General features: G+C 35.4%; 7 protein-coding genes across 10 annotated transcripts; 3 read left to right on the top strand and 4 right to left on the bottom strand.

The window, feature by feature from the left end:
- Nucleotides 1-20,793: 20,793 nt before the first annotated feature.
- Nucleotides 20,794-22,543, top strand: LOC126687782 (uncharacterized). Its single transcript, XM_050382338.1, has 5 exons — nucleotides 20,794-21,035; nucleotides 21,113-21,257; nucleotides 21,340-21,633; nucleotides 21,709-21,816; nucleotides 22,076-22,543. The coding sequence occupies exons 1-5, from the start codon at nucleotides 20,794-20,796 to the stop codon at nucleotides 22,541-22,543; spliced, it is 1,257 nt and encodes a 418-aa protein (XP_050238295.1).
- A 1,594-nt stretch (nucleotides 22,544-24,137) lies between these two features.
- LOC126686307 (non-functional NADPH-dependent codeinone reductase 2-like) lies at nucleotides 24,138-26,613 on the top strand. Its single transcript, XM_050380347.2, has 4 exons — nucleotides 24,138-24,562; nucleotides 24,931-25,174; nucleotides 25,709-25,873; nucleotides 26,125-26,613. Exons 1-4 carry the CDS (start codon nucleotides 24,225-24,227, stop codon nucleotides 26,347-26,349), a joined length of 972 nt encoding a protein of 323 aa, XP_050236304.1. The 5' UTR covers nucleotides 24,138-24,224; the 3' UTR covers nucleotides 26,350-26,613.
- Nucleotides 26,614-28,006: 1,393 nt separating this feature from the next.
- On the top strand, nucleotides 28,007-29,691 carry LOC126686252 (non-functional NADPH-dependent codeinone reductase 2-like). Its single transcript, XM_050380297.2, has 4 exons — nucleotides 28,007-28,485; nucleotides 28,563-28,806; nucleotides 29,056-29,235; nucleotides 29,318-29,691. Exons 1-4 carry the CDS (start codon nucleotides 28,169-28,171, stop codon nucleotides 29,540-29,542), a joined length of 966 nt encoding a protein of 321 aa, XP_050236254.1. The 5' UTR covers nucleotides 28,007-28,168; the 3' UTR covers nucleotides 29,543-29,691.
- Nucleotides 29,661-33,397, bottom strand: LOC126686250 (uncharacterized). Its single transcript, XM_050380293.2, has 7 exons — nucleotides 32,874-33,397; nucleotides 32,253-32,393; nucleotides 31,793-32,158; nucleotides 30,927-31,169; nucleotides 30,588-30,680; nucleotides 30,128-30,328; nucleotides 29,661-30,044 (listed from the first exon to the last, which is right to left on the bottom strand). Exons 1-7 carry the CDS (start codon nucleotides 33,192-33,194, stop codon nucleotides 29,832-29,834), a joined length of 1,578 nt encoding a protein of 525 aa, XP_050236250.1. The 5' UTR covers nucleotides 33,195-33,397; the 3' UTR covers nucleotides 29,661-29,831.
- Nucleotides 33,398-34,524: 1,127 nt separating this feature from the next.
- Nucleotides 34,525-38,094, bottom strand: LOC126686251 (uncharacterized). 3 transcript variants are annotated; one of them, XM_050380295.2, is made up of 11 exons: nucleotides 37,891-38,094; nucleotides 37,716-37,823; nucleotides 37,400-37,506; nucleotides 37,238-37,287; nucleotides 37,037-37,137; nucleotides 36,564-36,651; nucleotides 35,899-36,007; nucleotides 35,649-35,769; nucleotides 35,431-35,502; nucleotides 35,184-35,297; nucleotides 34,525-35,069 (listed from the first exon to the last, which is right to left on the bottom strand). In XM_050380295.2, exons 1-11 carry the CDS (start codon nucleotides 37,990-37,992, stop codon nucleotides 34,977-34,979), a joined length of 1,065 nt encoding a protein of 354 aa, XP_050236252.1. In that variant the 5' UTR covers nucleotides 37,993-38,094; the 3' UTR covers nucleotides 34,525-34,976. The 3 variants fall into 3 exon arrangements, with proteins under 3 accessions (XP_050236252.1, XP_050236251.1, XP_050236253.1); XM_050380294.2 differs by having other exon boundaries at nucleotides 35,592-35,769; nucleotides 37,891-38,093; XM_050380296.2 differs by lacking the exon at nucleotides 34,525-35,069 and having other exon boundaries at nucleotides 35,408-35,502; nucleotides 35,592-35,769.
- A 6,858-nt stretch (nucleotides 38,095-44,952) lies between these two features.
- LOC130015695 (serine/threonine-protein phosphatase 7 long form homolog) lies at nucleotides 44,953-46,255 on the bottom strand. Its single transcript, XM_056106351.1, has 2 exons — nucleotides 45,941-46,255; nucleotides 44,953-45,845 (listed from the first exon to the last, which is right to left on the bottom strand). The coding sequence occupies exons 1-2, from the start codon at nucleotides 46,253-46,255 to the stop codon at nucleotides 44,985-44,987; spliced, it is 1,176 nt and encodes a 391-aa protein (XP_055962326.1). The 3' UTR covers nucleotides 44,953-44,984.
- A 581-nt stretch (nucleotides 46,256-46,836) lies between these two features.
- Nucleotides 46,837-49,371, bottom strand: LOC126686137 (uncharacterized). Of its 2 annotated transcripts, XM_050380169.2 has the most exons (4): nucleotides 49,239-49,371; nucleotides 48,732-49,166; nucleotides 48,075-48,654; nucleotides 46,837-47,374 (listed from the first exon to the last, which is right to left on the bottom strand). In XM_050380169.2, exons 2-4 carry the CDS (start codon nucleotides 49,120-49,122, stop codon nucleotides 47,278-47,280), a joined length of 1,068 nt encoding a protein of 355 aa, XP_050236126.1. In that variant the 5' UTR covers nucleotides 49,123-49,166; nucleotides 49,239-49,371; the 3' UTR covers nucleotides 46,837-47,277. The 2 variants fall into 2 exon arrangements, 1 of the variants encoding a protein (XP_050236126.1); XR_008790910.1 differs by lacking the exons at nucleotides 48,075-48,654; nucleotides 48,732-49,166; nucleotides 49,239-49,371 and adding an exon at nucleotides 47,465-47,596 and having other exon boundaries at nucleotides 47,283-47,374.
- Nucleotides 49,372-71,324: the final 21,953 nt, after the last annotated feature.

Raw genomic sequence — 71,324 nt, 5'->3', positions numbered from 1 at the left:
CTTTAAATAACGAAGGGAAGTGAGCCGTAAATGAGATCAAAAACGGCTGGGCGAAGGGGCCAAGAACTGATGGGTTCACGAACGGGAAAGGCCATATTTTGGCCTGCTTCCGTTCGGGAAAGGGCCTGGTCCCGAACGGGACCAGGCCTGAAAAAGGATTCTCGTTCGAGAATCCTTGGATTCTCGAACGGAAGCCTTCGTTTTTCTCAGGTCTCAAATGAGACCTGAGTCAAACGAAAGTGGTTCAACCATTTCGGTTGAACCACGACCCAAGGAAGAAGTTTTTTTTTTTTTTTAAACCGAACAAAAAATGAATCGAACCACAAAAATTTACGAAACTTCAAATACCCCTCAAAATACATCCGGAACCACGTCGGAAATTACAAAAATAAATTTAAAATTTTACGGGATATTACATTCTCCCCAACTAATTAAAAATTCGTCCTCGAATTTAACACGATAAGCAATTACCAACAGAACAACACGTAACACAAGTAAAAATCATAAAAGTCACAGAAATCAAGATATTGTACCTCACGGAAATAGAAAAGGATAGCGATTCCGCATATCCAACTCGGTCTCCCAAGTACACTCCTCTACAGAGTGATTGCGCCAGAGAACTTTGACCATCGGAATCTCCTTGTTCCGCAATTTACGCACCTGCGTATCAACAATCTCAACTGGTTGTTCCTCATAGGACAGCTCCTGGTCAATCTCAACACTCTGAGGCACAATCACGTGCGAAGGATCAGAAATGCACTTTCTCAACATAGAAACGTGAAACACCGGATGTACTAACGACATGTCTGGCGGTAGAACCAGACGATAAGCCACAGCTCCAATCCTCTCCGAAATCTCATAGGGACCAATATACCTCGGTGCCAACTTTCCCTTGACACCAAAACGAACCACGCCTTTCATAGGCGAAACCCGAAGAAATACGAAATCACCAACCTGGAACTCAATGTCTTTCCTCTTCGGATCAGCATAACTCTTATGCCGACTAAAAGCAGTCTCTAACCTCCGCTTAATCAACGGTACCTTCTCAGAGGTAATCTGAATAATCTCCGCTCCCGAGAGTTTACGCTCTCCGACCTCCTCCCAACAGATAGGAGATCTACACTTGCGCCCGTACAAAGCCTCATACGGCGCCATCTCGATACTCGCATGATAACTGTTGTTATAGGAAAACTCAATCAACGGCAAATGAGTATCCCAGCTACCCTGAAAATCGAGAACACACATCCTTAGCATATCCTCCAACGTCTGAATAGTCCTCTCAGACTGACCGTCAGTCTGAGGATGAAAAGCTGTACTGAAATCTAATCGAGAACCCAAGGATTCCTGTAACGCTTTCCAAAACCTCGAAGTAAACACAGAACCTCTGTCTGAAACAATCGAAACCGGTACACCATGCAAACTGACAATCCTGTCGATGTACAACTGAGCCAACCTCGAAGAAGTATACGAAACCTTTATCGGAAGGAAATGAGCTGACTTGGTCATACGGTCAACTATTACCCAGATGGAATCGTATCCCTGTCGAGTACGTGGTAAGCCAACCACAAAATCCATAGCAATTCGCTCCCACTTCCACTCTGGAATAGGTAGTGGCTGCAGATAGCCAAAAGGTCTCTGATGCTCCAGCTTCACCTGCTGGCACGTCAGACACTTAGAAACATACTCAGCGACATCCTTCTTCATCCCGCTCCACCAGTAGGTACCCTTAAGATCATGGTACATCTTAGTAGAACCCGGATGAACACTATAAGCAGACTTGTGCGCTTCTTCCAGAATCTGGTCCCTCAAACCCTCTGAATCCGGAACACACAATCTCGAACCAAGTCTCAGAACACCATCCACAAATGTAAATTCAGAATTTCCATCCTGCTGAACTTCCTCAATAATCCGTTTCAACTGTGGATCCTCAGCTTGTAAAGCTTTGATCCGATCAATCAAAACGGGTTGCACTTGCAACTGTGCTAACAAACAACCAGTCTGAGAAATCTGAAATCCATAGCCTGAAGCTATCAAACTGTGCCACTCTCTAACCATGGGTCTACGCCCAATCTCAGAAATATGAGCCAAACTGCCTGAAGACTTGCGACTCAACGCATCGGCTACCACATTAGCCTTACCAGGATGGTACTGAATAGTACAGTCGTAGTCTTTCAGCAACTCTAACCACCTCCTCTGTCTCAAGTTCAATTCTCTCTGATCAAAGATATACTTCAAACTCTTATGATCAGTGAAAATCTCACAAGTAGCACCATACAAATAATGTCTCCAGATTTTCAGCGCAAAAACCACAGCTGCCAACTCTAAATCATGAGTAGGGTAATTCACCTCATGCTTCTTCAACTGTCTGGAAGCATAGGCAATCACCTGTCCATGTTGCATCAGAACACAACCCAAACCAATCCGTGACGCATCACAATACACTGTGAAACCATCAATACCAGAAGGCAATGCCAAAACCGGAGCTGTAGTCAAAATCTCCTTGAGCTTCTCAAAGCTCGCCTCGCACTTGTCAGTCCACTCAAACTTGACACCCTTCTGTGTCAGTTTCGTCAAAGGTGCAGATATTCTGGAGAAATCTTGCACGAACCGACGATAGTAACCAGCTAAACCCAGAAAACTTCTGATCTCGGTAACTGACCTTGGCCTTTGCCAATCCATGACCGCCTCAATCTTCTTCGGATCAACCTTGATCCCATCTTTCGACACCACGTGTCCTAGAAAGGTAACCTGATCCAACCAGAACTCACATTTTGAGAACTTAGCGTACAACTGATGCTCACGCAACGTCTGTAGTATAGTCCTCAAATGGTAAGCATGCTCCTCCTCACTCCGAGAATAGATCAAAATGTCATCAATGAAGACGATAACAAATTGATCCAAAAACGGCTTGAACACTCTGTTCATCATATCCATAAACGCTGCTGGTGCGTTCGTCAGACCAAAGGACATAACCAGAAACTCAAAATGTCCATAACGAGTCCGAAAAGCAGTCTTAGGCACATCTGCATCACGGATCCGTAGCTGATGATACCCAGACCTCAAATCAATCTTGGAAAAACACTTCGCACCCTGCAACTGGTCAAACAGATCATCGATGTGAGGAAGAGGATATCTGTTCTTGAAAGTAGCCTTATTCAACTGTCTGTAGTCGATACAGAGCCGAAAGGAACCGTCTTTCTTCTTTACAAACAGAACTGGAGCACCCCACGGAGAAGTACTCGGTCTGATGAACCCGCTATCCAACAACTCTTGTAACTGGTCCTTCAACTCCTTCAGCTCTGCAGGAGCCATCCGATACGGCGGTATCGAAATCGGAGCTGTACCAGAAACCACATCAATGCAAAACTCAATATCACGATCAGGTGGTAATCCAGGCAATTCCTCTGGAAACACATCAGTGAACTCATTCACTATCGGCACACTATGCATATCACTACCACCAGCCTCCAAATCACGAACCACGGCAATAAAACCCTGGCAACCCTTGCCTAACATCCGCTTCGCCTTGATGGCGGAAATCAGATTCTTAGGTGTCTCTGCCTTTTCTCCCTGAAAGGAAAAAGATAGACCACCTGGAATCCTGAACTCGACTGACTTCTCTCGACAGTCAATAGAAGCATAATGGCGTGACAACCAGTCCATCCCCAAGATAACATCAAAAGAAAGAACGTCAAGTACAATCAAATCAGCACATAATTCTCTACCCTGAATAACCACAGGACAAGAAGGATAGACGACGTCCACTACTACACCTTCAGACATAGGTGTAGACACAGCTAGAGGTTCACTCAAAACAGATGGTGCTCTACCCAATTTCCCAGCAAAACAAGTAGAAACAAACGAATGGGTCGCACCCGCATCAAATAATACCAAAGCATCAGTAAAAGAAATCGGGATGGTACCTTGCACCACAGCGTTTGACGCACGCGCATCCTGAGGAGTAAGTGCGAATACTCTGGCCTGACCCTGCGGCTGTTGCTGCGAACTCTGTCCGGTACCATAACCGTTGGAACCTCTACCACCGTTACCACGGCCACCAAAACCTCTGCCACCAGAACCATGGCCCCGCTGGCCACCAAAAGATGCTGCAGGTTGAGAGTACCCTACAGACTGTGTAAACGCAGGTCTCTGCTGCTGATAAGATGACTGCGCCACACTGGAGTTAGACATCTGCTGCCCAGATGTCGGACACTCCCTAGAAAAATGACCCGGCTGACCACAAGTGAAACAACCTCCAGGAGCTAACTGGAACTGACCATAATGCCTACGTCTGCAATTCTGGCAGAACGGAATGTTCGATCCACCACTGTACCCGCGTCCTGAACCACGGTTGCTCCCACTGCTACTAGAACTGTACGGAGCACTCCTGGCACTATGCCTCCCTTGGTTGTGAGTCCGTCGACTCCCCCTGTTGGCCTGAGAAGAGCCACTGTAGTAGTTCCCACTACCATGCTGCACTGGGGCCTGCTGCCCCCCACTAGGAACGTCACTCTTTCCCTTTTGATTCTGGAAAGGGTCAGAGATCGTTCCAAACTGAACCATCGAATTCTCCATCCGCCGCGCACTATCCACTAACCGGGCAAACTCCATGTTTGTCCCTATCAGCAAAGGGAGAAACTCCGAGCCTAAACCCCTAATATAACGGTCGTTCACTCGCTCTTGATCACCCTGTAGATCTGTAGCAAACCGCCCCAAACGTACGAACTCAGTAGTGTAGTCTGTCACTGATCTATCCCCTTTCTTCAAAGTGAGCAGCTTTTCTCTGAAACTCTCAGTAACAGAGAAGGGTAGATAGTAACCTCTGAACCTGACCACAAAATCAGCCCAAGGCAAAGTATCCATAACTGGCCTGATGCTATCGCGATACCAATCCTTAGCTGGACCCTTCAGCGACATTTCCACAAGCATCACTGATTGACGATCAGACGCTTGAATCCTCTGTCTGTTGTATTCAAATTCCTCCAAAAAGTCAAGAGCATCCCCAGTACCATCAAAAGAAGTCGGATTCAACTTCAAGTAGATCATCACCAACTCTCTGTCAGTCGGAATGTGACCGACACCAGCAAGTCCACCAATACCAGCTACAGCACCAACCTGAGGTTGCTGTTGCTGCGCTAACTGACCCAGTATATTACACTGATTCTGCAGTAGTGCCTGATTGTTCTGCATCTCGACAACGCCAGCCAAGAAAGTAGCGAAGTCGAACGCTCGCCTATTTGGTGCTTGCTGCACCCCTGGTGCTTGCTGCACGTTCGGTGCCTGCTGCACATCCGGTGCCTGAACGCCTGCCGCACCACGTCCTCCAGCTCCACCTCTACCAGCACCAGCTCCTCTGCCTCTACCTCTACCTCTGCCAGCACCTCTACCTCTACCACGTCCAGCATTAGCCTGAACTGGTGGTACGTTCTGATCGACTTCCATGGAAATCGCATCATCAGCCACAGCTTCTTGCTCTGCCGCAGCACGAGCACGAGTACGAACAACATTGTCCATATCCTAAGGATTGAACAAAAACAATTTAAATAACACGTAATTCATACCCAAGTATGAAACAAAACAAGTAAAGTTAGGATTTCCCGAGAAATCAACAGCAAATAAAACATTCACCCAAGTGAAATAAAATTAACATTTAACAGCATCAAATCAACAATAATGACTGACTCGACGCAATCCTATTGGTGTAGGCAGAATATTTTAAAATCAAAAGATGACGGTTTTAAAGACATGACAGAATCCTCTATCCGCAGTAGTTCCTAAGACACAACCATACTTAACAGAGTAAACACATAGCAAGCAATGGCCTTGGTTTGAAACCAAAGCTCTGATACCAAGTTTGTCACGACCCATTTTCATGAATCGCGACCGGCGCTAGGGTATGGGTAATGTAGTACCGAAACCCGTAGCTAGCCTTTCAATAAATTCATAAACTCATAAACCTGTAGAAAACCAATGCTCGGGGGCAACCGAGACTTCAACCTAAACTAACAGTTATAATAATCAACAGTTGATAACATGCTTATTCAATTCTGAGTCTAAAATAGATTTATCATAAACCAATATAAATAATATAACATGCCAAAGCAATATAATCAGTCGAACCAATCCGACAAAATATATAATAATAACAAAGACGTCTAGTTACTACTGCGGTCTAAGAATAAAATAGTTTCACTGTTTTACTAAAATAAAAGGGAACCTCCGAGGAAAAATAAATGCGGAGATCACCAGACTCTCTCAGATCATAACCCTGGGGAAAATTGGGAAAACAACGGGGTCAGATATACTGAGATGAGTTCATACCACTATTTACATTTATTAAGTGGAAAACCTTTAAAACGTTTAAAACATTTAATAACGATATTACAGATAATAGTTGGAACCCTAATCCACAATTCTAAATAATAATCATAATCCAATAGGTCTGGTCCCGAGAGCTGAGCTACACCGAGTTACCACTGACCACACTTATACCAGAGTCCCGAGAGCTGAGCTACACCGAGTTACTCTACCTGGTCCCGAGAGCTATGCTCACACCGAGTTACCACATTTCCATATATACCTTACCCAGATCAATACCGGTGCGCACGCAGTCCTAATGATGCCCATTAGGTAGCACGTTCCAACTAAGAGCCATAATATAAAAATAGTTCGAAATATACGTACAGTATATATATTTAATATTAAAATAACAATTTACTTAATAAAGCGGTAAATAGTAAATATAAACTCACTGCTTGCTAATCCGCGTGAAATACCGGCAAGCAACTAACTCTGGTTCGCCTCTGAAGCACGAACAGTAGACGAGTCTAGACAAATAAAATATTTATTAAAATCAGACCCTAACTCTAAAGAGTACTAGACACCACATAAGACTAGCACAATTAACATGTAGTAAATAACAATCCAAAGTAACACAAATATATTCAAAAGGTAATAAAGCCCAATTAATATAAGTCTATTGAGTTCCCGCTTAAATCCAATTTATAAATATTATTTAATAACTTTAAATAACAAATAATTTCCAAATAGTGGGTTAGCCGAGTTACCAATAACTACCAAGCTAACCTCACTTGTCGGATGACCCAAGTCTAATCCGACTCAAAACGTTTATCAAATATATACCCGAGTTTATCTTTATAAAACAATTTAACAAAATAATAATCCATTTTAAAAGCGGAACTCAATAACTTCAATTTCAAGTAACCCAAGTTACAACCCCAAAAACTTAATCATATAAGTCAAATAAAAGTTTAGGGACTAAATTGCACTTTAGCCAATAAGGGACTAAACTGTACTTTTGCCAATTAGGGACTAATTTGTAATTTAGCCAATTTGATATTCAAACTCGATTATTAGCTCTTGTTTTATAATTAAGATAAAATATGAAGTAACCAACCAAGAATCCATTTAATTAAATTATAAAATAAGTTTAGGGGCTAAATTGTAATTTAGCCAACTTTTGACAAAACGACATTTGAAAACAAATATAATTACCCGAGTAATTATATTAACTTAATTTATGATTATCTATCATTTCCACTATTTAGTTTATATTCAAAATAAAACCCAAGTTATTAGTTAAAGTTAAACTTAAAGGATTGATTTTATTTAAGCAAAATAACTTGGTGGCTAAAGTGGCTATTAAGCCATCATCTTCCTTGTTCAAATCCACAGCAGCCCGCCTAACACCCCATTCATGCCCCTAACTCAAGTTTCTGAACTTGAAACCCCAAACCAAAATGTCTTGACCTCAAGAACTAATTACATCACAAATCTATGGCATGAAATCAAACCAAAAACTCAACTTAAGCACTCCCCAAAACTAAAAAAACGTTAACAGTAAACAATTACATAATCGGCCAAATTCAATCAAACAAGACGATGGTGTAACTCGTTCCAAAGGCTTAAACTACTAACCCCTAATCATACCCAATGGATTTGTGATCATAAACTTAGCAAAAACAAATCCAAAACTCACATAAGGAATCGGCAGCAACATACAAAGCATGAACAGAAAATAGGCAAAACAGAAAACGGAAACCGTACGGCGATTGAAACGAGATCGACGGCGTACCGTTCAGCGAAATTGAGGTAGGGAAACGTAGATACGTGAGTCTAGATCGTCTGGAATCAAACGGTTCTGATTTCGATTAAGAAACGAGCAAGAACGAATCAGAAAACCGAAGGACGTTACAAGAGCAAACTGAAATCAAATGAATCAAGGGTACTTACTGAACAGTGATCTTTGGTGGATGATTACGGCTTCGTTTCTCAGCGAAAGAACAAACGAAAAACGTCTAGGGCTACCTTGCAGCGTGATCTAGGGTTTTTGTGAAGAAATCGACTTTAAATAACGAAGGGAAGTGAGCCGTAAATGAGATCGAAAACGGCTGGGCGAAGGGGCCAAGAACTGATGGGTTCACGAACGGGAAAGGCCATATTTTGGCCTGCTTCCGTTCAGGAAAGGGCCTGGTCCCGAACGGGACCAGGCCTGAAAAAGGATTCTCGTTCGAGAATCCTTGGATTCTCGAACGGAAGCCTTCGTTTTTCTCAGGTCTCAAATGAGACCTGAGTCAAACGAAAGTGGTTCAACCATTTCGGTTGAACCACGACCCAAGGAAGAAGTTTATTTTTTTTTTTTTAAACCGAACCAAAAATGAATCGAACCACAAAAATTTACGAAACTTCAAATACCCCTCAAAATACATCCGGAACCACGTCGGAAATTACAAAAATAAATTTAAAATTTTACGGGATATTACACTAAGTTGTTCCAAGTCAAAAGGAAGGAAGAGAATCGTATCATTCGCAAATTGAAAAATGAAGACGGAATCAAACTTCACGTCGTATCAATACAATAATTTAAAATGGGAAAAGGGTCATTCATACCCCTAAGGTTTAGGGTCTGGATCAAGTAATCCCTCAACGTCCGGAAAGGTTCACCCATGCCCCCAAAGTTTGTAAAAATGGACAATCAGACCCCTCGGTTTAACGCCGTTTCATTTCTCCTAAACTTCGTTAGTGTGATCCTACGTGGCAGAGATAAGAGGATCATTTGTGCCCCTAAGGTTTGGATCCGAGATTAAATAAGCTCTCAATGTTTGAAAAAAGTTCACTTATGCCCCTAACGTTTGAAAAGGTTCACTTATGTCCTCAACATTTGAAAAAATGAATAGTTAGGGCCCAGTTTAACACTCTATCATTGGTTCCCAAACTCTAGTAGTGTGATCCTACGTGGCTAATTTTTAGTGTTTTCCATTAATCGAACTATAGGCAACATACGTCGAACATTTATTCGGTAAAAAATCTCCGTTGTCATTGAAGACGATTAAACGTAATTAATAATGAAACGTAAGCTACAAAAAATCAGTTTATTTATCTACTTCATTTGTTTCGATTCGACAATTACACTTCTCCAAAAATTAAAAACCCAACAATTATATAAAAAATTAATTAAAAGGATAATAATTGTATTCCTTTTCATTTGGCGTTCCATCTCGTGCACTGCCTCCTTCTACCTCAGCAAACACTTTTTTTTCCGTCTCTAGCATTGTAAGTTTCCTTAAACAAGATAATGTTTTATAAATAGAATTCCTTATTCAATTGTTAGAGAAGGATAGCCTATCGGTTTAACTCAGTCTTGTAGTAAAATTACTTTGCAACGACAGACTATTGTTGCTGAGGCAAAGACCGTCACCGTAGAGAAAAATTTGACGCAAAAAATTAGCCACGTCAGATCATATCAACGGAGTTTGGGAAGCAATGAGACGGTGTTAAACTGGGGCCTAACTTTTTATTTTTCAAACGTCGGGGCATAAGTGAACCTTTTCAAATGTCGGGGACATAAGTGAACCTTTTTCAAACGTTGAGGGCTCATTTGATCCCGGATCCAAACCTTAGGAGCATAAATGATCCTTTTAGCTCTGCCACGTAGAATCACACTAACGAAGTTTTAGGAGAAATGAAACGGAGTTAAACCGAGGGGCCTGATTGTCTAGTTTTTACAAACGTTGGGGGCATGGGTGGACCTTTCCGAATGTTGAGGGCTTACTTGATCCAGATCCCAAACCTTAGGGGCAAAAGATCAATTTTATGCTTTAGCGTACAATTGAAATGAAAAAAATACAAAATAGGATAAAATTAACAGATTTGCAACGTCAGAGTAAGATTGAAAAGGGGATGAAAGGTCAGGGTTTTTTAAGACATAAAGTCTAATAATTTTTATTTTGTTCAAACTTAAAACCTTGAATATGTGTTGGCTGAATTAACCAGTTATGCAGCTAATACTGTTATAATTTTGCATTGAATTTTAGTTTAAATGCACCAAAAATCAATAACTTTTGCGTGTTTTTAGTATTTAATACAAATTTTTACTTTTGGTATAAAAATACATGAAGTATCTAATTTTTACATATAAAACCACCTTTACATTTTTTTTAAAAATGGTGCCGTGTTAGGTAAAAAACGGTGCCGTGTTTGGTCAAAAACGGTGCCGTGTTAGGTTCAAAGCGGTGCCATGTTAGATCCAATAATGGTGCCGTGTTAATTAGGTCCAAAACGGTGTCCGTGTTATTATTAGAAAAATTACATAGTTCATGTATTTTTATACCAAGACTAAAAATTCATGTGAAATACCAAAACATGTAATAGTTCGTGATTTTTGAAATATTTAAGCATTGAATTTTCACTTCTGGGGTTGGTCAACCGAAGGCTCATAGCTGAAGAAAAATTCTTTGTTTACCAAACAACTGAAGAATATTAGCAAGTTAATTATAGTTCCCTCTCTAGTCTTCAGGAATTTATATTATTCAAACAATTGTTCTTTTCTCGCATCAAAGAAAACTAAAAATAGTTCATATTCGTTAGTAAACAACATCACATGATATAAATATAACATCGTCAATAACTCCTCTAATTGTCCTAAAAAAATTAATTAAAGTCCTAAAGAGAGTCAAATAATCAATTAAAGCTCTGAAAAATGGGATTAGATTATGATATAATTATGGGTGATTGGTGTGATGAACATTTAGATAGAGATGAAGAGATGATAATAATTAGAAAAAGCATGAGTAGTAATTGTAGTGAGGAAAAGGTTAAATATTTCAAGAAATTTGAAAAAGGATTTACGAAAACAAAGGCAGCAGCTTGTAATAGAATCAAGAAAGTGAAGGGAGCAGCTTATGCAAGTGTTCATAGGCTCAAATATTTGCAGTATCTCAAATTTAAATGTCCCAACTCTATACATCATGGTGATGCATTGAGTTGCAGCTTTCATTATTAATCAACTTTATTTGAGGGTATTTTGGGTTTAATATATTGGTACAACAATAATATTCTCCCATAATAGGTAGATAGGTTATTGTTTTAATTATTGTTTTATTAATTTGGTATAGTTTGATATTGTAATTTTAAGTTGGCCATTTGATATGAAATATATATCAAACTGTGCCGGTAAAGCCTAAGCTAGGCTGGTTTATTATCCAAGTTGTATAAGAGTATCATTTTCATAATAGTGGAAATTATTTGATTTTTCATAGCATTTACTTAAATTCTAATTTCGTTTTCTTTTATAATAATAAATATTCTTTAATAGATAAATAGAAGTATAATTTGATCAATGATTATAAGGGAAAAAAACATATTCAAAGAGTACAAAAAGAAAATTTTAATTCAATCGCGATGACAGAAAATGTGCGACTTGAATATCCGTCCACTCCATTCAATAATTATTTCTATTCATCAAAAAAAAAAATATTTCTAAATATAATTGAACATTTGGCATTTAAATAAATCATATTGAAAAAGAAAAAATGGAAATAGTATCACCCATCCAGAATAATATGCAACAATTTCATAAAAAAAAACATCTATAAAGGAAAAATTGCAAAATGCAAAAAAAAAGAAAATAACAAATTCGAATTTTATATTTATTAAAAAAATAAATTAAGTACTATTAGTGAACTATAATTTAAATGGCATTAGCGCTAGAGAGCAATTCTGTTAGATTATGTATTCTACTAGTCGAAAGTCCCGCGTATCTACGCGGAATCAAATTAATACTTATTTAAATAATAAATTTATGAAAAAATAATATATAAAAATTGTGAAAAATATCATATGCCAACTAATAAAATAAAAATATACTTTAATTTTAGTAATAAATTATTGACTATATCAATTTTTTTAATAATAATTTTTATATTAGTGAAACTTAAATAAATTATAATGTTAAAATAATAAATAATAGATAAATATTTAATATAAAATGTGTGTTTGTTAAAATGCTAGATTAAGTTTTTATTTTTTAAAAGATTAATATTCAATAAAATAAATAATTTGTAGAAATTAGAAGTTAATATATATTAAAGGGTTAATGTCAAAAAAAAATCACGAACTTTACACGTTTTCTCATTTTAATTATGAAGTTTAAATTTTCTCATTTTCATACACGAACTACCATTTTTTTCCAAATTCATACACGGTGCTGAGGTGGCACTCATTCATTGATGTAAAATGACCTCCACCTCAGCAAATTACACCAATGGAGCTGTGACACCTCAGGACCGTGTATGAATTTGAGAAAAAGTAGTTCGTGCATGAAAATGAGAAAATTTAAAATGCATGATTAAAATGAGAAAACATGTAAAGTTCGTGAATTTTTATGACATTACCCCTATATTAAAACACTGATGTTTAGAGATTAGAAGTTAATATAAATTATTAAATTAAGAGTTAATGTTAAAAAAAAATCACGAACTTTACACGTTTTCTCATTTTAATCACGCAGTTTAAATTTTTTTATTTTTATGCACGAACTAACACTTCTTCTCAAATTCATGCATGGTTCTGAGGTGACACTCATTCATTGGTGTAAAAAAACCTCCACTTCAGCAAATTACACGAATGAAGTCGTGCAACTCAGCACTATGCATGAATTGAAAAAAAATTGTAGATCGTGCATGAAAATGAGAAAATTTAAATTGTTTGATTAAAATGAGAAAACGTGTAAAATTGGTGAATTTTTACGACATTACCCTTAAATTAAATATGATTTAAAAAGTAATTTAAAAAAGTTAATAAAATAATACTAATATTAAAATAAATAGTTTAAAAAAAGTGAGAATTATATTTGCAAAAATAAATAAATTAATGGATATGTAGTAGAAAATTAGCCTGTGTGATTTGCTATCAATTAATAAGTATATTATCTTACCTAAAATGTTATTTACTTTTACCAACATAAATATCAAAGTATTTTATAGAAATTAAAACATTATTTAAATTATATTTATTGATACTAAACAAATTTAAAATCATCCTAAAATGAAGCTGGTTGATTATTATTTAAAAATTAATAAGACTTATGTCATAATTTAGTCCATTTAGGATTTGGTAACTAACACACATTTAAAATTTGACAGACATTTCTATTAAAAAAAATAAAATTGACAGACATAATAGTAATCAACATATTGTCTCTAACTCTTTTTTATCTGAAGCCTTTGATAAAAATAACACAATTCACATGTGTATTTGTTGTTTATATTAAATCGTCTCATCCTAATTATAAGGGCAAAGATAGAAGTATTGTTGTTCTGAATTATTTTTTGATCAATAACACAATTCACATGTGTATTTGTTGTTTATATTAAATCGTCTCATCCTAATTATAAGGGCAAAGATAGAAGTATTGTTGTTCTGAATTATTTTTTGATCAATTACTACAGTAATTAAAACGTAATTTTAATTGTTAGGAAGTTTATTTTGATTAAAACTACTTAAATCAATTAAAGTAAAATAAGTAGTTGAAAAAAGTTGGAGACTACCAGAATGCTCTATTTGGCGAGAATGAATGAGAGGGCTCCGTTGGTCCTCTCAATTATATAATATATAGATTCTTGCCGCAAGTCTTTCTCTCCTTCGATTATAGAAAACGAATAAAAAACAACGGCAGATAAAAAATTGATTTGTGGGGTGGCTGACTAAATTTTTTGAAAACAAAAAAAAAGTGAGGAAGAAGCTAGAGTTTTCATGTAGTGGAAGTGGTGGAAACTCGTTATTCCACATACAATAAACGATGATCTGAGTCCTAAGATATTCGCCCATAGAAGCTAAATTAGGATTCATCACAGGACAATGAAGCTAAAGAGAATCTCAAACACCAAAGCTAGATCTTGCAGTATTCGCAGGTCAAAAAATGAAGTCAAGATAGGATCACCCAAAGAGACGACAACCGAATCCTCTAAGATTCGACCATTAAAGAAGATCGAAGTCTGGATACGAATCCCATTAAGAGATTAAATTTGTGGTCAACTATAATGCAGAAGGGTCTGCTTGGCAGCATAGGCCTGTTTTGGAAGGGCGTTCTTCGGAAGTCGCTGCTCAGGTTGACGATGTACGTTCAGCTGCTAATTGCACGATTAGAGTAAGGAACATGTCTTCTTTTGCTCAGATTTGGAATTATCAGGCACCTTCTCGTGTTAAATTTTTCATTTTTGTGGTTTTGCATAGTCGAGTGCCCACTTTAGATTTTTTGGCACGACGTTTTATAGTTTCTTTTGATAATTTGATGGGCACTCTTTGTAATGTGTTGGATTCAAGAACATTTGTTCATTCATTATGTTTTTGCGAGAAATATTTGGTGTGATGTGATTCATATATTGGATATAACTTGGGTTTTTCCGAATGGTTTTGAAGATTTCATGTTATAGTGGCTGAGCGTAGTTCCCAAGGGACCTTATTGGAAACTTTTGGAGATTTTATGGTGTTTAGTGGTATGAGAAGTTTGAAAAAGAAAACATAGAAGAGTCTTTCAGAATAAAGCTTCAGTTGCAAATAGGGTGATTTTCAGCTACTTTACTAATGCTGCTTTTCTATTTAAGTGTTGTAATAGGAGTTTTTGCTATTCGGTCTGGTCGGAAACGGCTTTCGGTCAGATCACGAGAGTGGTTCGTCTCGTCGATCTAGTTCTACTGATTTGAACCGCGATTGATTTCGAGTTCTAGTGAACCCGAAATCTTCTCTGGAAGTTGCTAGTTTGCCGGGCTCGGGCTCGTGGGCCCGGTTTATACTTTATGTTACATAGATAGACTTCTGGGTCCGTTTTACATCGGGCTTGGCCCGTTACAAAGAAGAAAAGTAAAGTACATAAATAGTAAATCTGGGTTCGAACAGGGTCTAATTTCGAGCTCAAACAAGCCTAGTAACCTAAGTTGAAGATCTAGGTTGAAGAAGTGTTAAGTAATATGCTTTTAGGATTAGGATTAGAATTTTAACTATTTACCTTAGGATTTTAACTTTAATTTTCGGATTTTGACTTGATAGCTAATTAAAAAAGGTGCTAAAAGTCTGTTTCGGTGTCTAAAAGTGTCAAAAATGCTAGTAAGACCCTATAGGCTTGGTTATGGTCAATTTTAGTTCGTAAAAACTTGCAAATTGGCCCATAAACTTTTAAGATATTGCAATTACTCCAATTTTCAGACTTAGACTACAATCTTTTTGGATTTTTATAGGCTATTTAAGGCTACGACTAATTGCATTTTAATCCTTCAAGTTTGCAGATGTACACTGATTACGTCTGCTTAGATTCTAGCAAGCAAATATGTAGCTCGTCACCCGGACATATTTCTTTAAAAATCATCATTGGACGCTTCATTCCCTTATCACTTTTTATATGTCCGCAAAATAGGTGTCTACAATACTTAATATGACGACTTTGCTTTGACAAACAAAATTTGGCACAATAATGTTTTTGTGACAAATTTTGGGCATAACGTGATAAAATTTGTTCATCACAACAATTTCAATATATGTATAAATCAAGAATCAAAGATAGATTAAGATCTTTAAAAACTGAAGATAAAATTGTTTATAAGTTATATTAACTTTTTTTGGTACATGTATTACGACGATCGTCTTTTTTTATGAAAGTTTTATTGTCCTTTCAATATGAAAAGTTTGCTTGTTTTTTATGAAAAGTTGGTGAGTTTTTTATTAGACAAAGAAATTTTTGGATTTTATTGTGATAGAGTAGTTATGTAATTTTTATTTTTATTTTTTAAGGCGATCTTAAGGCTTTTGTGTTTTGTTCCATACCAGATCATTAGAAATTGTTATAACCCTTTTTAACTTTTACACATATAATTGCTTGATATTAATTGAAATTTATTTAATTGTCAAAAAAATTTCATTGGTTTTTCAAATTGCCTTCTTTATTGATACTAATGGAATATATTTTATGTGTTCGGCACAACTCAACGGTATTTCATTAGGCATTGTTCACATCAAACCCTCGAGGCCTACTCGGATCTTTAGCCAATGAAAAGAGACATCTATAAAATTACCTATTTTCAATTGAGATAATAACAAGAAAACAAGAAAAAAGGCTCAACTTTTCACACAATACAATATTATTAAATTTGTTTACTTTATTATTAAATATGAATGTTTTATTTCATCCAATGCCACTTTTTCTTATAAACCTACATGTGTCATATTAAACCTCTGATTTATTTTTATTTTTTTAAAGGTCTCCCTTCCTGCTGACGCGAGAAACAGGTGCACCATACATCTGTTATCATGATTATTTGGGAAACAGGTGCATGGTGCAGCTGTTCTCTATATAACAAATAAAATGTTTCAAAGGCCCCATACTTTTTTAAATTATATATATATATATATATATATATATATATATATATATATATATATATATATTTAAACGTTAAATATTTATATTAAATATTTTAGAAAAATTCAAATCATTAATTTATTTATATATTTTATGAATATAACGTATCAAAAATATCTTATTTTATATAAAATTTTAAATTATGTTAAAAATTAAAAAATAATCAAACATATAATTTGATACATCTCGATATATATTTAATATATATTCGATCGTTCGAAACCGTTTTCTTGTTTTTATTTTTTTTTTCATCGATTTAATTAAATCAACCGACTAATTTGATCAGTTTGTTATTATATTTTAAAAAATAGATACATCTCCGATACATATATAATACATCTCGTAATTATACATATAAAAAATGGATATCTTTTATTTTTATCGATTTAATTGAATCAACCAACAAATTTGATCTATTCATTTTTATATTTATACAACTCTTATACATAATTTATACATAATAGATATTTTTTAAATGAACTTTATAAATACATCGTTGATATATGATTTATACATGACAGATACATTTTTACTACATAATATAGATACATTTTTGTTAAATTTATCGTCAAACTGTTTATAAAAAATATATTTTTGATACTATACGATACATATATGATACATCTCTGATACATATCAAAAATTGATCCATCTACAAATATTTGAAATTAAAAATAAAAACACCCATGATACCAAAATTTAAACTTTTCTTCCGTATTTCCATAATTATCTCACCAACCAAGCAACACCCATGTTTTTTATTTTTGGACTTTAATTGTAATTAATTGTTTTTTATTTATATAATGGATACATCTCCGATACATATTTGATATATCTTAAATTCATATTTTCGATACATATCTGATGCATCTTTGATTCATTTTCGACACATATTTTATTCATCTATGACACATGTTTGATATATATTCGATTGTTCAAACACTTTTTCTTTTGTTTTTATACATATTTGATACATTTTAAATATATTAGATAATATTGATTTATAATTTTTAAAGAAAATAGTTAAACGACGTGTAGATAAGTTAATTTCTCTTTTTGAAAGTCTTTAATTGAGAAAGTGAATGAGATATAGTAAAATTAAAGTTTAATTAACTGAATAAATTAATATTTTTAATTATTATCTTTTATTTATCAATTTAATTAAATCAATCGACTAATTTGATCGGTTTGATACATAATTTATACATGATATATACATTTATTAGTCACGCAGTTACATCGAGTTATCAAACAAGAATTTAAATGTATTTTATAGATACATGATATATACATAATTTATATATGATAAATAAATTTTTACTACATAATTTATACATGATAAATACATTTTTACTACATAATTTAAACATGATATTTTTTTTCTTGCGTTGTATATAATGTGTATCAAAGATGAATATTTTTTATTTTAAAAATATAAATTTTTATCATATATATTATTAATGTACTTATGATGGAAAGTTTTGCTATTTTTTAATATATTATTAATATATCAGATGCGTATAAAAAATAACGAAGCATTTCGACAAAATAATCAATGCATTAGAGATATATTCTAGATATATATTAGAATCAACGTTTATAAATTATCTATAAAATACATTTTACTTTTACGATATGTGTTTGGAATATTCTACATATATTTTTTTGATACATCGTTGATATACACAATTATTTATTATAGTTAATTAAACTACCTTTTTTATTTTTGTAAATATTTCTTTGAATAATTTTGTGGATCTTTTTATATTTGTAAATATACATAAATAATAAAATACTATAAATAATTTTTAATAAATAAATAAATTACTATCAATTTTATTTTTTTGGAAATATATCAATGATGTATCGAAGATGTATCATATGATATTACAAAACTGTGTCTATAATTTGTTGAGGCTTGCTTGCTATGACGCGCTCTGATGTGCTGACGCGTTATGACGCGCGCTGACTCGCTCTGACATGGAAATCACATGTGCCAGCTAATATTATTCCTTTTTATTAAAATGGTGTTATGCTTGCCATGTGTCACCAATTTAATGGAATGATGTTTGTTATATATTTTTTTATTTTTGTGGTAGGAATGACAAATAAGGGAGTTAGGTGACAATGTGTAAAATGTTGAGCTATTTTTGTAGTATTTTTATGATTTTCTCTTTTTAGTTATATGTTTGTAAAAATATGTTTTAATATTATTATTATTATTTTTGCAAAAATACATTCTCTTAATAGATTATTGGTAGATTGCGCACTTTTGCAAAAAAAAAAGTTGAAGAAAAGTATATTTGCACAATAAAAAAATTAGAGCATATTGTTGTAAAAATTTCAAAATAAGGTTACAGAGCGTAATTTCTTCAATAAAAACTAAATATCGAATTAAACAATTAATTAAATTTGATTAGATTATTATTGTCGTTTGAGCTGAGTTAAGATTGCATATAATGTTCAATAAACAAAGACTCAAGACTGAAATGGAATTCAATAAACAAGAAAACAATAAAACACTACTAGAAATCAGGGAATTCGCGACCGTAATTAGCGACGGAACACACTTCCGTCGCTAATTTAGGTAAATAACGACGGATATTGCGACGGACAAGGAGTCCGTCGCAATATCGGCTAAAAACGTTGGCGGGAGCCTTCCCGCCAGGTTTTTCCCTCCGATTTAGCGACGGATTTTGCAATCCGTCGCTAAACTGGGCTAAAACTTTGGCGGGAACCTTCCCGCCAGGTTTTTCCCTTATAATTAGCGACGGATATTTAAATCCGTCGCTAATCATGAGGGAAAAAATGAAACTCAGCGTTTCGTTAAGTGTTTAGCGACGGAAGTTACAATCCGTCGCTAAACACTTAAAGCGAAACGCTGAGTTTCATTTAAGTGTTTGATTTAGCGACGGAATTAGAAATCCGTCGCTAAATTTAAGGGTTTGTATCGAAGCAGTTTCCCTTCTCCCTTCATTTTCTTTTCTTCCTTCATTTCACGCCGCCGGAGACATTCTCTTCTCCTTTCACCGTTTCGTCCTCTCACGCCGCCGCCGCCGGAAAGTTTCCTACTCTCCCTTTCACCTTCCTCCTCCTCCTCTTTCCTTCCTTTTTCTGCCTTCACCTGGCATCCACCACCTCGATCTGCCGTCAACCGCTGCCGCCGCCGCAGGTAAGTCAAGTGATGTCAGTTATTTCTTTTATTATTAAATACAAAACACTTTAAATTATAGTTTTTTTTTGTTTTTTTTCCTTGGCAGCCACTGCTTGATAGCCACTGCCCCCTCCGCCATCCTTCGGCTCCGTCCACCGCCGCCGTTCCCTGCTGCCAGTTCGCCGGGTAAGTTAGTTATTTTTTTTAAATTTAATTAGATTAGGTTTAGGTATAAATTGATTAGATTTTAATTGAATTAGATTTTAATTAAATTAGATTTTAATTAAATTAGATTTAAATGTTATTAGGTATAAATTTAATTAATTTAGTATTATTATCATTAAATTATGAAATTAATTTAGTTGATAGTATTAGATTAGATTATTGTTTAGTTGATATTAATTAAATTAGTTTTAAATGTAATTAGGTTTGAATTTAATTTAATTTAGTTGATAGTGCAGATCATCTGCTCGATGTCATAACAAATGAAGAACCGATAAATTTAGTTGATCCGAATGGCGAGGCGGACGAGGCTGCATTACACAACCCTCCATTAGTAGAGACGGAAGATGATTATCCACCATCTTCATCAGACGATGAAGACATTGGAGCGGCAGATAATATAGAAATTGCATGATTCGTTTAAGTGTCATTTCTGTAGAATTTTGACTTTTATTTACGTTTGTTGATGTGGTAACTATATTTTGTTAATAAAATATGTGTTATGTTTTTTTTTTTTGATCTGATCATGAGGTGTCCTGAACGGGTTCCAACTATGAAACGGCACCTTTAAGCCTTCCACATTCAGACTAATCCCCACTCGAGCCGGGTAGGTCCCTTTCGGGAGGCAAAGCTCTGGTCCAAGTTTTATAATAGCTGTGTTTATTTTTTTCTTGTCGAATATTTTTTTGTAATCTTTTTTGCAGATATGAGAGGTTCAGGTGGTTCTTCTGCCGGCCGAGGCCGCGGTAGGGATACAGTTCAGGGACGCGGACGTGGACGCGGCGCCCCAGAGCAGGATGCCCCTGAGGACTCGGATCCCGGGGCTGAGCAGCAGGTGCTAGCTGCTAGACCTGCGCCGCGGAGAGCGGCGAGACAGCCGCAACCACAGGGCCAGCCACCAGCGACGGATGAGACTGGGAGGGTTAGAGTTACACCAGATGCTGCAAGGTATGATTGACAACTTTTTTTTTTTAAAATAATTTTATTTAAAAAATGTGAAAACTAAGTGTTTATGTAATGTGCAGAGAAAGATTACTGGATAGCAGGAACGACAGCGGGACAGCATCTAGGGCGATCTTGCCCATTTTTCGATCTAGATGGTTTGCTGAGGGTTCCTCGTGGAAGAAGATTACAGCAGAGCATAAGGGCTTCTACTTCGAGGAGTTCAAGGTTGTTAAATATTTAAAATTTTAAATTTATGTTTAACTTTCTTTTTGATTTCTAATTATATTTACTTTTTAATGGTTTGCAGAAGGGTTTTTGCTGGGACCCGACCTACCCTGAAGATCTGATTAGAGGGGTCTTCTACCGACATGCGGGCAATCGGTATAAAGATACTCTCCACAACATGAAGCCGGATAAAAAAGAGGGCAGTGTTAGTGCTGATACTTGGGCGTCATGGAAGCGAGATTGGGATACTGCTGAGGCTAAGAAAAAGTCCGATATAGCACGAGCTAATCGGATGAGTGAGCCGTCCGGAGCTGGCACCGGACCTGTTCGACATACCGCAGGATCGCGATCGGCTACGAGGCATAAGACAGTTATGGTATGTTTTTAATATTAATAATCGTGTTAAATATTTTGTTTATCTATTAATTAATTTTTTCATTTCATATGATAGACTGAGGAGCTTGGTCGAGAGCCCACTTTGGCTGAGTTGCATGTACGGTTGCACCTGACCAAAGCTGATCGGACTGTCTTTGTTGACAAGAGATCAAAGGATAAAAATGTAAGTTTATTTTAACCTTAAGTGACTGTTTAATATGACATATATATAACTTTAATTATATAGACTTTGTTTATAGGATGTTTACGTGTTTGTTGTGGGTGTTGTGATTCCTGTTACTTATAGTTGAACAGAGTGTCTGTAGTTTTTGCAGGATGTCCCTGAAAAATGGGTGATGATCAAATTATAGACAAAATGCTGACAATTTTAGTTAGAAATGTAGGTTTAACTAATCTATAAATTTGTATTTTTTAAATCTCAGGACCGTTTTCAGGCAGAGCTTGCTGCAGCAACACAGTCTCAGGCAGCTGGAGAAGGGAGTTCGTCGACTCCAGAGCCGATCGACGAGAACGAGATGTTTTTGTCTCTCAAGGCAATCAAGAAGCAGCGAGTCTACGGTATTGGATCGACTTCAGCATCCTACGTCGGCCAGAGCAGCGCTAGTCGATTGCGCCGCGGCGGATCATCCCAGCAGGGGAACGTTAGTACTGAGGACATAGAGCAGCGTATTGCTAGGGAGGTTGAGGAGCGGCTCGAGCAGCGGATTCGTACTGTGGAGGCGGGTTTTGAAGAGCGGGTCGAGCAGCGAATCCGTACTGTGGAGGCGGGTTTCGACGAGCGGATCCGTACTGAGCTTGCGCGGCTGATGACTACACTCCCACCCGAGTTACGCCCGCAGTTCCCACCACCCCCACGCCCTCCTGCTGATGACACCACTAGTTTAGAGTAGGCTTGTGATACACTTGGACATATTTATGCTTTTTGTTCGTATACTTTAACATATATATTTATGTTTTTTGTATACTTTTTGACGTTTATATATATATATATATATATATATATATATATATATATATATTACGGATTTGGTTATATATATTTATTGTTTCTTATGTATGTGAATGGTATATTTAACAGGTCTAACGAATAACAGAAAAAATATGAAAATACGCTGTAAAAAATAGGTAATTTAGCGACTAATTTTTTTAACTTTAGCGACGGATGGGTCCGTCGCTAAGTTAACATGACACGACTGTTTCTTGCAATTGGCCACGGACAATTCCGTCGCCAATTGCAAGATACAGCGACGGTTCCGTCGCTAAATTGGCGACAGAAACTTCTGTCGCTACGTCGTCGGAAATTGGTCGGCTGGCCGACCAATTTACCGACCGTTTGTCTCCAACTTACCGACGGAATATTCGGTCGGTAAGTTGGCGACAGAGGGTGTCTTGGGTCGCTATTACAATTAGCGACCCAAAATCTACTGACGGACGCCGTCCGTCGGTAATCCGTCGCTAATTGTAATTAGCGACGGATCTCAGGTGTTTAGCGACGGAAATATCCGTCGCCAAACACCTGTTTTCTAGTAGTGAAAGTATTTGTTAAAAATAATCAATTATTTTAAAATATTTGCAAAAAATATTCCGAATTTGAAAATTTATTTTTTCACTCTTTTTTAAAAAAATTATTTTTTTACTCTGAAAATTTATAAAAATACTCTATTTTTTTAAAAATTATTTGAAATTATTTTTGAGACGATATCTGCATTTAGATACTGTTTCAAACCTTTTAATACTGTTTTAGAAACGGTTTCAAATTATTTTAAAAAAAAAACCGTCTGAAACCTCTTTAGAAGCTATTTACAGTTTCAAATTGTATTTTTTAAAAACTATTTGAACTGTTTCAAACTAAAACAATTTGAGGTAAGACTAAAAATACTCAGTTTAGGGGTTAAATTTTGCAAATAGTATTTTTGGTATTTTTGTAATTGTCCTAAAGAATAAAGTCCTCTTGCGCCTTGAATTTATGAACCGAATTCATGTGAATCAAACTTAGTCTATTTTGATATTTTAATTCAGAATTTCTAAAATAAAATTCAAATGCATATCCACTGATGTGTTTTTCTTTTTGATGATTCTTAGAAATGTATTTATTTTGTATTTTATGATAATTTTAATATATTTCTATTTTAATTCATTATCTTATGTCAGTTTTAACATATTTATATTTAATATCTTCACGACGCTTTTTTCACGCTCTAAAAAACATTAAAAATGGATGTAATTCACCTTATTTTAAAGAGGAAAGGACTAGATAATCATAATAGGATAAGTGTGACTTATATGAACCCGACTCGCAAGTTCAAGGGCCGGAATGATATTTTGATCAACAAGAAAATAATGAAAGGCATAACTATGATTTCGGAAAAAGAAAAACATTATGCACCAGTCAATGAAATTACCTACATTTCATCTTAACCACATTGAACAAGAAGAAGATGCTCACCACTTATATTAATTCAAATTGCCGCAAAAAGTTCCAACATTATCTCCTATAATCGACCAAAAAGAATAATCAAACACCATTGTTTCAAAAAAAATTAGAACATAATTTCTAAGCAAAAGATCAAAATGGAAGGCAGCAGCGAGAATACATTGATTAATATTCCAGAGGTGCTTCTTAGCTGCAGTGGCAGGAGGATGCCATTACTCGGTATGGGAACTTCGACGTCTCCATTGGTAGGATCGGATGAGATTAAATCCGCGATTCTACAAGCGATTGAACTCGGTTATAGACATTTTGACACAGCTACGCTATACCTGACCGAGGAGCCACTCGGTGAAGCCATTGCCGAAGCTATTTCTCGTGGACTGATTAGTTCCAGAGACGACCTCTTTATCACATCTAAGCTCTGGTGCAGTGATGCTCATAGCGATCTTGTTCTTCCTGCACTTCAAAAAACACTCAAGTAAGTAATAACCGGTTAAAAAATTTACATGTTTAACAAAATGGTTACCGAACGTTTAATATTTTAATTACAAATCCAGATTAAAACGGTAAACACTTAATAACCAAACGGCAAGTTATATGTACAGGTAATAATAATAATTAAAAAAAGTTATATGTACGGACTTTGATCTGAAATTAGCGGATAGCCTCTTGTTTTACAAAAAATATTAGTTGGATTACTAAAATGTTAGAAATACAACGTCGATAGCCGTTCTTTTTTCTTTCTTTTTTGGATAAATGTCGGTAACGTTTTTAAAAGTGTATAGTTCGGTAACCATTTAAATATTGTTTTTGGATGATATAATGTAAGACTGTGCATGCATGCAGTGCTCTTCAGCTGGAGTATCTTGATCTTTATCTGGTACATTGGCCTGTGAGTTCAAGACCAGGAATTTATGAGTTTCCGATCAAGAAAGGAGATCTTATGCCGATGGATTTTAAAGGTGTATGGGAAGCTATGGAAGAGTGCAAGAAAAATGGACTAACTAAATCCATTGGTGTATGCAATTTCTCCTGTAAAAAGCTTTCTGATATTCTTGCCATTGCACAAATCCCTCCTGCAATTAATCAGGTAAGTTTCTCTACAACTTGACTATCCATTTTGAGGGGTAATTGATCCTAAGGAAATCTAAATTATCGCTTTATTTTATTTTGATGATCGAACTTTGATTTTCAATTTGATTATTAATTTCATTCAAACAGAGGTTTTTCGGCCAAAATGCTGACGTGGCAGCCGGATTTTATAACGTGGTCATCTTTCTGAAAACTTGTCAATTATGCATAATATCAATTCACCGGAGAGTTTTTTTGCCAAATTATGCATAAATTCCAGTTTTTTAGCAAAATAAAAAATAAAATCCGGTTGTCATATGTGATTTGTTTTTTAAAAAAACCTACTGTTAAAACAAAATTAAAATCTAATAACCAAATTGAAAAAGAAATTAAAAGTTGATAATCAAATTGAAACGAATCAAAATTTGGTCACAAAAATAAAAAATAATATGATAATTTGAATATCCCCGGAATCGATTACTCGAATTTTGAGCATGTTTGTTGGTTATTATGGATGGTAAAAGTGAATGATGTTAATTTGGGATGTTGAAAGGTAGAGATAAACCCAGTTTGGCAACAAAAGAAGCAAATGGAGTTCTGCAAAGCCAATGGAATTGTGTTGACAGCTTATGCTCCTTTAGGAGGAACTTTCAACAGAGTTATGGAAAATGAAGTGCTCAAAGAGATTGCAAATGCCAAAGGAAAAAGTGTTGCTCAGGTAATTAGAAACACATTTAATTTCTTAGCTAGGTAGCACGGAAACTTTACTCAATCAACGTTTCCCGTTTCGGACACTTAGTTTTTCGGACAGGAAACTCAATTCCAACATAGAAAACCTTCAAATAAGGCCGTCTCACCGTGTCTGTGTCCAAGTGTTCCGTTTTCCTGTGTCTGTATCCGTGTTACCTAGTTTCTTCGTAATCACATACCATAAATTAAAATAATAACTTGTATAACATAATGAAACAGATTTGTCTGAGGTGGGCATATGAGCAAGGAGTTTGTGTGTTGGTGAAGAGTTTCAACAGGGAGAGAATGAAAGAAAATCTTGACATATTCAACTGGACTTTGACAGAGGAAGAAACCAAGATGATTTCTGAGATTCCGCAGCATAGAGGATCGAGCGGTGTCGATTACATCTCTGATAAAGGCCCTTTCAGCACCCTTGATGAGCTTTGGGATGGAGAAATTTAATACTTTGTTTTTATCACATCATAAAAACAGAAAAGAAAAATTCTTAAGAGATGTGACTTTTGTTTTTGCATGTATAATTTAGTTAGATTCAAGGCTTCCTCTAACAAGTTTTTAATGAAGGTTTATCTACCAAATTCCTATATGTATGAGAATTGTTGCACAAGTGTTGCTTAGGGGGAATTCTTGTTGGAAAATATTAAAATGGGTGTAACAATGACATGATTATTTGTCGTTTTGACGTTTAATTTTGATTCGGACTCACTATCCAATGTGTCAGATCTTGATGGTTTTGTGGTTTCTACCGTGAATGGACCAAAATTATATATATTTATATGCTCAATATAGTTAAAAAAAGTGAATGAAAATTAATGAACAAAGTGTCAACGCACCCCCTGAACTTGTGACACAGGGTCATCTAATCCAGTTTATAATTTTTTGAACTAACCCCAAAATTCTTTATTTTTGGGTCAACTAACCCCATGATTTATATTTTTATTTCAAAAAATAGAATTAGGATAATAATATCGCAACAATTAAAAAAGTATTTTAATTACTTTTTTACATCTCTCACCTCCAATTTGTATTTTACGCGTTTTAAACATACAATTATGGGGTTATTTGATTAAAAAAATGAAGAGTTTTGGGTTAATTGCTTAACAAAGTATAAATTGGGTTCGATAACCCCGTATCACAAATTTAGGGGGCGCGTTGATCCTTTGTTCGAAAATTAATATTCAAACGCTCAAGATTGAAGATGAAATTAAAAAAAAATGTTTATCCTCATATTGGATGGAAAATTAATTTGAAATGGGTTTTATTGAATTGCCTCATTATTTAGTTTTAGGTTAGTAACCCTAAATTGTTTTCATGGTAGACGATAATTTTAGTTTGTTGTGACTCGTTTTATCCTAATAGACGGTTGCATTTTATATATGGTGAAGGCAAATCTATTTTTAGAGAAGTGTGTGACACAGGAATCAATCCTATTTATTTTGTATTTTCAATTTCTGTGATTATAGATTTTTGAGCAAATTATCCTAAGACCCCTCATGTTTGTCGTAATTCACAGTTTGATGTCCTTTGTTTGAAAATCAAACGATTTAGTACCTCAATTTTGATTTTTTAAACTATAAAGTCCTTCTGTTAGTTCCGTTAATAATTTAATATTCATTTTCAAAGATTTGGTACCTCATTTTCAATTATGTAAATAATTTGATACCGCACTTCTAATTATTTTAACGATTTGGTACCTCGTTTGCACATGATTTGCAAACGATTTGGTAACTCACGTTTCATTACCTTAACAATTCGGTACCTCGTTTGCAAATGATTTGCAAACGATTTGGTACCTCACGTTTCATTACCTTAACGATTCGGTACCTATATTTAATAGAAGAGCTTTATAGTTTAAAAAATCGAAACTGAGATACCAGATCGTTTGATTTTCAAACAAGATGTATCAAACTGTGAATTATAATAAACGTGAGGGGCCTTAGAGTAATTTTATCTAAATTCTTTTTGTTTATCAATATACTATATTTGTCTGCAAAATTGCCTAAAAATTTACAACCCTCAACCTACTTTGAAGACCATTTTTACAAACTCTTGTTTTTATTCAAAGAAGAACACTATTCTGTTAGAAAATTAGGCAAATGCTGACTCATTTATGGACAAAAACTAAAGAGAAATATCATCTATATTTTGCAAACTGCAACAACTCTGCAAATAAACAGAAACAAAAAATCATCCAATTCAAGATTTATCATATAAACTTCTCACCAAAACATAAACAGAAATCAAGAAACTCGCATAAAATAATATGCCCATCACCATTCCAGAAAGTGTTCTCAGCTCCAGCAGGCAGAAAATGCCTCTGTTAGGCATGGGAACAGCAGCTTCCCCTCCCCTGCCACCACATCAAACTCAAGCAGCCCTCGTCGAAGCGATCAAAATCGGCTACAGACACTTCGACACAGCATCACTCTACCGCACAGAGCACCCGCTCGGCCAAGCCGTAGCTGAAGCACTCTCTCTTGGTCTGATCAAATCAAGAGATGAGCTTTTCATCACCTCAAAGCTTTGGTGCAGTGATGCTCATGCCAACCTTGTTCTCCCTGCCCTTAAAAAGAGTCTCCAGTAATTGAAAAGATTGCTTATTTTTTCTATGTTTTGTTGAATGGTTTTATTAATGTGGTTGTTTATGAAATTTGCAGGAATCTTGAGCTGGATTACATTGATCTTTATCTGATTCATTGGCCTGTTAGTTCAAGACCAGGGGTTTATGAGTTCCCTATAAAAGAGGATGATTTTTTAGCAATGGATTTTAAAGGTGTATGGTCAGCTATGGAAGAATGTCAGAGACTGGGGCTGACTAAATCCATTGGTGTCAGTAATTTCTCATGTAAAAAGTTATCAGATATTCTTGCATTTGCTGAGATACCTCCTGCTGTTAATCAAGTAAGTTTTTTCCTAGTAAATTGTTTCTTGCAGATAGTTTGATTCACCTTTAATTTTTCGACAGTTCGGATTTAATCTCTCTCTAGCCCTAAATTCACTATAATCTACCTCGAATATTAGAATAACTTGCCTTAATTTTTTAAAGAATTCGATCCCAGCCTGAGCTGGAGCCTACCGTAGCGCAAGGGTAGTTCCGCCCCTGCTTGCAGACCCATATTGATGCTTTGTAGTTTGGTTTGTTGTTGAAAGGTAGAGATAAACCCAGTCTGGAGACAAAACAAGCTAATGGAGTTTTGTAAGGACAAAGGAATCATCTTGGAAGCTTATGCACCTTTAGGAGCTAAAGGGACAATTTGGGGTAGCAATCGGGTTCTAGAAAATGATGTGCTTAATGAGATCGCAATGGCGAAAGGAAAAACTGTTGCTCAGGTACGAGAAATCATCATTTTTACGAACGAGAAATCTTGAATTTGATTTGATTATTCAATTTTGGTGCATTAAAATTTGGCAGATCTGCCTAAGGTGGGCACATGAGCAGGGGGTGTGCGTATTAGTGAAGAGTTTCAGCAAGGAAAGGATGAAACAGAACCTTGACATATTCGACTGGGAATTGAGTGAAGAAGAATCCAGGAAGATCAGTGAGATTCCACAGATCAGAATATGCCGCGGAGAAAATTTTATATCAAACAAGGGACCTTTCACAACTGCGGAAGAGCTTTGGGATGGTGAAATTTGATTTCGTGATACATTTTCAATGTTGTTCTCTTGTCATTCTTATTTTCATGTTCAAAAACGAATGATTTTGAATCTTCAGGAGTTTAAAACTCGACACAAAACTATGAACAAGCCAGATATATGAGTTCCCCTTACAGGGTTCTGTGAAAAGCTTAAATGTTACTAGAGTAATATTTATATACAGCCTTGCGTCTATGGAGTGGAAAGCGGAAACGAAATAAGTGTTGTATTTACAAACTAAAAGATATCAACTTGAAGTACAATAGAATTTTACACAGCTTGGATTCATATCAGCATCGATTAGGCCTCTCATATGTGGGAGCCAAAGAGGGGCAGTTTTCATTCATGTTGGCATACGGCTCTAAACTGTTGTATTCAGGCAATTCCATCCAATACTCGCCGAGAATCTGGCAAAATGGGAGTCGCCCGTTATCATTACTGCACCAGATTGGTAGTCTTGTCTGATTATCCTCGAATATTTTAAGCATGTATGCATCACGAATCTGCCAGCAGTTACAAGACATGTCACACAACAAAACAATCCAAGTTTCAACAGAGATGAGAAATTCAAGCATATATGACTTACAGTAAATTCAGTAACTTGAATAGAGCTGGAAATGGGATTAAAAACTCCAGCTGCCTTGTACATTGCAAGGATAAAAGCAACACATGTTGTTGATTTTCCATCACTATATATCCAATCATCTTGTTCCGGTGCTGTAAGCAGCTCATCGAAGGTTTTGCCGCGTTTTCCTACCTCGGCTAAAATTTCATACAAGTCCAGACCCTGAAGAAACAACACATGCAATTATGGGCTAAATTAAACTGCTTTCTACTTTAAACAACATCTGCGACCTAAAGCTGCTTCCACAAATTCATATAGTAAAAAGAATTGACTATCCTCTACTTCAAAATCAATGTCATATTTGTAAATTGAAGAATTTTTGGGGGGGATGAAGATGCTTCTTGGAATATAACATTTTGATGCAGCTGTGGCAAGTGACAACTACTTCTTTAGCACAGCTGAAAGAAAAGTGTAAACATACCTCGGTCCCCAGCCGTTTATTTAGAGCCTCATTCCACATATTTGCGGCATAAGCTGGCTGAACCCTAGTCCACATGGACATGGCAGAAATGATCTGCAAGCAAAAAAAGTACAGAAAAAGCAAAGATTCATTTCATTAGCTTTTAGATATGAAACATTAGAAATGAAGGTCGGATAATAATGCTTGTGCGCTCCAATGACAAACCATACATATGATCACAAACAACCATTTTATACCTCAAGTCAACTGTTAATAGTGTGGCAGATTTGTCATGCAGAACAAAACACATCTTAAATAAAATTCATACTATTTTTTAAAAAGTCTTAAAAAGAAATTTACCAAGTGAGTGTCGAGAGGTGGTGGGTAGTTGTCAGCTATTGTGTCTATCCAACTAAATATCATGTTGTGATAGCCATATGGCTTGCCTGACATGCTCCGAGCATACTCCCAAGCTGCAGTTGAGTTGAACCTAGCACGCACATCTGGATGTAAAGGAAGCAAAGCTATTTGTGGATTAGAACTATCTTTTAGAGACAATTCCCACCACTCATCCCATGGGATTACTGCTATAATTTCTTCACCCTGAAAATATGCATGAGAAGATAGTGTAAACAAAACTCACAATGAGAATCAATGTCGAAAAGGAATATGTTCCCTCATTGTTACGTTCAGGTGGACAGGGAGAACCAAATTCCTCTATGTATAAATAACTCCTCAATCAAATTTTAACAAAGAAAAATAAGTCAATTTGACACGTGCCTAAAATCTGTCACATTTGGCACAGCATATGGTGCATGGAGATAGAAAGGCTGAGGGAGGGCATTGAAGTTTTGACAATGAATTAAAAAGCCATTCAAGGAGAGCATGTGAAGAAAAACTAGAGCATTTTAACTAATATCGTTTCTGTAACAATCAAAACTTGGATTGATTTGAAGAGGCTAAAGAAGTGATATAACAGTGATAGCTTAAAGATGTCTCTAAAACCAGACTCTCCCTTTCCACAGTAGCAAAACAGAAATTATTCTGCTAGTCATGCAACAAAGTTTGCAATGAAAAGAAAAATGAAAAATCAGATGTCAAGCCAAGAACTATTGCAGGACATATCGTGTACAATAGATCATTGCTCAATGGCTGTAAAGGCATAGTTTTAAAACGACATGATGTATATAACTTCTTTCAGCAATTTGACACTGTTAAATATATACCTTTTCATTCTCATGTCCTGATTCAGCAACCCAAAGATTCCCCATTTCATCTTTCAAGCAAACTGCTGTATGACCAGCAAATGCACCAGTTACCCACTTCTCCAATGTCTCAAATCCACCCCAGCGACCGCGGATCTTTGACATAGCCAGAAAATCACCTGACTGAACGTCATCAGGATTAATGATAGCCTGCCAGGGCTGAGGACGGCTCTCAAAGTTAGCACCCATGTGCTTCCTTAGAAAAGCTAAGTTAGCATTCTGACCCCAACCAGTATTAGAAAACAAAGGCAAGACATCTACTAAAGAAAGCAAAGTCCCCATCATTCCCGACGGCATAAGAAATACAGAAACTCCGTGTTGCTTCACCTGCTCAATTTTCAATATAAAATGTCAGGCCTCATCCACCGAAGTTACACAAAATTCGGACCAAAAAAAAAGACAGAACAAAAACAATACATACATAGTCCCTCTCAGCATTTTCTTCCCATGAACTAAGCTCTAAAGTATGTTCTCGTGCAGAGAAGTAGTAATTCCATGTAACTCTATAAGGAGTCGCGAAAACATACAAATCCATACACGTCCAGCTGTGTGCCGCGGATGTCTATAAATAAAATTTCAAAAAAACATCAATAGTTATTCAATTGTTCGCGCAGTGAACCGACCAGCCACATATTTGAAACATTAATACACATAAAATCAGCTAAAATAATCTAGAAGCTAATTCCACAACTTACTGTAGCACTTATTTTGATAAAATAAACAAAATAATAACACAACATTATATAATTACATAAAACAAAACTTCAGCATTAAGCTTAATTACTTTCACACATCCAAAAATAGTCAAAAATAGCAATTAATTAACTGTACTCACTATGCTAAATAAACCTATCAATCATTAAACTAATTACAAAGTCCATAAACTCAATCCCTCTAACTTTAACTCATGAATTACAAAAATAATCAATATTACTAATCTAATCAATCATTAAACTAATTACAAAGTCCTTAAACTCAATCCCCCTAACTTTAGATCATAAACAACTAAAACAATCAATGATTACTAATTTAAGAATTAAACCTTAAGATAAATAACGCCGCCTCCTAAATCGGACGGCTCTCGATCACTCTCAGTGAAGTCAATACGAGCCTCGTTTTCATAAAAGCAAGCGCCTTTCCACTGAACAGAGCCATTATTAGGGGCTAAAGAGCCAACATAATACGGCAATAAATCAAGTGCACTGTGAATATTATTGAGCAGAGGCCAAGATATCTGACGAGGCAAAATCGGAAGCACGTCGTTAGCACGAAACGGTACGGATAAAGCTTCCACGTGAATTGAATCAAACCCTAACCCTAACCAGACTAATAAGAACACTGAGATCACGAATTTCAATCGCATGATTGGATTGGATTGGATTGTTCGATTTTTTCAGGTGTGGAAGAAGATGAAGAGAAGGGGAAAAAATGGGGGGTTGTTAGTTATTTAAGTTGACAGTTCTGATGAGTTGGGATGAGGTGGCGAATTTAAGTAAGGACACGTATGTAGTAAAAAGTTGCCTGGGTTGTTTTTGGATTTGTGTTTGGATTTGGGTTTTGGGTTCTAGCTACGGTTTATGCTGTTTTGAGGGAAGTACTTATGATTTGTAATGAGCAACTTATGTGATGTACTTAATTGAAACAAATACTCATTTCTAATTTTAACAATGCTGTTTATTTTTTATTAGGAAAAAGAATTAAATAAGCCGCTAATGTTTGGCCTATAGGTCAAATAGGCTCTCAACATTCAGATAGGTCAACGAGAACTCTAACGTTTTTAAATTGTATCATTTAAGCGCTACTTAAGGATTCTCGTTGATACGATTTAACAAACGTTAGAGTTCTCGGTGACTCCTAAGAAAGGTTTAGATTATACAATTTAAAAATGTTAGGTGCTTCCATTTCTAAACGTTGAGAGTCTACTTGATCCATCGGCTAAACGTTGAGAGTTTATTTGACTCTTTTTTCTAATATAAATGAAATTTAGTTATTGGATTATCCAAAATAAGCTACCAAACCGAAATCATTTTGATTCGGTTACAGTTTAATTATATACATTTTGATTACTATAACAGCTATAAATAAATAAATAAAATTCAATTATAGATAATTAGATTCAGTTCATCGACCTATGCATATCTCTATTTCCACTTACAATTCACTTAATATTTCCTTGATTATTCAATATGGAATTTTCCGACAATTTTATGATTGAAAATAAATAAAAATTTATGTACATCTGTGCAAATGTAAAGTTGGTGTCGTAGTTAATCCATGTTAAAAATGATAAGAATACAAACTATTAACCCGTGTTAAAAATAATAATAACAACTAATATCAAATTGATGTCTTGATATAAAAAAAAAAACAACAATTTCTTAAAACAAAAAAAAGTTTATATGATCAACAAAACCTTTAATGAAAATCTCAAATCTATAGCTGTAAAATTAGTTCTCAGTTCTCACATAGCTTTTATTAAGGCTAAACCCATGTAGAGGCCCTTGTACTATATCATTTTTATTTAAAAAGCCCTTTTACTATTTTTTTGTTCTTCAGGTCCCTGTACTTGACAAAATTCCGATTTTCAGGTCCTTTTGAGGGACTGGAGGAACAAAAAAATTGTAAGTAGAGGGACTGGAAAAAACTAAAAAAGGACCTGAAAATCAAAAATTATGTAAGTAGAGGGACTTGAAGAACAAAAAAATAGTACAGGGACTTTTTGAACAAAAATGATATAGTACAAGGGCCTCTAGATGGGTTTAGCCTTTTATTAACCATCACAATACTATTGATATGTCATGCTTTTACGGTTTACCCAAAATCCAACTTAGCCTGGTAGAAAGCTTCTTGAATTTTTGGCCAAATTTCATGGGGATCAGGTACATCCCCATTTTCTAGATATACAGCAAATGGTGATCTTTGCCGAGCCTTCGTATTCAGAAAAATTACTGTGTGATTTTCAGTCATCTCGATTAATTCTCATGAATTTTGTAACCCGAAGACGGTATGCAATTCATTTACGTGATAAGGGTTCTGGTTCATGCAAGTGCGACACGCTTCTCTGTCAATGAACTCGTCCAAATGCAGAACAGCAACCAAGGCCTTCAGTTTACACAAATTTCTAACCCTCAAAAACATTTCCAGCTCACATCCCAAATATAAAGCAATTTGAATAGCAGGGTAGAAGCAGAGCACTGTCTTCCACCATTATTGGCTGCCTGAAAGGATTTATTTCAATCTACAAAGCAGAGAGAATAATTAAGCTCCAAATTCAATGAAGCTAAGCAGCAATTTCAACTGAATTTGTTAAACGAAAATTCTTGGAAACAAAACATGTATATTGCAAACGCACCGGAAGGGAGAGAGGACGCCCAGTTACACTAGTTATGCAGCTCGCTGCTAGGTGACAAGCCTCTTCACAATAATCAGAAAAAACAGCAGGGGCGCCATTCTCATAAATCAGCTTCTGGCATGTCCATCGAAGTAATCATCACAAAGTAAATAGCGAAGACGCAATAAATAAATCAGTTCATCAAAAGAGAAATGAAAAAATGACAACAGTTTAAGTAGGCTTACTATATGCAGAATCAGAAACATACAAGAGTAGGTAACCAACTTGGATAAGCAGCAATGCCAGCATTTGGAGCAATGACTAAATCAGGAAATGAACCCTGCCCAAAACGCACGTCAGCACCAAGGACAAACCAGCGCAGAAAACAGCTTCTGACATAAATTCTCAACACAAATACAAAGAAGAGACCTCTCCTAAATCTTGGTAACAGTCATGGTAAAATCCTCTACGAAGCTGTAACGTCACCTTTGAAGAATTATCAGCACCAGCACTCCCATTCATAGTTTTGCTTGAGGACCTGCAAATGCAATTGCAGTCTCTATCCAAGCAACAAGCATAACTGCATAGATCAATCTTCTGGCCATCCCTACTCAAGGATAAGAAAAGGAGGAAATAAAGGTCTAAATCACAATAGATAAACAAACAAACAGAAAAAGGAATGAAATAAATCCTCAGTGAGAATTGAGCTTCGTTTACTATCAAGTGATGGACTAACCTATTTTCTGGAATCGCAGGTCCAATGAGTTCTAGATGCACATTTACACCAGGAAAAAGTGCATGCAACTCCCCAAAGACGGCCAGTTGTAGGAGCTCTTTTTCAGGCCCTTGCATATCAGAAATTCAAATCCAAAGAACATAATAAGACCATGCTACTCCAAACAAGTGATTTTAAGTAAGTATATGAAAGAGACAAACAACATTATACTCTACAGCTATGACAGCAATAACCGACACAAAAATGCAAGAACTCAGCACCTATACGATTTACCCCTCAATTTAAGGAGCTAAATGACAATTCTTCCTTTTTTCACTTTTATTGCTCCATACAAACTACAAAATACTACTTTCTGATGCATAATACTACAATACAGATAATCTGATTTAAAAATAGTAAACATTTTGCTTCTGCCATGGTTATTAAGCTGATTATAAAATTGTATGCTTCACTGACTATCAAGTATCAAGTACATGTACACAAAACAATTTCTTCATAACGTAACCATAAACTGATTCTATTTTCAGGTCGGGATTGGACGAGGCATCTAAAAATTTTAAGCACCAAGAAATCATAATTAACAGAAGGAAACAGAGAGCATGAAAAGGTCTAAGCTAGATTAATCAGTTCTAAAAGTCAACAAGCTTCCAAGTTGCGACACTTACCAAGATAGTGTATGCACAATTTGTTGCAGCTTTCGGAAGTTGAGTTTCTCATATGAGCAATTTGAGTTGCGTAGTAAATCATAAGCGGCTGAGATGCAAACACCACTAGGATAAGCTACATTACATGCTACTGTGGCATTTTGTTGAGGATGTAATTCAGACCCAGTGATATAGTTTGGTGAAGTAGAACTTTTCGTATGTGAAAAATTTATATTTACCACTATGATTAATGAGCACTCAGATTTTGGCTAGTTTGCAGAAAGATTTCAAAACTAGCATATCCTAAAAGTTGAACAAAGTTCTTGAGTCAATATTAAAGTCCATCTAGAAAATTGAGAAATCCGGCAAAGAAAAATAAGGACTCGATGTCATCTATAATTTGATTATTCCAGGTCCTACCTTTAATGGTTCTAATGTTCTCTGACCTCTACGAGTCTTCTAATGCATATTCTACTTCGAATATAAATTCATACCCAGTGAAGAAGCAAAGCAACAGGTGAATGTAGTGGGATGCCTCTCCACTCATAGTAATCCATCCAGCTAGTTAAATGCTTTGGAATTGCAGAAACAGGCCCTGCATTAGACTACACAATACTTTATCCGTCGTTCAAAATAACAAAAAAAGATATAAGGTAAAAGTAAAATAACCAAAAGCTGGAAACATAAGACGATACCCCGACAAGGGCACATATCAGTGGAAAGATTCCAGCCTTCGTCCTTCGACCTGTCAACCGCATAGAGAAAACACAGCCAATGTTAACGATAATGAATTCAAACAAACAATTAGTAATTTAATCGAAAAAATCACAGTAAAATGTGACAATAAATAATCTAACCTTAAACAATCAGAGTAATCAAGTGAAGCACCACAGCTACATTCACACATCCACATCCCCAACCTATGAATTTCTATTTTGCTAAAGAACAAACACCTGCTCTCTTGCTATATTATTAAAAGCACAATTAATGAAATGAAGCAGATGAAATGCTAGGCAGCACACCGACATGGAGAAACGAGACACTTGGACATGTACACGGCGAAACATTGTTATTTTACAGTTTCCTATATTAAAAATGAAGTTTCGTGTCCGAAACGCCAAATGTTCGACTCGATTTCGAAACGGAATGAAGGGATAAAAATTGGGGAAGTACCTGAGAAGGAGTAGAGAAGGTGAAAGGGAAATCATTCAGTTCATCAATACGCATCATTTGCTCCTCTAGTCTTTCACATTCGTTTTTATGCTCACTCCAATGTGAAATCTACTTCCATTAAAACCAAATAAATTATTCAATTCAATAGTTATTAAATGGATCAAAATTGACTGACCCGGTGAGAGACGGAGCAGTAAGCAACAGCACCACAACGAGCACATGGTCTTGTAGGCGGACCTGTGCACCGGGTTCCGCCTCCCTTCGCGGCGCACTCCATTTCTTCTTCGAGTTCAGGTGATGACCGTACAGCTAACAGCTAGAAGACGGCTCGCTAACGGGCCTTCGTATGCATGAATTGAAACGGGATTTCTGTTAATTTTTGAGAAATCGATTAATATATTAATTGTAATTTTTAAATTTATATAAAAGATTTCATTTTTAAATTTATTCGTGCCGGATATTTTATTTTTATATATAAAATAACAAACATTTGCAAATTTTATCCGTTATAAATAAATCTTTTAAAATCGACTATTTTAGTACATTTTGAGATACTTGAAACATTTTCAAGTCATTCGTGAATTAAATCAAAAAATGTGCTATCCGTTAATAAACTAAAGGCTTAATTCCTTAAAAATAATCCACCTTCTATTTTTTTTTTGTCTGTATCTTGACGTTATAAAATACCCAATTTTGGATTTTTAAGTTTCATCCCTACCAAAAAACATTTAATTGTACTTTTTTATTTGGAAAAGAGTTTAAAGCAATACTTCATTCTTAACCTATATATTAATTAGATATGGAAAGAATGTCAGTTAAGCCCCTAATGTTTGGCCTATAAATCAAGTAGGACACTAACATTTGGAAAGGTGCAAGTAAGCCTCTAATGTTTTCAAATCATATCATATAAGCCCTTTCACTTAACACCGTTTAAAACCAAAGCCAACTCCGTCTATTTTTTTCCAAGGTGGCTCATTTAATAGTGACATGTTAATCAATTATTGTTGACACACCATTTAAAACCCAACCTACTTTTTTTTTTAGAATATCGTACCCCTTTTTATTTAATTTCTCTAAATTGAAAGAAACCCCCTCCCTCTTTAACGGCCTCTCCATCTTCGTCACCATCGCCTTCCCTAACTTCCCAATATCCGGATCTGGTGTCAGCCTGCGCGTTCACTTTATGCTCCGTTAAAATGGCAATACATCGTAGAGATTAAACAGAGACACTGTCTCCGTACTAACGGTTTAGGGATTGTTTCTAGCTCTATCGCCGCGAGATTGTAAGTGTCTCGATTTGAGAATTTTGTTATTAGATTTCGCACCTTTAACTTCAGATTATGCGACATTTTCTCTAATTTTACGCTGGATGGAGATTTAGGGTAGAAGTGCCGGAAATTATGGCGCCTTTACTCTCATGAACAAACTCTGCACCGCCATGCATAAGGGTACCAATTTTTGCATCCGTTGGATTTTTTGCTGGATTAGTAAGGACTACATTCTCAAATACGTTGAATTTGTGCTAGAGATATCAAACATGGCTTCAATTTATGCTGGAGAAATGGTTGCCCTCGTTAGCTTTTAAGAGCTCGATTGTCGTTTTGAGATGCTAGCGTAATGTTTTTGGTAGAATGTTGTTTGCTATATTGGCGAGGATGAGTGGCTCACAGAGTGTGGATGAAGCTAAGGGTACATGCAACTTCTGGATTTTTGGTGGCCGAGATGGAGAAATTGGTGGCGGATGATGGAGAAAGAAAAACGAAGTAGTGGGGTTATTACTGAATTGTAAATTAAAATACAATTCTATTTTGATAAGAGTTGATTTTGAGTTTCAAACTGGGGGAAAAAATGATTCCACGTGGGCACTAAATAAGCCACCTTGGAAAAAAATAACGGAATTGGCTTAGGTTTTAAACAGTGTTAAGTAAAAGGGTTTATATGATACAATATGAAAACGTTAGGGGTTTAATTGCACTTTTTCGGACGTTAGTGGCTTACTTGACCTATAGAACATACGTTAGGAGCTTAACTGACCCTTTTTCTATTAGATATTAATGTTATTAATAATAACAATAATACTATCTTTTAAAAAAAACAACAATTTTTTAAAAAAAATTCGGAGCCGTCGCCGCCGTTACTTTTCATCGGATGTATTTGAATATTTTTAAGTTGAACGACTTGTTTGTATTTTTTAAAATGGAAAAAAGTATGATATAAACCTTTTTCCAAATGAAAAGAGTACAATTTAATGTTTTTGTTAGGGATGTATCTTAAAACCTTAAAATTGGGTACAAATAGTGTTTTTATAAGGTCAGGATATAAACGAAAAAAAAGTACAAGGTGTTGGTTTTTTAAGGAATTAAGCCTAAATTAAACTAGCCAATTTTAATTAATTTGGCTAGAAAAGGTTTTAAATATCTCATATCATTCGAAATCGGTTAGTTTAGCCCCTTCACAAATGATAATTTTTCGGTTTGGTTCACGAACGGCTAAAAAATATTTCAAATATCTTAAAATGGAATAAATTAATCGATTTTGAAAGTTTTGATTATAACTGACAAAACACAAACGCTTGATATTTTATTGGGATTAACTCTTGTATAATTAATTGTGTGACTTCTTTTTCAAAAATATATATTTGTATAAACACACATACTTTTATTTATATCTATTTCGGATTTTGAGAAATCGTACTTTAAATAAACTTCATACATAAAACTTATATACCATAAAAGTAGACCGTGTTTCGAATATACAATTTTAAAGAAAAACAATTATTAAAAAGACCACAAGAATATACTATAAAAGATATAGAGACAATATAGCACTTGTTTTTCGTTCTTTCGAGCTCAGATTAAGACTTTATTCTTATAATCTTCATACCTACAATACGCACAAGATTTAGGATCGGTATCACATACCAAGTCTATCAACCGAAAAAGATTCATAAATGATTACCTCCTAATGATATCCATCTCATCTTTCGTATGATGCTTTTTATGGACACACTTTCGCATAAATGGCTCATTACTTTTATTTGAAATACGCATACGACGAATTTTATCCATTGATTGAGCATATTTTAAAATTCTGGTTAGTATCTCGTACGAACATCTAGTGTTATCCATAACGTGTTCCTTCATAAATTCATTGAACGAAGAAGGAACCAATTGGATTACTATATCAAGTTGCTGTTGAATATCAATCGAGACGTCTAGACAATCTAACATTCCGAAAGATAATTTCATTACATCTACATGATCCTTAGTATCCTTTTCATCCTCTATTCTCATGAAAATCAAATGCTTCAATATCTCATATTGAGCCTTATGAATGTCATTTCCATGAATCTTGAGAATATGATGAAAGATTTCACTAGCATTTTAAACGTTTCATATAGTAACTAATAATTATCATTTATCGAAGACAATATCAAGGCACGAACCCGAGAACTGTTAAGATGTCAAGTACATAATTCAATGCCCTCTTCTATGTAACAATTCACATAGAGCACAACAAAATTCGTTTAAATTCAGCAAGTTCCAAAGACAATTTATCCAGTAAGTTCATTCCCATAAAGCTATTTTGATATAAGTTACAAATTAGTGATTCCATTATTTTGTAAATTATCAAAGACAGTGAGATTAAGTTAGTTATGAAGTTGTAGTATTATTTATGATTAGGTCTTTAATCAAAAATGTCATTTATTAATTTTTCAAAGCATATATTTTCAAAATATGAAACCGAAATCTACCTCAATTTCTAATAGATTATTGGGTTCTTATAGTGTTAGTTTTTCCCTCTTTTTTTGGGATCATAACTATATATAAGTGATCAAACACTTGTTCATCACAAGTCTTTGTGAGATTCAATATTCCCGACTCCTAATGTTACGATCCTCAAGTGCTTAATGCTATTCTTGCATTTTCGCATTAGCTAAATTCAACCCATTTAATCAGCTAAGATGCATCAATTTGAATAATATACGACTCAGACACACCTAATTTCCTTTCTCGTCATATATTATATAGACTACACCTGCAACATATCATGATTAACAATAAACTCAACAACAACCTTGTAACGATATCACCTCACCCCTATGTATCCATACTTGACAAGATTATAACTCAAAGCATGTTAGTTTACTGCTTCAATAGAGATTCTAGATTATCATCTAAAGATCTACTATTAAACTTAATCTTTTTGTTTGGAAGATTTTTAGGTCATTTTAAAGGTCTCACTTAAACACATAAGTTCATTTTAGCATGCATCATTGTATATCACATATATAATCTAAAGGCCTAATACCTTAAAAAAACCGATCATGTAACCCCTTTTCGATCCTACCCTGACGTTGAATTTTACCCTATTTCGCATTTTATCATTTCAATTGTACCCTGAAATATTAAATTGACGTCTTTTTCATTTGGAAAAAATTTCAAAATGTTCTCCATGTATAGCATATATTAATTGTACATGTTTAAAATTTATTTAGATTCAGTTAAATTAATTAAGAATTTAAATTAGTTTTAATTTGATTATAGTTTTTAGTTAGTTTATAAAAAAAAGGACTTATTTGTACTTTTTTGAATGGAAATGAATTTAATTTTATCTTTAATCATGGTTAATTGAATGATTTCATCATTTAAGTAAAGACAAAAATTAAAAAATTGGGATACAATTGAAATGATAAAATGTAAAATAGGATAAAATTGATAAGTTTTCAACGTCAGGGTAGGATCAAAAAGGGACTGTAAGGTCGGAGGTTTTTTAGGTACTACGCCTAATCTAAAATGAGCAAATTAAGCATGCACATGATCATGAACTCAACTAAGATCTCATTTCCTAGCCACAAGAAATGAGAAAATAATTATAAAATGTTCAAATCGATTCTCCAATCGATGTTTTTTTAATCTGAGCTTGTTTAGGTACCATGGGAGCATCCTAGGACCCGTGAGTGCCTCTTTCGATCGCTGAACCACCGGAAGCTCAAAATCACATTTTTCATAATTCCGTGTAGAAGATTTGTCGCCCCCGTGACCCATGACTATCATAGGCGCGACCCATGTCACGAGCGTGACTTCTAGGAGTCACGGGTGCGAGCCCTTGCTGACAGCACACCGGTTTTTGCACGTTTAGCCCAATTCGCTTGTTTCTCATGTTCCGTTGATTCTGCACTTTTACATGACAACTCTTTGACATACTAAGGTGAATATACAACATAGAATATGAAGGAAAACAAGACCTAAAGCCTAGGGAATTATAGATTACAAACCAAACATGACCATGCAAAAACATTCATCAACAAGCTAAAGATGCATTCGAACATTGATAAAGTGGCTCTGATACCACTGTTGAAAAGAGTTTCCTCGCACAGGGGAAGCATGTAAAAGGTGGAAAAGGAGCATGGTGGGGCCGAGATTAAAAACGTGCATTTCAATTCGAAATCAAAAACCGCTTAAAACCGTTGATCACATCAACACCCAACTAATAAATCACTCGCTAATATATTCAAATACATAAAAGAAGAGTTGGTGTATCCATCTCTTGTTGAGACCCTAAGCAATTCTTCAAGCGTTGAAAATACGCTGCCTTTAGCTAGTACACACAAACCAGACTTTGATCAAATGATCCCGATTTGAATCAAGCGGTTTCGTATCTCCCTGAGTTGTGACCCAATTGCGGCTTGTTTCAATTCGGTTCGGAAGACTTCTGTATGGAATACTTAAAGGAAAACTCATTTGAACTTGAACTTGTGATACTTAAAGATCTTGTTCCTTGATTTAAATTCCTACAACTTTTTTAGAATTCAATTAATAAATTTTTAATTTTTGAGTTATAACACTTAGAACACAAACCTATATTAAACTCCTTCAATAGCTTGTAGATGATGACGACTATGCAAGTAGTAAGTATAGAAGTTGATTTTGAGCTTTTTCTTGAATCACATTCAATATGAAACACTTGCATATGAAAATCTCTATAACTACTAAACTACTTCATGTAGAAATGAATTTGCTTGATTTTTCCAAACCTATCAGCACTTGCATAAACTTGAATTTTGTGTGAATGTTTTAATTTCTATAAGTTTCATGGAAGTCTATTTATAAGAAAATCTCAAGTTCATGCAACATGAAACATAAATATGTGTCAATTTTACATAACTTAATTGAACACCTAACCATACAAATGACACTCATTTTGCATATGTGTTGAATTTAAGACACATAATATTTTATGTGTATAATTCACCATTTATTTATTATTTATGAATGCCATATTTACAACACTTGTAAATTTCCTATATAATCGTGTGCATCCAATCATACACTAAGATAATATATACCTTTGATTATGTATGGACAAATGACATTTAAATGACTGGTGTAATTTCTTAATCTCCAATAAGAATTTATTCAATCATTAATTCATAATTATTAAATCCTTAGATCTTTAATTATTAATAACCTTTTATTAATAATTTAATAATCAATTAATTAATAAATAACACTTATTATTTAATTAACCATAATTATAGATATAATAATTAATAAATAATAACACTTACTCCCTCCGTCCCACTCTAATTGACAAAATAACTAAATTACAATAACCAATACAAACTAATAAATGAAATAAAGAGTTACTTGTATACCCTTCTATTGATAATAGAGCTAATTAATGCTATTAGTATATTGGGTTAATGACCATTAAATTACTTATTTGTTAATTATTTCTGAAATTAGGCCCACAAAAATTTAAATTCCCATTTTATACTTTATAGACCGCGGAACAGTTCCGCGCCGCGGTCTGGCCTACGTGGCTCCTCGCTGGCCAATCAGGGAGGAGCCACATAGGCAAAAGCAAACCGCGTAACTCTTACGCGGTTTGCATTGCCAACGTGGCAAACCGCGTAAGTGTTACGCGGTTTGCTTTTGTGCAGCCAGGGAATTAATTCCCTGGCTGCACTGATTGGGAGAAATCCCAATCATTTTAAAAAAAAATTATATTAATATATTTTATTTATTTGAAAATGAAAAAATCTTTGGTTAAAAAAATTATACGTTTTAATTGTTGAATTTTTTAAATTTAAAACGTTTGAATTAGTTAATTTTTTTAACATTCTACAAAAATAAATTTATAAAATACTACAAAATAATTATATTAACAAATATTCAAATATAATTTATACTTTATAACAATAACATATTTAATAAACTAAAAATTACTACATCAGATAATAATGTACAAAGTACAAAAAAGAAATCACCTAGGAGTCCTATCGTCATATCTGCTAGTGACCGGGAGGTTCGAGCGCAAGTTGTTTCTGTTACGGTTTGCCCGACGGCCTGTACTGATGGTGAGGTAACGTCGACCTGGGCGACCATCACCATCTCCCTCTCCTGCATCGGCGTCCTCGTCGTCGGCTCCGTCGTCACCCTGCTGGTCCTGGGGAATGGCCGTACTCGTCGTTGCTGGTGGCGGGGTAACAAATTCTTCTTGTTGGCGGAACATCATCGCCTCCATGCTGTCTAGACCTAACCAACTGCTACCATATGACAGAAAGTCTGTAGTCCCAGGTGTCTCTGGAAGTCCCTGTGAAGCTGGAAAGTCCTGTGTACCCTGTGTAGGCTGATCCCACTGCACCTGAAAAGGAGGCACCGTAGGTGGTACATAAGCAGGCGGCGGTGGAACAAAAGGCGAAGAAGGTCCTGGTGGCACTGGATATGAACACGACCCCTGAAAATAGTGATGTGCCGAATCCCCGTAAAACTGGCCAGAAGAAGAAGGAGGACCCGATGAAAAGGGTGGCGGTGCAGAGCTGGACCCCGCGTAATAGTAATGCCCTCTGAAAGGATGAAAAACCATTGGGGGAGGCATAGGATCGGTCGGACGCTGAGGCGGTGCAGGGGGGTGACGCCGCTCTCGCCGTCGATGTCGCAGTGTAGTCGGATCTATCGGCGCGTCAGGTATGACTGGTAGTCGATGCGGCGGTATAGAAGGCTCGATAGGGGGCGATGTAACATCACGGCGGTCCTCTCTAGTGCCTCTCTGTGTGCTGGCTGCGAACCGCCAAAGCTCAGTGTCAACAGGAGCATCCCTACGTACACGCTCCACAAAATCGGCCTGCAAATAAAGATATAATACGTTAAAAAAAGTAGGAAATTAACCCACAATTTATTGATTAATTAATTGAAAAACATATAATTTAAAAAAAATACCTGTGCTCCGAGCTCAGCGCCTTGTCGTGTGATCCAGCGACGCGTGACATACCGAAACCAATCCATATACTCGGAATGATAATGAGGTGGATCCTGGAGGGGCTGTCCTGAAATTACAAACCGGAGCCGGTCGTCCCACACACGAATGTAGTGAGAGTGTGTCTGGATCCAAGATGAGCTGCTCTTCAGGGTAAGGGAGTGTAGTGAGTGGTCCTGAAGTGGGACGTCTGGAATACCCTGTTGCAATCCGAACTGATGCAGAACTCTGTCTGCCTGGTGCCACTCCACAATATGAAAATAAATAAGTGGAACCATGGCCCGCCAAAAAGCGCGCCCATCTAAACAATACGCTGGGATAGTGTCCAGCATATCATCAGTGTACGGCTGCCAGATAAACTGCATGTATAAAATATAAGACATTTAGTATTAAAACATTCCCACAATGAGCTATTTAACATACGAGATAATAAAACCGAAACATAATTTCTTACATCTTCGTAGCGAGATGTGTCAAGCCGAACACGGATGTCAGGCAGCGAGTGTCGAGCCGCACGGCTGGCGTTTCTCCGGCCTCCCCATTTGTTATTCAAGAACAACAACACATTAATCCGTCAATATTTAAGAAATAGAATAAAATTAAAAAATATTAAATAACAGTAAAACACACCTGTCGCCCAGTGGTAGATGTGGTGAAATAGTGGGATCGGCAAGAGCGGGAGCAATAACTCTAAGTCGGTCCAATGCCCACAACTGCAGTATCCACAACGGCCCGCCCATGTTGCGGCGATTTGCAGACCGCAACGAACATGAGAAAAGCTCGTGATATAAGTAAGCCAGTGTCGCCGATCCCCAGCTGTAGGTCCGAACTGCCGCCAAGTCCTCTAAAAGTGGAAGAATCCGTAACGAAGTCTTCCCACTACCGAGGTCAGTGAAGCACAATCCTGTGACAGCGAGCAAGAGATACGCCCGTGTGTACCGATGGACAAGCTCGTCAGTCGCCTGGTCTGGTAACGCACCGAAGTCGGGGAGACTTTCTAGGATCCAAGAAGTCCGGACTGTGGAATTTGCAGGCTTTTTAGGATATCTGCCCGCAGGAATCCCCAAAACCCTCTCTGCCACTGCAGCCCAATCATGTACAATACCTTCTGTAACAGCATGACCGTCTACTGGTAGTCCGGTCTGAATGGCCACGTCCTGTAGTGTAACCGTGCACTCTCCGCCGGGTAAGTGAAAAGTGTGGGTCTCCGGCCTCCACCTCTCCACAAGGGCTGTGATCAGCTGCATGTCGACGCTGTAGTGACGCATAGCAAAACAGCCTGCAAATCCAGTAGGCTCGATCATCGACCGAATACGGTGGTCCAACCTAGCGAACGGCAGAACAGCGCTCCTTCTAGTCGTACAGCTAGTGCGTGACAGAAATCCCTCGTCAGATCCCTGAAAAAAATAAACATTAAGTTAGTTCAAAAATTTAATTAAGTTGCAAACGTAAATGTTGACAAAAAATAAGATGCAAACGTAAGTTACCGTGCCATCCCAGACATCCTGAGAGATATGGTCATGCTGTAAAAAAAGTAGCGCCGGTCTTTCAGGACCCGGCTGCATGTGATCGTGAGCAGCTGCCATGGCTGCAATTTGTTCAATACAAATTATTAAACAATTAAATCATAATAATATCAAACACTTGTTCACAAATAATATGAAACAATTAAATAAAAATAACTTCATCAATTAAACGGTCAAGTAAAAGTGTTACAAGAGTTTGTTATTTAAACTAAATAACTAAACAAACACAAAATAGAATGAGCTGCCAGATTTTCAATTTTAATAGAACACAAATGGAATTACAACATCCTTAGTACATGATAAATGGAAACAGAAATTCTCACATCACTGAACTCTAAAAGGACATGAACTAAGGTTATGACCATATGTAAGACATCTTCTACAGTAGTTGCTATTCCGCCTGTCCCTAAATGTCTGGTCCATTTCATTCCTACGCCTACTCTCAACCGGCCTACCCTTCTTCCTCATCCACTGTCTGTTAGGAACAAATGAAATTTCAGTGGAATTGATCCAACGATTTCGATTCCATAAGGGTTCAAATGAAACAGAGCTCCATGCTAAGATTCCATACTCGCATTTGTAATACCATGAAATGTAGTCACGGTAGTTCTCTCCGTATTGGTTGCAGGCAGCTATCGCATGGGAGCACGGAATTTTCCACTGTTGAAATTTTCCACAGGTGCATGTCCCGTCCAGTAGACGAACTTGCTGTGTATTGCCACCCTTTTGTCTTACATTGTCGCACTGGGTCAAGACATTGAATACCTTCTGTGCCACGTTGAACTGTGAAGCCGTATGAGTCTTTGACTTATTTTCCCAAGTCTCAATTATGTGTGCACAGACTGGAGTCCACATGAAACCGGATGCCAACCACATTTTGTAGTCGTTCACATGCTTAATGAATACGGAGTTGACCTTGTTAAATATTGCTTCCAACATGGCTGTGATAGGGAGCCCCCGAATGTTCTTTAACATCGCGTTGACCGACTCAGCGTAGTTTGTTGTCATCACACCATGCCGCATTCCAGACGTGTCGCCACTCATGCTCCATTTTCTAACATCAAGGCGGTCAAGATACGCATAACCCTCAGGTGAATCCGCCTCTATCAATGACATGTACCGATCTCTTTTATGCTCTTGGTATGCGCGTCCTACACGTCGATTAAACCGTCAATATTTTCCCATCAACCAAAAATTTATGTATTATATTAAATGACAAGAAAATTACCAGCTTTTTCAGCAAGCTTTTTGAGATATTTTTTCTTGAAGGCGTTGTGGAAGTTGCTCACTAGGTGTCTAATACACCACTTGTGGGTATCACCCGCCCACTCAGGCCCCTCCATGGCACTCATAATACCGGAGCCGCGATCAGATATGATACACACCTTTCGCTCACCCAAAACATACCTCTTCAACATCCTCATGAAATACCTCCAGGATGCGGCAGTTTCCGACTTCACAATGGCAAAAGCTATCGGCATGATGTGATTGTTCCCTTCAATTGCAGAAGCAATCAGCAAAGTCATTTCGTATTTTCCATATGTGTGGGTGCCGTCGATGTACACCACAGGCTTGCAATACTGAAAACCCTTCACCACTGGCTCGTAAGTCCAAAACATATGCTTGAAAGTTCTGAATTATGGATTGTTTTCAATTGGTGTACCTGTGCATACACCGTTATTAGTAATTATTAAATCGAACATATTTTTAATACTCGAAATTTTTAAAAAATTACCGGTAGCATGCCAGACTGTCCTGGGATTAGCAACGGTGACATTCGTCATAAAATTGCAAATCTCCTTGAAAGAGTCGTCCCATTGTCCGAACCTGTTTGCAATGGCCTTTTCCTTGGCATACCATGTTTTTTTGTATCCGGGCCTAACTTGCAATTTTTGAAAAATGCCCTCTTGAAGCGTTTTAATCCTAATGTCACGTTGCAGATGAAATTGCGTGTCGATGTGTTCAGCTATCTGTCGCGCTCTTAAATTGCAATGGTCTTGGTTCATTGATTGGCCGCTGCATTGGTGGGGGCCGTTATATCTTGTTATCATCCAGTCTGTCTCTCCTTTTAAAAGCGACGCACGCAACCTCCAATTGCAAGTGTCATTGTTCACACACACAAGAACTATTGTTTTACCAGTTGTCTGACTGCTCTTGTATTCTTTATTAGCTGCGATGTGATAACTCGCCGCGCATGTCTGGACAGCATACCTCAAACTAAAAATCATCCACAATTCAAACTCTTTTCCTGCTTCCCATATTGCATTTTCTTTAGGCCACAGATTCATATTGACACACATGTCGTCAACATTCTGATGCGTGTACTCATGAGGAAGGCGCGACTCAAAATGATCTGTATTTTGTTCCGACCCACCACCGACATTCTCACCATGGGTGCCATCTCCATTCTCACCACCAATGTCATCATCATCATCATCATCCTCGTTGTCATCAGCAACGGCCCCGTAGAAGTGTTCTTCCTCCTCATCTTCATCACTAAAATCATCACCATCGTCTACATCCGCACAGTCGTCTACATCCGCACAGTCGTCTACATCCGCACAGTCGTCTACATCCGCACAGTCGTCTCCATCCGCACGTACTTGAGATAACGGATTGTACACAATATAAAACGCAAGTACCCTCATTTGTGGCGTCCGCGAAACATTACGCCACATTGCTTGCATATGAACATCTGTCTCCATAGGAAAACCATCATATTTTTGAAATATTCCATGTTCATCGAACCGAGGCACTCGTAGATAAATCTTCACTATCTCGTCACCATCCTTCAGCCCAATTATCCTTCTAATTACGACTTGTAGTTGTGCAAAATTCACTACACTCGTCAGCTCAACCAATTCTGATTTACCGGAAACATAATCAACTCCACCCGGAGTCGATAATATTGTACCATCCTAATAATTTTTTAGGGCTGGCAGCTCATTTGTCGTCATTACTACATTAAAAAAATATAATTTTAACTACATTTTTAGGGCTGGCAGCTCATTAAAAAGAGGGTTACTCTCATTTAAAATATAATTCAAATATTCTACATGTCAAGTTCAAATTTTTAATAATTAGCCGATTTAAATGTAAATACGAATATTTTATGTTAACTTTTTTCACAAATCTACAGTTATAAAAAAATTATATTTTCTCTAAATACTGTTAAAAACAAATACCTATTTTTATATTTAATTTTTTAGTATCAAATCTATTTATATAATATAAAACATAAATTTTAATATTTTCACTAATTCCAACCTAATATAAAAATATTCTAAAAATTTCATATATTCGATTTTCTAATTTTAATTTACTCTATTTTACATTTATATAAATTTTATACACATTATTCTAATTTTATTTACACATTAATCTAATTTATTTTATAATATATATTTTTTAAAAAATTAACTAAATCTAACTATATTTATTTAACTAACTACATTTCAAACACTATTTTAATCTAATTACATTTCAAACATCATTTAAATCTAACTACATTCAATAATTAAAAATAACATAAATTTAAAAGACTCACCCGATAATTCCGCCAAAAATTAATATTCTACGCCAAAAAATAATATTCCGCCACGAAAAATAATATTCCACCACGAAAACCGACTCCGCAAAATCTTCTCCACAATAATTCCCCGATTTAATAAATTTTTCTCTCTCTATCTCTCTAACAATTTTTTCTCTCTCTCTATCTCTATCTCTCTAAAATTATTTTCTTTCTAACATTTGGGTAGAGATAAGGGGGAACGGATTCCCCCTTATATAGTAGTTGTAGACCGCAGAAATGTTCCGCGGTCTACAACTACTCAGTCAGGGAATTTATTGCCTGGCAGCCAACTTCTCAGCCAGGGAATTTATTCCCTGACAGAGGGAATAAATTCCCTCTGTAAACCGCGGAAGTGTTCCGCGGTTTACGCTGACGTGGCTCTACCTGCGTTCAGATGGAGCCACGTCTGCAGACCGCGGAACACTTCCGCGGTTTACTCCAAACCGCTTAAGTGTTCCGCGGTCTGAATGGCATAAATTAAGAAAAAACGCTAATTATGGGATAATTTAAGAAATTTTCTTAATTTTCTAAATAAAAACGTCATTAACCCTAGTATATTAGTCAAATTTTCATTAAATATTCATCATTTTTCCATAAAAGAGGGAAAATTATAGTTATGTTAGTTTTGTCAATTAGAATGGGACTCCAAAAACTCCATATTTTGTCAATTACAGTGGGACAGAGGGAGTATTATTTAATTAATTAATGTTAAAATATTTATTAAATAAAATTATTTATCATATAAATAATTATCAACGTTAGTTCTTTTATCTTATTAAAAGGCTATTCAATCAATTTTGTCTAAATTACACTATGGTCCTTAAAATTAGTAACAATTACCAATTATCTCCTTGAAGTTATATTTCATCTAAGTAATACCTTTCTCGTAATTTATAAACTTCATCTTAAAACGATTTTCCGGAACGGCTTGTTTCAAAATAAAATCATTTCTATAAAATAAATTGGTCCACTTAACTGATTTAATATAAGTCAATCAAGGTCTCATAACTAGGAATATGTTTACTTACTAGATACATTTCTATATGGCAATGAGAACCGATATTAACACTTAATATCTTATTAGTTCGGTAATCCCTAACCGTACTAATTCTCATAAACTATGAGTGACGTCCAACTCCATATCATAGCTCTTTGATACATATGAAATACTTAATGTATTCGATGAACTTTACCGTTACAATTACCGTGCACTAGAATCCCTCCATTCTATTATATTTTGATCTCGACAAGAGTCATGGTTAGTCAAACTCTTAATGTCTCGATCATATAAAACATCTCAAGTTCTAATTCTTGATCGAATAAGATTAAATACTTAGAAATTATTTTCTTAGTATTCCATAATCTTATTACATTGGCCAAAAAGATATTCTATCAAGAACAACTTAGACGACATAGAATCTTATCCTCGCTTTCACCCGAGGTAATGAATTCTCTTTGGGCTGATCACTGATCTCTGTATATGACTAAATAAAGCCAATACATTTTGTGACCCTAGATCATGAAAGATCTAGAGATAAGAAGTATCAAACTTCAACCACCCATACACGAGATAAGTATCACCACAAGTGTAAGGGTTATATGTACTATTGTAACCTAGATAATGTTATGTTGACTTAAGTGAAATTACATGTAAACATTATCTAACGTCAATTGTTTGAACCAACTTATCATATAAGTGTTCCACATATTTATTTCGATCTCCATCGAGTCGCATAAGACTCACTAACTTCACTCATTAGTAACTCTTTACTAATCAGGAAAATAAACAAAGGTGCAATCTTTTTGGGATAATGCGATGCCTGATTCGTAGGACCTCATCAATCGTGAAAAATTATTTAAATCTCTTGTATAGACGAATTTATCTCTCATATTCTTAACACTTAAGAATATATTCCTCCAAAAGTAGATACAGACAATACATAACAAATAAACACTCAGTTAATGATCACTTATTTCAAATAAAACATACATCTCTTTTACCTTTATGATTAATCTATACAATTTTTTATTTAAATATGGCTTTAGGGAAATACTTCACTAACAAATTCTATCATAAATTGAAAATCCTTAACGATTTTATTACTATAAGAATGAAAACATTCAAAACAATTAAATATAAAAACAATTTCATATTCTTTTCTACTAGGACAAATTCAAAAAAGTCTATTATTTTTTTAAAATTCAAATAAATCACAAGTAAAGATTTTAATTAAATATATAATAATTTTTTTTATTTTTACTAAAAAATTAATAAATTAAAAACCAAGAAGTTAACGCCTCCGACTATAAATTCGCCACCGCCTTCCTCGGACCCGCCACCGCTCATCTTTCAAGTCAGAAAAGGATACCTGCTCGTCATGGAAGACGAGAAGACCCTTGCCTTCCTCATGGAAGTGAGGAAAACAAATAGACCTTGCTTCGAAAGACGAGAGGCGGCAGCTTCAAATTGGTGAAGGGTCTGGAAAAGAAGGCGGCGGATTCGAAGTTGTTTGTTTAACCAAATTAATACAATTGATACGTGTTAGATATTTTTTTTTTGGAGTTTATAGAGAAGAAGAAGTGTTTGTTGTATTTATTACATCAAATTGTTTTTGGAATATATGTTAAATCGAAAGATTTATTTTAAATGTTTTTCAAGTGGAAAGAGAATAATGTTTTAAAGTGCAATTTTATATTGAATATACGAAATAGAATGTAATTGACCGTTTTCTAATATTAGAGTGCAAGTTAGAAGTTTATGAGTAATGAGAACTTTTTGAGATCATAATGTGACATTTTACAGAAACTGTGTGCTTTCGAATTAATGTACAGGATATAGATTGCAGAACTCTTAATTTGTAATACACTAACACATAAATTATATTCTTTCAAACGAAAAACACCTTGATAACCAGTATTTGGTTTTAGTTTTATATTATTAGCTATCATTAAAAAATAAAAAATTGACAATCAAATTTTTTATCATTAATGGAAGGTAATTTCGATTTTATTTTTATAATTGTTTTATCATTTTAGTTATTATAAAATTTTGTACTTATTTTTTCACTATATTTTGTGTTTGAAATAATTTAATTCTGAAAAAATAACTGAGAATTAGTATCGTGTGTTAGGGTATCTCCAACCCCACTCTAAAAAGGAGTTGGATCCCACCATTTAGAGTTTAACTACTCCAATCCAACTCTATAAACTCAATTTTTTAGAGTTTTTGAATAGTAAACTCTACATGTTGAGTTTTACTATTCACATCTCTATAAGAACTATTTTATACTTTTTTATGTTTACCAATTACTAATTTAACCCATTAACTTCTATTTATACAATTATGTCCTCATTATATATTCAAACATTAAAAATTTATATCTTTATTATTATATTTTTATATGATTTCTAATAAAATTTTAAATATTAAAAAACCGCATATATTATAAATTAATAATATATATGAAATTAACAAAAAACATATTTTAATAAATAATATAAAAAATTACAAATAACAATAATAATGGAGCACTATTCTGCAAACTATCCATGATCTGCGTGATCCAAAAAAAAATTGCAACCAAACAAGAGACATGTAGAAAAGATATGGAGCATGCTTTTGGCGTTTTGCAATCACGTTTTGCAATTGTTGCCGGACCTACACGTTTTGTGTTGTATGATATAATGATTGCATGCATTATCATGCACAATATCATAATCGAGGATGAACGTGATCTTAGTGCATCGATAACCAATGCGACAAAATTACCGGAACCAGTGGTTGAAATGGAAACAAATGAACATGTTCGGTTCCAACAGTTTCTTGCTCAACATAGAAAAATCATGAATAAAGATGCCCACATTGCACTCCGTAATGATTTAATTGAGCATTTACGGGAGAGATTTTCTAATTTCGCGAATTTGTAGATAATTATATTTTTATTATTACTGGTGTAGTATACCGATTTTTGCTCTCCTTCTTCTTCTTTGACTAGCGCTGATGCCATTGTTTCGTTGGTGACACTTGGGTATAAGTATAGGATTTCTCCTGCTTTGGGCTGATCAAGCAGGGGTGGTGAGCATAAGAATTTTTTGAGCTCCTCAAAATATTTTTGGCATTCTTCGTTGCACTCGAAGTGTTTTACGTTTCTTAAAATTTTGAAGAATGAGAGACGTCGTTTTGCCGAATTTGACACAAACCGTCCGAGAGCAGTGATTCTTCCATTCAGTTTCTAAACCTCTTTGGCTGTCTTGGGTGTCTTCATGTCTATGATAGTTTTTTTTTTTGGATTCACTTCAATGCCTTTCTAGGAGATGAGGTAGCCCAGGAACTTTCCTACCGGTACATCAAAGGCGCACTTATCAGGGTTCAACTTGAGTTTATATTTTTGAGCTTTGCTAACACTTCTTCCAGGTCTTTTGCGTGGTCTTATATCTTTTTGAACTTGACGATGATGCATCAACATAAACTTCCATGTTCCGACCGATCAGGTCTTTAAATACGAAATTCATCAATAGTTGGTATGTTGCTTCGGCATTTTTCAGGCCAAAGGGCATTTGCTTGTAGCAGTAGGTTCCACCATCGGTTATGAAACTTGTTTTTTCTTCATCATCTTTGTGTATCGGTATCCGGTGGTATCCTTGGGATGCGTCTATGAATGAGTAGACTTCGTAGCCATTGGTTGAGTCGACTAGCTGATCGATGTTCGGTAGAGGGTAGCTGTCTCTAGGGCATGCCCGGTTAAGATCTGTGAAATCTATACATAGTCTTCACTTCCCCATTGATTTTCTTATGAGCACCACATTCGACAACCATTTTGGGTAATATACACTTCTGATGAAGCCAGCGGCCAATAATTTGTGTACCTCAGCTCTGATAGCTATTTGCCTATCAACCGCAAAAGCTCTTTTTTTCTATTTCACCGGTTTGTGTGTTGGGTCTACATTTAGCTTTTGTTGCTGGGTCTATGTAATACCCGAATATTTTAAGATAATTAAGTCGTATCACATGTCGTAAATTACGATAAATTAATTTAAAATGGATTTAATTTAATTATACCTAGAATTTAGAGTAATGTTTATTAAGCATATTAGCCGGACTTGAGAGAAAAGCTTAGAAACTTAATATAAAATAAAATATAAATTCCGAATTAATAATTATTTCACCAAAGCCCGCGAAATATTTTATAGTATTTATGGTAAAATGTTTGAGTCAATCGGAGACTGTTTAAAATTTGGACGCGGATAAATTTTGGACTAAATTGCAACTTTTTGAAAGTTTCCAGGATCAAAGTGCAAATTAGCCAATTATATATACGAATCAGGATTATGAATGAAACATCCAGAAGCTATCAAACCCATTTCTTCTTTCTCACCATCGTCAGTTCATCGTTTTCGCGTACGATCTCCGTTTCTCGTCTGTTTTCGACGTTCTATACCTCGAATCGAACGTATTTTAGTGGCGAATCACGGTAACCATTATTTTTATCGTTTGATTGATTATATTAGGTGATATATCAATTTAAAGATTAGGGTAATCGAGCGGTTTTATAAAAAAAGGAAACAAGCATGCGGTATTTGCATATGCAGTAATCAAACACACATTTTATAGTGGAATAGGAACATCAATTTTATTATCAATTGCAAGAAAATCAAATTACACAAGAAAATTTGATGAATATCGTAAAGTATTGAGAAATATGGTACCTGAACCACATTTCACTACCAGAAGTAACTGCAGACAGATTTGCAGAGAAACAAAAGAAGGTTATTGGAGAGATAAACATCAAATACCAATAGAAAAACTAAAATTCAAAGAATGTATTGCAAATATTGAGTATTCTAAAACAATTCATTATTAGGATTATTAAATGGATTTTTTTATTAGATCATAAATTATGAATTTTATTTTTTAATGAATTATTTACATTACTTTTTTAAAATTTAATCACTCTTAAACTATATATAAATTTGATTCCGCGCAAATGCGCGGGCTTTCGAGCTTAGTCCCTAAGCAAGAAATTTAAAAAGTAAAATTGTATGAGTTTGAGTTAGAGTTAGAGAAATGCAAATCTTTTTCAATCAAACACAAAATAACATAAATTAAACACTAAAATAAATAACAAAAGAGAGAAATGACAAGAAAAGAAATTGAACCACTCGGGAATGCCTCCTGAGCGCGCTTTAGGTTGTGTCAAAAGCTAAACTCTTCGCGTAAAAGTGTTAAAAATACAACATAGCATGAGGAATCTGTCTTGGTAGCATCTTCTCCCTCTTCTCCGTTGTTGGCTCCTTCAAATAAAGCTCATATGATATGGAGTATGCATGTACTCAAAATAATGAACATAAGGAGTATGAAGCATCTTCATATACTTGATATTACTTCCGTCCTCGGAATCAAACCTCTCTAAGAATGGATCTTTCTAATCAAAAGATTTGTAGATTTCCTCGTATAGTACAGTAATACCAAATTTCGCTTCCCTTTTGACATTTAAGCTCGCAGATGTTGTAGATGGGAAGGAAATTAGATCTCCAAGTTCACCATCCTGACACTTTTATCTTTCAATCTCTATATGGACCTTTGTGGGAGGATGTTCTACTAAAGCACCACCATCAATCAAATCTATGGCCATAACATGTTGTGTTGGAGTAGTTTCAATTTCGGCAAATAATCCCCTTTGGTTGTCTGGCACCTTCTTGAGTCGACTCGGAAAAGGAACTTTTGGTACATAAGGAGGAGGTGGAGTTGGTCTACAATAAGGCTCCTCTATATCAATCACAACCTCCTTACTAGCCTGGGCAACTCTTGGAGTGCAAGTGCCAATTGTGAAATTTGAGTTTAAAGGCGATGTATAATGGCAGCTTGATTATTCTCTCTTTGCTACATTTTCTCAAACTTTTCTAGCAACTTGTCAAGCTTACTCCTCTCATCAAACATTCCATTTTACTTAAATTCATGTGATTGTTGTGGTTCATTGCTAAAATTAGAGTTGAAATCCCATTGGTTTTGATGTGGGTGATAACTTGAATTGAAGTTGAAGTTTTCATTGAAGTTCTCCTAATTGGTTTTGATGTGAATAATACTTTTTTCTTCCTTTATTGCTGTAAAATTTGAAACCAATGAGTTAGCATGTCAGGACCCAAATTTATGAGTCGGGACCGGCGCTAGGGAATGTGAGTGGTAGCTCTGAAACCCGTAGCAAGCTTAAAAATCTGTGTACATTTTTCGCAAATCAAATCATATTTCATATATCAAAATACATGTGACCCCATTTTACAAAAACATCATAGTGAAATTGTGTTATACTAATACATAGACAAAATTATCTAGACTATTAGGGACCACTAGAATGAAAACCTTATTTCACTTCTTGTGCAAATGACTTTCGAGAATTAAAACTTCGGAAGCTTGACTCTCCAAATCATATCATACTATCCCTGAAAAATGGGAGGAGCTACGGGGTCAGTATAAAACTGAGTGAGTTCACCAAAATTACACGCAATATTATATAAAGGGTTAAAACCGTTGCAAATCCATTTTATATATAGAAAATACTCTTTTGAGATCATATTGCGTACCTTCTTTTCTTTCCTTCATAACTCTTAGTTTATTTCATAAACTTATAGTTTATACGTATTTGACATCTTTGATTTCTTATTATGGTTTTGATATTTTTCTTTTCTCATTTTATTGGATTAGTTTTCGACCGAATCTTAAATCTCAGTTTATATCATCATGATTCTAAGTCGAATCAAATCATTGGCAAGTCTCTTGTGACATGATCCTTATGGTTGGGTCCCGAGATAGTTCGACCGAGTTAACCATAACCATATGGTACAGTCCCGAGATAATTCAACCAGTTAACTAGTACCATTTCTCAATCCTAAACGATCGATCGATAGGAGTCCCGGGATAATTCAACCGAGTTAACTCCTTAGACACGGGTCCCGAGATAATTCAACCGAGTTTAACCTCGTGCCTATATTCGGACTCTGCACCCTGCAGGTCTTTTGAACTTAACTGTCGATTCATATAATTCCTATTGTCGTCTAATAAGAAAGTTTGTTCGTATTGTTTCTCGATTTTGTTGTATATTGATTCTCGATGTATTATACTTGCTTTTTATTTTCGTATGAGTTCTGAGGACTATTATCGAGAATGGATGAGATACGGGTACCGGGATAGTTCTACCGAGTTTAACCTCGTATCTCGGTTCTTATTATTGGGTTTACCGTAGCATAATTATCGTCTTACGTTTATTAATTGATTCTGTATTTTACGTTCTGTTGTATTGATCCTTTATGGACCATGACATGCACACTACAATCCACAAGCACACAATTATAACACACGCGCGTATGGGCATTCATTATAATTAATAGTGTGTATCGTACTATCTATTCCTCGTATATTATTCGATATTTGACTTCGTATTATGTTGTTTTACCCTTCCCCGGTACTTTAACATTTGTGTTCTTTTCATATAATGTTATTATTTAAAACAACATAATTGAATAAGCAATCATTTTCAAAACATACATATATAATACAATTCAAAACTTACATTTCAAATATATAAATATTCATATAGCCTTTCGTATTAAAATACGTGGCTTTATGAATATTGACAAGTAATTTAAAGTGTACTCACCAGTTGCTATCCAAATTCTTCAAATAAGCATGACGATATCTCGATCTGTTTGCCTCAAGCCTTGTCGATAGTCGCTCGTCCGATCTACGAAAATATAATAATAGCAAGAATTAATAAAATTCTAGCTATTATTAACTTAACCAAAATTATATTTCTAGCCAATTTCGGCTATCGAAACCGCTTACTTAAAATAGTCCGACCCCTAAAAAAAGTTGACATTCTTAAAGTTTGGAATGTCACATACAACTTTTGTTTAGGTCTCGGATTAAAACCCGTTGGGTTTTCTAGGTTCATAATGCAGCAGAATTTCAAAAATTTATCTAAAACCCAAACAAAGATCCATGTAATTCGAATGAATAGATTAATAACATAATTAATACTTACCTGTATGTCGAATTCAAACAGCAATATAGGAAGGAAGAAGGTGGTTCACTTTGGTGATACCTGGCCTCGGATCAGAAACGCCTTCATAAGAATGCGTCCTCTACGAGTATCCACCCGAACAGACCTTAGCCAAAACTAGTGCTTGTGTGCTAGCACTATTACTTCACAAAGCAATTTTGAATTATTTAGTGATTGTTTCTTGTGTTTATTTCGAAAAACACATAACTCAAAACCTTAGCCTTAATAGTCTATTTTATAAGAAAACATGACATATCGGTTTTACTCAAAAACGTGTTTTGCAATCATATGCAAACACTACGTTTTTAATAACTTTTTTGAGTTCATGTCTATGAAAAACTCCTTTTTGATTTTTATACATATATATTAATTATTATTATTATTATCTTCAAAAGATAATACCATAAGGAAAACACTTATCCTTAAATTTCGAATTTCAATTAATATATATTTATTAATATATATATATATATATATATATATATATATATATATATATATATATAATCTATTAATCACTTAATTTCATTGGGGCTGTACAACCCATAACTGTTTTGGAACTGTTCTTAGTGTGCGACCCTGTAGGTTCATATAACGTTGGCAGTAGGCCCGAAATCCCTATTTCAGCCCACAAGTCATAAGTAGCCTCTTGTAAGATATTATGACTACCCAAGTTATACAAATATCGATAATCCGATTTAACCATTTACAATAATATTTTAATCCATTTGTCTCTCGATAACCTGATTAAATATAAGGCATAGTCTTGTCATCCTTATAATAGGCTAATCACCTACCGACCTTTTAATTTTTTTTTCAATAGCACTCACCTTGTAAAAACTTCAATAGCACTCTATTTTGCATTTTTATATTTCAATAGCACCCTAAATTTAAAAAAATAGATGATTTTATTATTGTAAGGATTAAATTTTATAAAATAACTAAATGAAAGGATCATTTTATACCTTTTTCTAACTAAACAAATACAAACACATCCCTTAACTTAAAATACATCAAAATAAACCCTCTTCCCCACTAATTTAAATAAAATATTAATATCTACCCTAATTTTTCCGGTAGCTTCCTCACCCGCCACCCGCCGCTTCTCCTCCATCATCCTCCATGGGAGGACGAGCTCGTCCTCCCATGGAGGATGAACAGAGCTCGTCCTCTATGAGAGGACGAGCTGTTCTCGTCCTCCCATGGGAGGACTAACACAGAGCTGTTCGTCCTCCCATGGGAGGACGAGATTTGTCTTCCATGGGAGGACGAGAACACCTCGTCATCCCATGGGAGGACGAGATTCGTCTTCTATGGGAGGACGAGAACACCTCGTCCTCCATCCTCCCATGGAGGATGAGTTCTTGAGGAAGAACTTTGTTCTTCCTCAAGAACAAGGAAGAATTTTGTTCTTCCTCAAGAACAAGGAAGAACAGTGTTCTTCCAAAAACAAATGGCGAATCGCGGTCCAAAAAAGTCGGTAATGGATTCGAGGAGGTGGCGATTTGTCGAAATTTAATTATTTTAATTAAATAATTTTTTTTATTATTATTCAGAAGATAGTTTTTGTAGTATTTATAACATTCAATATTATTTAGAATATGTGGTAAATATAAAGGACTCATTTTGAATTTTATCCAATTGAAAATAGTTCAATTTAATATTTCAGGGTGCTATTGAAACGTAAAAATGCTAAATAGAGTGCTATTGAAGTTTTTACAAGTTGAGGGTGTTATTGAAAAAAATTTGAAAGGTCAATAGTTTTACATGTGATTAGCCCTTATAATATTTAATCATTAGTTTCCTAATAGGTAGACTGAAAATGATAATTTTTTATCAATTCATTTAGCATGGCCATGCATTTCCTCTAGTCTATCTTATTTACTCAAATAAATGAGGGAAAATTTCCTTCTCAGTCACTCACATTTCTCACATAGTTAGTTTCATATCCAATGACAATCTATTCCACTATCTTGTTAAGGATAATGTAAGACTGTATCAAAACATGAAATAGCTATGTAGAAATTCTTGGTGATTTCAAGGTCAAAGGATTATACTAATAGAACTGTAATGAGAATTACTTATGACAGTTATCTATGTAGTATTCTCAAGGTGGGTCATCCTGTGCCTTATTTCTCAAATAGCACCTATGATTTGACTTTGTATCTCATATACATGATTAGTAAAATATAATCATCAGTCAACATCATACTAGTCTCAATACTCTATTAAGACTAGGGATAGATGGCATATAATTCTTTATAAAACCTAAGGGTCTACTATCAAGTCACATACTTGATGACCTTAAAAAGAAATAACAATTCAAGTATTTTAATCATAATATAAAATGATAAAAACTGTCAATCAATAAATAATAAAACGATAAAGTCAATACATGGTCACACATGATTGACCTAGTGCATATCACTAACAAAACTAGCACCCGAAGGTATCGAAAATCAGCTCGGAAGTTATTTCCTTGGAGCTGTTTACAAGTGCAGGGCAGACTGCATAACAAAATGTTATGTCCAAAATGAACATTTTAGAGTCCAAATTTGCCAAAACTTAAACTTAGACATGTTTAGATAATATCCTTAACTTTCTGTACCAACAAACGAAACTTAATTTGGAGTTATATAACTTGAGATATTACCCTTGCAATATTGCTGTTATACAGCACAATATTCTACAATATTGTCAACTTTTGTTTACGCTTTCAGTTTGAAACTATTACGCGTCGGGACTAATCTATCGATATCATACTTCAACATCAACATAATCCAACCCCTAAAAACATCCTAATCATACATAATTCAAGATTTCAACATTATCAAATTTACTTATTCATGAAACTCACACCTAGACCGAATGATTTGCGCATTTTCCAAATAAACTTCATCAATCAATTTCAATTATAATTCAGTTCTAATAACTCAAAACCAAGTCTTTAATCCTCATTTGAACCACTTATCCCTATCTTAGCTTCATGGCCGAAACCCTACTACACTTTACTTTCAAATTTCATTCATTAATCATCAATAACAACACATCATCAAACTCAAGCAATTTCCGAATCCTAAGTTCATTTCTTATCCAATTCACTCAACAAAACTTATTGAATAGTATCAATTCAAATCAATACAAAAACAGAGCATGCTCACCTTGATTGGTATCTTTCATCACCAAAAATTTAGCTTCCAAAATTTACCATCAATTTGCTCCAATTCAAGCTTATAAACACCTAACAATATCAATTAAACATTAACTTCATTAAACCTAAAAATCCCGAAATTCACAGCTTAAATCTCGACCATATTTTGATTCTATTACCTTAATTTGAAGTCATATATTTGTAGATAATCTTTTCTTCGTTCCGTGGCCGCAAGAATCGTTCAATTTCGTTGAGAAACGAAAACGATATGAAGATTTGAAGTTTGGAGGATTTTGGAGAAAAGGGGTTACAGGTTTGTTCTTTCTTTAGCTGAAAATTATCTTTAAATGAATGGTTATTCATTCATAAAAGTAAATAATATTTGGGTAAAAAGTCCACTTTTAATCCTTAACTGTGCCACCTCCTTACACTTCGATTACTAACTTTTCTTTCGTGTAATTTAGTCCGTCGAACACTAAATTTTTTAGGTCTGATTAATTTCATATTATTTATTCTCAAATAAATAATATTAGTCCCATATCTTATAACTTTACTTTCCAATAATTTATTTTGGCAATTTTGGCCAAAAACGCTCAAATTTCCATTTTGAGCTAATTTGCACTTTTTCGTCCAATATTTCATTTTAATGACCATCGATAACCACTTTATCGATATTATTTTTTTATCTTGAGAAATAGAGTAAAACACAACTTCCTCCGAAAGTTTGTGGTTAAAATTCCACTTTCGTTCTTAAAGTGGCTAATTTACATTTTAACTCAACTTCTCTATTAACTGACATGCTTAACTAAACAATGTCCGAAAGTTATGAAACTTTTTCTATAATTTCTTAAAAAATATTTCACGAATCTTGGCGTGAAAATTATTAGCTCGGGCTTTCCAACTTATTTTCTTTTATTCCCTTTAGTCCCGATTAATCCAATTGATCGCATAATAATTTTCAATTCAAATTATTATTTTACGATAATTCCAATAGACCCGCTTCGGTCTAAGTCCTTAAAATCAAATTTTAGATCTGATATTCTCGTTGTTAATCTTCGATTATGCCTCGTGGCACTTCACGTAATACCTTAAAAATTTAGGTTATTACAATCTTTATCCTTATAAAAATTTGTCCTCGAATTTTTCATAATATTCTAATACCACTTAACCAATTTTAAATCAAACCTTATCATTCTCTTTCTTCCACACTTCCACTGCGGTACTCTGATTAATCATTCACTACCTGTTGACTTTACAGTTAGGTTTATACAGTCTCTTATCTATTACTATTCTTGGGTGAAAGTATCTCGATATACTTACCGAGTAACTTCTTATGCTAACAATCCTAACCATCTTATTACTACTTGATTCATAATTATTATGAATCAATTCTCTTTATTCGACCTTTTTGAATAACGTTTATTTGTTTGTAGGGTTCATATCCCCTGACGTAACTAACTTCTATATTTGATTTCCTCGCCCTAGAGGTAAACGTGCTTCGAGTTTAAACGTGGTCGCTATCACTTTACATGTTTGTAAAGTAGTGTAGTTGTTCTTGTATTTAATATACAAGACTGCCTTAGAGATTGGCAATTCAAATCTCGATACGTTGCGATTCACATTACACTACTCGTCATTCTATATACCTGTCGTGTTACATACGTATGTTTTCATGTAGGCCTAACAAGGTGATCAGTCTTGTTCAATGCCTCTATATACAGAGTTACTGTCTGAGCTTACTTACGATTGAAAATTCGTGCGTTTAAAAAAAACACATTTCTTTTCATATCTTAAATTATGTCATAATTGTGCACCAGTGTGATGAATTCTCTCATCACTAGAGTTGCAATGACACTCCTTTTTTCTTTTCAGACACACACAATGTATATGATGCATGTCCTTCTAGTGAATGCAATATGGATGTAGTGATGCAATTCTATTCGTGTTAATGCAATGTCTTTATGAATCGTGTCCGGGCATAATTATGTCTTTTCAAAACATCGCGTTTCAATCAAATACCTTTCTTTCATAAAACAGGTTTTACGTAAGTTTCTCTCGACATAAAACTCTGTATTGCTACCCTTTCTAATCGTTTGCAACCTATATACATCTTTTACATAAAAAGATGTAATTCTACGCGTTTGGTTCGTACGTCATTCGGAAAGTACGTCCCATCGTCCTTGTCTGTACTAAACTAGCTCAAAAGGTTTTATAATTATTGAGCTTTTAGTGATCACTCTTCGCGACATTCGCTTCTTCTATATGGGTTATCTGGTTGTATTTAGCCAGAAACCATAGCGACAACCTATGTCTTTTGGGAGACGGTTGATCTGTATTATCCGTGGTATCCTTTTACGCGGAATGTGGACATTCTCTCGCGCAATGACCTTGTTGTCCATACCAAGAACATATATTCATCATAACTCAACAGCTAACCAAGTACTTTCCATCGCATTGCGATACATGGGGTTTGCAATGCTGGAACTTCCTTGTTCTGATTGCCAACTACTGTTCTTAGCCCTTTTTGGCTATTTTCTCTTTGTTTATCTTTCTTAGGAATCTGGCTATATCGCCTTTTGGTCTCCTCACTTCTATCCTACTTCTCAATCATCTCCTAATACACTCCTTATATACATCTTTAACTTATCTCGTTCATATTTCTTTACCAATCTTTACGATATCTTGATCTCTGTAATCAATATCGTGTTCGAATCCTTGTTGCCACCATATTGGCATCTTATAACTTATTCGCATTAGTTTCTCTTTGACTTTGCTTTCCTTCTTAATGTGTTCTCACTATTCGCCTCGTTGCGATCCATCCTTTAGGTTGGTATTAACCCTAGCAGTAACTGTTGGGTTATGCTTATCGTTAATACCTTTCTTAATTGTCCAAACGTGTGATATTTATAATTTGTGTGTTCAATTCTTATTTAACCTTCGTCAAAATGGACTAATGCATTTTCCAATTGTCTAACACTGTTGACAAGCTGAATAACTTCTCTATCAGTCTGGGTCAATCTTTCCATAAATTATGGTCCTAATCCTTCCATGATTCTTGTATAGACTCACATTTAATCTATCATTAAATCGTGAGCGAATCCACTTAATCGATCAAACTCGATAACCTATCTTTGGACTGGTTTGTCTCCTCGAGTTAACGACATTAGCTTTTCTTGCTTGTCCTTGATCAAAGCAAATAGTAAAAAGAATTACCTAAATCGGGTCACTAACTCCATCCATACTGTTTGACCCTTTATCTGTCGAATCACTTGTTGAAACCAATATTTGGTTGAACGTTTCATCGATACCTCTATTGATTTTACCGTTTATCCTTCGTCCACTTGAAGTCTACGAGAAATTAGCTCCGCTCTGTCTAGAAAATCTAACGCATCGTTCAACCCACCAAACTCCTTTACTCTTAACTTCATTAATGCCAATATCAGATCTCTACCTTGCATCTTACCTCTTCATATTGATATTGTCCTTGTATCACTATCTTATTATTAGCATATAACTCTGTATATCTGTTACTCATACTGTTAACTGATTTACACCGTCATTGGGTTGTTGCGGCATTTCCGATACCAATATGTACCCCCCTTGGTCTACTCTAGATCCCCTTTAACCTCCGCCTTATTTGCGACCTCTACTTGCCGAATGGACTGGGTATGTTCGCCTTCCTACTTCGGGTCTCTTCTCGGGTCTCATGTACTTGCTATGTTATAGCACGCGCTTGAGTAGTTCTTCGTTTCGCCATACTATATATAAGGAATCCCGGTGAATTCCTTAAAACATAGTATACGCCAGCCATCACAACTAAACGTCGTACGCGTAGGCTGAACCTTAGGAACTATCTCATTCCTTTAGTCCTTCTATGGATACGTTCGTTCTTTAAGTCCCATGAGTATTTTACTCATTTTAGACTTAATAATCTCAGAATCATGTACTCGCGTCGTACATATTCTATGTGTGTCACTATGTAGCAATAAACAATCTATGTTGGCCGAATCTAAAGAAAATCGGTGTTCCCTAGATTTTCCTTGGCTACGTCATCTATCTTAAGTCTTACGAGCATTTCACTGAGCATAGACTTAGCAAACTTTGCAGCATTTAATCATATGAACTATTTCTATTCATAACAATCGATTACAATATATACATTTGATGTATCGTATAAATTATCACAGGCTTACATACCTGTGAGCATATGTAATACCCCAAAATATTTAATTAGCTAATTGGACCACGTGTCCAGTTTTGAGTCGCCAGAGTGGCGATATCGGAAAGATTTCAGAGAAATTAAGATAAATAAAATTTTAAGTAGGTCGGTTTCAGGAAAGTAATTATGCGGAAATTAATGTTATATTTCAATTCTAAAGTTAGAATTGGAATTAAAAGGAAAAATGTCAAGAAAAGTCCCAAAATAAAGTTCAGGGACTAAAGTGGTAATTTAGCCATTATGTGTCGAAAGTGGAAATTTGTAGGTTTTGACGGGAAAATGTTTATATTGAGCTTCGTATTATTTATTGGATATAAATAATACGTACAAGTTATAGTAAAAAAATTTATAAATTTAGCTATGGACTAAATTGAATCAAAGAAAAGTTTAAAGGATAAATGGTAACAAATAAAAAGAACAAGCATCTAAGTGGTATTTTTGCCAAGTTATAAAAGGAAATGAATATGAATCAGAGGAAAAGAGAAGGATCCAGAGGAAACGAGAGATTACCGATCGATACCGTCGTTTCGCCGCTGTTTCTCCGTTCGACGTCCGATTCGAGCGATTTTCGCGGCGATTCCTTCAGAATCGAGAGCTCTATCCGTTCTAAGCTTCGTTTAAAGGTAATATCTCGAGAATTGATGTTAAATTGGAAGAATATGGCTGTTTTAGTTTAGGATTAAGAATTTAATATTTTCGGATCGTTTTTAGCGTTTTGGCGAAAACTGAATTACGTGTTTAAGAGAAAATGAAGTTTTATAGGTGTATGGAGTGTAGGAGCACGACAGGGTGCCTGGAAATTGAGTTTCCGGGTGGCTTCACTCGGTATGCGATCGCACGCCGAAGTGTGCGAACGCACACTGGTTTGCGGACGCACACTGGTTTGCGGACGCACACTTGAGTGTGCGAACGCACATTTGAATGTGCGAACGCACACTGGTGTGCGGACGCACACTACACTGTGCGGACGCACACTACACTGTGCGGACGCACAGTGCCTTTGCACGCTATGTGACCGGGATTTCTCAAGATAAAAAATGGGCTTTTAGCCCTATGTAACCGGGATTTCGACATTATGGATATCAAACCCTAAAATTTAATTAAGGACCCCGATAATTTAAAATGTAAGGTTTTAGCTCGACATTTTCTATAATTAACGATAACGGAAAACTCTAAGAATATTATATGATACCCGAATACGAGGAGCAGTATTCGTTAAGTCGTAAGTACGACTAAGGATCTTCGAATACGCGAATAATATTAAGAATAAAACTAAAACACTAGAACTTAAAAGTATTATACGTATTAAAATACGAGGTTAATATTTAACTATTAAACGTTGATTATTATGTATCAGACTTGTCAGCGAGCAGAGAGGTCAGTAGACGTGGGATAGCGAGAGCATACTATCAAAACGACCACATCATTACTTGGATATCTGTCACTGTGAGTTGCATTTTACTTTAGCGTGTTATCGATTAAAGTTATTTTGATATCATATTATATATTATTTACACGCATCGCACTATATATGCTGATTTGCTATATGTTTTGATTAATCTTTGTACACAAGGACCTAGTATACGATCCAACAAAACTAGCTACCTATTAGGTGTCAATAGGCTGTGTGATTACCAGTAAAAGAGTCAGTCTAGTGTGTCTGACTATGAGGTATGATTTGATATTCATGCATGATATGATTATGAAAGCTGAGATATGAATGCGATACGAGAGAAAACTCGGTTAGAGTGACCTGAACCCCGTATCTATTAGGTTGGACCTATCAGTGGGTTGGACCCACCATTTTGAAATTTAAAAAGATACGCCACAACTAACGTGGTTGAAAGTGAACATAAGTTAGTAAAGTTTGTTATGGTTCAGGATTTTAGTTTTGAGAGAATCGAGTACTTGTTCATATGTATTTTTGTATTAATGATGATTTAAAATGCGATGCTATGTTTTATAATAATACCGTTAGTAAATTGCAAACTCACTTAGTATTTTCCCAAATACTGACCCCTCACCATTGATGTCTTTCAGGTGCTTAGCGCGTGGACTTAGCTAGAAGCTAGTTTTGAAGTCCAGAAGTCAGTTGTGTATGTATTGTTTCCTGACTTCTGTGAGTGCTGCAGTAGTGGTCCCGTGTTGACAGAGTCGTAGCCTAGACAGCATTTCATTTTGAGTGTACATATTACTTGATGTCTTGTTTATATCTTTTTGGTAGGCTATGTGTAGTATGTTTTGTTCACGGCCCCAGATGCCGGTGATATGTTTTGTTACACTAACTATTGTATATAGTACCGCGAGGCCAGTTCGTACTAGGTACGGTAACTAGAGCCCGTGAGGTTTTAAATAGTTAGTGTAAATATTTGATTAGATGTTATATATGCATTTGCTTCCGCTGTTAATGTTAATTGCTTATTATTTTGCAAAAAATTATTAGTGATTTGAGGCTTGCTACGGGTTCCGGAGCTACCACTCCCGTTCCCTAGCGCCGGCTGCGGCTCAATATTTTTGGTCGTGACAATGTTGGTATCAGAGCAGTTGGTCCAGTTACCACTGCAAGTTTGTTTCAGTGTTTGTTTGAGAGCAGTTATCCAGTTACCACTGCCACTTCTGCCTGAGTGTCTGTTTGATTTAGAATACTCTGTCAAGTAAGTGAACCTAGGAACTACTGCAGCAAGAGAGTAGGACCTTAGTTGCCTGCATTTGTTTGATAAGTGCATTAGTAATATGTGGTACAACACGCGCGAATCAGGGCTATTATGCTATTAAATGATTAGTATACGTGTATACGAACGATTGAGGCAACTAAATATTTATTACTTACGCTAAGAGATGTTAAATGATTATATGCTTGCGAACTATGTGCAGTTGAATTAAATGCTAAGTGTTTACAGCACCTTATAAGTTAATATTGGAATGGCGTGTGGAAATGGGCTCCGATGCTCGCTTATGTTTGAAATTGTTTCTTTTCAGCATGTCTGGGCAGAACGGAGCTCAGTCACATGCTGCGGAGAACGGGAGGAAGCGCCTCCTATATTTCAAAATGGGTTTCACAACAAAATATGCAAACCATCTGGGGTCCATCAGAATGGATTCCACGCAGATATTGAGATCGCTAGAAATTTATCAGAATAGCTATATGTCTGTATCGGAGATTAGTAGTTCTTCTGGAAATAGAGGTAGAGTCCACTCACCAGAAATAGAGTATAGTGAGGAAGAGGATCCTGAGGAAGATCCGGAAGAGGATCCTGAGGAAGATCCGGAGGAGGATCCAGAAGAGGATATAGAAGAAGAAGATCCTCATGAAGAGGAGTTTGAAGAAGAGGAGATGTTAGATGAGTCTGACATTGAAGAGTACAGAAGTGAGCATTTCTGGTCTAGTGTGCGGAGATACCGTAATTTGAGGAAAGATGCAAAAATAGAAAACGGTCAGGCATAGATAGCTCTAAACCAAGTTAGGTGGCAGATGCGCTCCTATTCTAGAGGGATGCTAACAGTAGGGCTGTATTCTTCTGATTTTCTGCGAATGGTTGAGGGAGTCCCCGATTTGAACGAAGATAACAGAACAATCAATCGTAGATACGTCAGAGGCTTAGGACCTGAGTTTGGTGAGCTATATGAGTATGTAGGTGAACCTTTTAGGACGCTCACTACGATGGCCCGTAGGATCGAGACTGACCGTGAGTGGGAGGGCGATCCCGTTCGACCCTTCTATTTTAGGCGTGAATTCCATCCGGACTACGTCAGCTCATCTTCTGGCATTAGGACTAACCCCTACTTTATGCATAGAGGAGGAGGCAAGTCCGGCAGACGAGTTAGGG

The sequence above is a fragment of the Mercurialis annua genome, linkage group LG6 (assembly GCF_937616625.2).
Source record: "Mercurialis annua linkage group LG6, ddMerAnnu1.2, whole genome shotgun sequence".
Classification (NCBI taxonomy): Eukaryota; Viridiplantae; Streptophyta; class Magnoliopsida; order Malpighiales; family Euphorbiaceae; genus Mercurialis; species Mercurialis annua.
This window is presented reverse-complemented; position numbering and strand designations above follow the sequence as displayed.

Bases quoted from the DNA above. Each gene is read 5' to 3' on its own strand.
- LOC126686137 (XM_050380169.2), bottom strand. From the start codon at position 49,122: ATGTTTTGGACTTACGAGCCAGTGGTGAAGGGTTTTCAGTATTGCAAG. The intron at 48,655-48,731 runs GTAATTTTCTTG...ATCGACGTGTAG, and splicing joins AAAGCTTGCTGAAAAAGCTG to GACGCGCATACCAAGAGCAT. The intron at 47,375-48,074 runs GTATGGAATCTT...TATTTTTTTCAG, and splicing joins TCATGGTATTACAAATGCGA to GGATCTGACGAGGGATTTCT.
- LOC126686252 (XM_050380297.2), top strand. From the start codon at position 28,169: ATGCCCATCACCATTCCAGAAAGTGTTCTCAGCTCCAGCAGGCAGAAA. The intron at 28,807-29,055 runs GTAAGTTTTTTC...TGTTGTTGAAAG, and splicing joins TACCTCCTGCTGTTAATCAA to GTAGAGATAAACCCAGTCTG. The intron at 29,236-29,317 runs GTACGAGAAATC...AAAATTTGGCAG, and splicing joins AAGGAAAAACTGTTGCTCAG to ATCTGCCTAAGGTGGGCACA.
- LOC126686307 (XM_050380347.2), top strand. From the start codon at position 24,225: ATGGAAGGCAGCAGCGAGAATACATTGATTAATATTCCAGAGGTGCTT. The intron at 24,563-24,930 runs GTAAGTAATAAC...GCATGCATGCAG, and splicing joins GCACTTCAAAAAACACTCAA to TGCTCTTCAGCTGGAGTATC. The intron at 25,175-25,708 runs GTAAGTTTCTCT...GGATGTTGAAAG, and splicing joins TCCCTCCTGCAATTAATCAG to GTAGAGATAAACCCAGTTTG.
- LOC130015695 (XM_056106351.1), bottom strand. From the start codon at position 46,255: ATGGTTCCACTTATTTATTTTCATATTGTGGAGTGGCACCAGGCAGAC. The intron at 45,846-45,940 runs GTATTTTTTTTA...CTTTATTTGCAG, and splicing joins GCGCTGAGCTCGGAGCACAG to GCCGATTTTGTGGAGCGTGT.
- LOC126687782 (XM_050382338.1), top strand. From the start codon at position 20,794: ATGAGAGGTTCAGGTGGTTCTTCTGCCGGCCGAGGCCGCGGTAGGGAT. The intron at 21,036-21,112 runs GTATGATTGACA...TGTAATGTGCAG, and splicing joins GTTACACCAGATGCTGCAAG to AGAAAGATTACTGGATAGCA. The intron at 21,258-21,339 runs GTTGTTAAATAT...AATGGTTTGCAG, and splicing joins TCTACTTCGAGGAGTTCAAG to AAGGGTTTTTGCTGGGACCC.
- LOC126686250 (XM_050380293.2), bottom strand. From the start codon at position 33,194: ATGCGATTGAAATTCGTGATCTCAGTGTTCTTATTAGTCTGGTTAGGG. The intron at 30,329-30,587 runs GTATGTTTACAC...TTGTTTCTTCAG, and splicing joins ATAAACGGCTGGGGACCGAG to GGTCTGGACTTGTATGAAAT. The intron at 30,045-30,127 runs GTAAGTCATATA...AACTGCTGGCAG, and splicing joins TTCAAGTTACTGAATTTACT to ATTCGTGATGCATACATGCT.
- LOC126686251 (XM_050380294.2), bottom strand. From the start codon at position 37,992: ATGGAGTGCGCCGCGAAGGGAGGCGGAACCCGGTGCACAGGTCCGCCT. The intron at 35,503-35,591 runs GTCTCTTCTTTG...CGTTTTGGGCAG, and splicing joins GTTACCAAGATTTAGGAGAG to GGTTCATTTCCTGATTTAGT. The intron at 35,298-35,430 runs GTATGTTTCTGA...TGGACATGCCAG, and splicing joins CAAGTTGGTTACCTACTCTT to AAGCTGATTTATGAGAATGG.